Raw genomic sequence first — 72,089 nt, 5'->3', positions numbered from 1 at the left:
TGTTAATTAGTTAGTTCAGAAAGCTGACCAAGTAACTCAACAGAGTTCATCTGTATCTTTGGGTTCCTTATCAGTTCTAAGTTCAGGTACAAAACGTAGACTGTGAGTCCTCTGGGGACACAGAAATACAAAACTACCTGAATGTAATCCACTTTGATGTGCCGAAAAGCAGAATATAAATTTAAAAAGATAAACAAAATAACCTCCATCTCTCATGGAATAATTTTTAAAGTATTGGATTAACTGAAATTGAAAATTATATGGGTTGTTTAAAGAAGTCCTTTTGTTCTCTAAGCCCTTGTTCTTTCTTCCTGGATTATTTGCACAAAGAAATTTTAAGTTCAGTTCTTAACCTGTCTTTACAAGAAGGAAAGGTTCCCAGTTGTTCGAGCAGTTCTTAAAAGAAGAAAACTTCCTAAGGATGCACCTATCATGGTCCGCACTGCCCTGATGAGGTCTGGATGGGCTTGATGTCTTCGCCTTGCGAGAGCCGCCATTCCCAACGGGTTGAGCCCGTGGGTTCAGACGGACGCCAGGATTTCTGGAAACTGCAGGAACTAGGGCTGGATTGGAGTGTGGAGCTGGAGCTAGAACAGGCGGGTGAGAGCAGGATCCGGAGCCAGAGACTTACACGGTCGAAATCTTAGACACAGACAAAGCAAGGGACGCAAAAGAGTCCAGAGTCCTACAGCCGAACCAATAGTGCTTCCCCTGCGTGGACACCAGCTGAACTGTTGGACCAGCAAAGGTGTGGCAGACAGCACTTCCTTATATACTGCAGTCTATTGGGCCACACCTACTGGTGGTTTAATAGGAAGCCTCCAAGGGCAAATCTCTAAATATTTTCTTCTCTTGAACTTTACCAGGAGATCTTTACTATTTTAGAGGCTCTCTGGCTCTGTTGTCAAATTAAGAACATAAGAAATTGCCATACTGGGTCAGACCAAGGGTCCATCAAGCCCAGCATCCTGTTTCCAACAGTGGCCAATCCAGGCCATAAGAACCTGGCAAGTACCCAAAAACTAAGGGGTAGATTTTTTTAAAAAGTACGCTGGATCGGCGCGCGCAAGGCTGCCGATTTTGGGCAGCCGGCGCGCGCCGAGCCGCGCAGCCTGTCACCGTTCCCTCCGAGGCCGCTCCAAAATCGGAGCAGCCTCGGAGGGAACTTTCTTTCGCCCTCCCCTCACCTTCCCCTCCCTAACCCACCCCCCTGGCCCTATCTAAAACCCCCCCTACCTTTATCCATGGATTTACGCCTCCCGGAGGGAGACGTAAATCCACGCGCGCCAGCGGGCTGCTGGCGCGCCGAGACTCGACCCGGGGGCGGTTCCGGAGGGCGCAGCCATGCCCCCGAAACGCCCTGGGCCGAAACCACGCCCCCGGGCCTGCCCCAGAAACACCTAGTCCCGCCCCCCAAAAGCCGCATCGTTTGGCCCCACCCCCGACACGCCCCCTTCAGAAAACCCCGGGACCTACGCTCGTCCCGGGGCTCTGTGCACGCCGGCGGCCTATGGAAAATAGGAGCGCCGGCGAGCAAGGCCCTGTTCGCGTAAATCCGGGCGGATTTACGCGAGCACGGCTTTTAAAATCCGCCCGTAACTCTATTCCATGTTACCATTGCTAATGGCAGTGGCTATTCTCTAAGTGAATTTAATAACAGGTAATGGACTTCTCCTCCAAGAACTTATCCAATCCTTTTTTAAACACAGCTATACTAACTGCACTAACCACATCCTCTGGCAACAAATTCCAGAGTTTAATTGTGCGTTGAGTAAAAAAGAACTTTCTCCGATTAGTTTTAAATGTGCCCCATGCTAACTTCATGGAATGCCCCCTAGTCTTTCTACTATCCGAAAGAGTAAATAACCGATTCACATCTACCCGTTCTAGATCTCTCATAATTTTAAACACCTCTATCATATCCCCCCTCCGCCGTCTCTTCTCCAAGCTGAAAAGTCCTAACCTCTTTAGTCTTTCCTCATAGGGGAGCTGTTCCATTTCCCTTATCATTTTGGTAGCCCTTCTCTGTACCTTCTCCATCGCAATTATATCTTTTTTGAGATGCGATGACCAGAATTGTACTCAGTATTCAAGGTGCAGTCTCACCATGGAGCGATACAGAGGCATTATGACATTTTCCGTTTTATTCACCATTCCCTTTCTAATAATTCCCAACATTCTGTTTGCTTTTTTGACTGCCGCAGCACACTGAACCGATGATTTCAATGTGTTATCCACTATGACGCCTAGATCTCTTTCTTGGGTTGTAGCACCTAATATGGAACCCAACATTGTGTAATTATAGCATGGGTTATTTTTCCCTATATGCATCACCTTGCACTTATCCACATTAAATTTCATCTGCCATTTGGATGCCCAATTTTCCAATCTCACAAGGTCTTCCTGCAATTTATCACAATCTGCTTGTGATTTAACTACTCTGAACAATTTTGTGTCATCTGCAAATTTGATTATCTCACTCGTCGTATTTCTTTCCAGATCATTTATAAATATATTGAAAAGTAAGGGTCCCAATACAGATCCCTGAGGCACTCCACTGTCCACTCTCTTCCACTTAGAAAGTTGTCCATTTAATCCTACTCTCTGTTTCATGTCTTTTAGCCAGTTTGCAATCCACGAAAGAACATTGCCACCTATCCCATGACTTTATACTTTTCCTAGAAGCCTCTCATGAGGAACTTTGTCAAACGCCTTCTGAAAATCCAAGTATACTACATCTACCGGTTCACCTTTATCCATGTGTTTATTAACTCCTTCAAAAAAGTGAAGCAGATTTGTGAGGCAAGACTTGCCTTGGGTAAAGCCATGCTGACTTTGTTCCATTAAACCATGTCTTTCTATATGTTCTGTGATTTTGATATTTAGAACACTTTCCATTATTTTTCCTGGCACTGAAGTCAGGCTAACTGGTCTGTAGTTTCTTGGATCGCCCCTGGAGCCCTTTTTAAATATTGGGGTTATATTTGCTATCCTCCAGCCTTCAGGTGCAATGGAAGATTTTAATGATAGGTTACAAATTTTACACATGGGGCCACAGGCTTGAATCTCACAGTTCCTTCAAGATACCAGACCATTTCAAATGTATCCACAGTGGGGAAATTGTTCAAAAAAGTAGTATATCCCCAGATTTCATTAAGGCAAATAATATACTACACACCTATCAATGCGGGTTTTGTGAAAATCATAGTATTGAGACTCTTATTTACAGTGTCTAATTATTGTCTATTAGTGGAATTCAGTCAGAGGAGGGTGGTTATTGCCATGTTTCTAGACGTGTCCTCTGCATTTGACACAGTAATTCATTCAACAATGTTGGATCGGATGAAATCCCTAGGAATCAGGACAAGTCCCCTCCACTGATATTTTATCAGATTGGTTCACCATTTGTTCAGGTGTGCCTCAGGGTTCAGCATTATCCTCAGCTCTTTTCAATGTTTTTTTAAAGACCCCTTTGTTCCTTATTGGACAGCCTTTCAATTGAATTCAAAATCTATGCTGATGATGTACAATTACTCTTGCTGTGAAGGGTAATTTAAACTCCTCTCTGGCTGCCATATCTGAGAGTTGGTTGTTGATCAATTCATGAATGAATCAAAATCATTTACTGTTAAATATTTATAGCGGACACTGCCTGTCACACTACTAGTAGGTCCTGAGTATTAAGTGTCAGCTAGTTAGTATAGGGTGGTTCATGGGAAAGGTTCCATTCAAATACAGCCCCTCCTTCTGCGGGGTCTGGAATGGCCGTCCCCCTGGGTAGGATATATAGCAGTGCTCTGGCTAGAGCTTGAGAGGTAGACCTTTTAGATTGACAAACAGTTCAGAGGTAGACAGGAGCTTATCTTTTGTTATTTTTACAGGCCCAGTCAGAGGAGCCAATTTTGGGGTCCTGACCAGGGTCGAGAGGGGATTTTCTTTTCCAGTCTACTCATAAGAACATAAGATATATCATACTGGGTCAGACCAAGAGTCCATCAAGCCCAGTATCCTGTTTCCAACAGAGGCCAATCCAAGTCACAAGTACCTGGCAAGTAACCAAACATTAAATAAATCCCAAGCTACTATTGCTTATTAATTAATAACAGTTTATGGATTTTTCCTCTAGGAACTTATCCAATCCTTTTTTAAACCCAGTTACACTGACTGCTGTAATCACATCCTCTGGAAATGAATTCCAGAGCTTAACTATGCGCTGAGTGAAAAAGAATTCTCTTTGATTTGTTTTAAATAAACTATTTCATGGAGTGCCCCCTAGTCATCCTATTATCTGAGAGAGTAAATAACCGATTTACATTAACTTTTTCAAGTCCTCTCATGATTTTGTAGACCTCTTTCATATCCCCCCTCAGTTGTTTCTTCTCCAAACTGAACAGCCCTAACTTCCTTAGCCTTACCTCACAGGACAGCCGTTCTATACCCCTTATCATTTTGGTCTTCCTTCTCTGCAGTTCCTCCGGTACAACTATATCTTTTTTGAGATACGGCACCCGGAATTGCACACAGTATTCAGGATGCGGTCTCACCAAGGAGCGATATAGAGGCATTATGACAATCATTGTTTTATTTGCCATTCCCTTCCTAATAATTCCTAACATTCTGTTTGCTTTTTTGATCGCCACAACACACTGAGCCCCCAATTTCAATGTATTATCCACTATGACGCCTAGATCTCTTTCCTGGGTGTAACTGCTAAGATAGAACCTAATATTGTATAACTACAGCAAGGGTTATTTTTCCCTTTATACATCACTTTGCACTTGTCCACCTTAAATTTCATCTGCCATTTGGAAGCCCAATCTTCCACTCACTGACTGGTCTGGACTTTCTCCCTCTGGATACATTTCTTTAACATAATCTTTTAAGCAGTAGGAGCCTTACTGGAGCCTATACACCGCATGGGTCAGGGGACGAGGAATCTTGGATATAGGGCTGTGCAGGTTAGGGAAGATCTGCCCCTGAAGTGGTGGGGACCTGCTGTAAGGATACACTCTGGTGTTATCTTCACTTTTTGGAAGAGTTGGTTATCAAGATCCAGGAGGAAGCTCTGATTACCCTTCCTGCCTGACTGAAGCACAGAGAGTCCTGCTCCACCAGGGGATCTTTCCCATCGGGGATCATATCAGAAAGAGAAAAGGACTGTATCAGAAACAAAGAAAGAAATCAACAGGCTGTGAGTAAAGGTAAAACCTAACACCTTTGAAGACACCTAATATGGTGCTTTCAACCCCTGGGGAGGTAGTTTATCTCTCTGTGCAGAGACAGTAACTGTGAATCCTTGCCAGCTGGAGGGGTGATCTGCCCATCTAAAGGACATCCTGCCCACCTGGGGACTCTATTTTTCCAAAGCCCTGGAGGGCAGGCGTTCCCCTGGCTCTGGCAGCCGATATTCCTGCACGGATTGAGGGAGGATACTGTAAAAGGAAATATGCTGTGGTGCAGCGGATCAGTGTTGTGCCATTTTCACTCATTTGCAACAGTAACGGTTTATTTTGGACACTAACACTGTGACTCCAATGACTTTATTTGGTACCTCCTGCACCCACCGGGACATACAAGTACCCCTTTTCCACTTCTAGTGATGATGCAGGGCTGAGAAGCCACATGCAGGATGGGCTTCGAAACAGGCACACATAATTGTAGCATTTAAAACCTTGATTTGGCGCCCTACTATGCAAAAGATTTTGCTCAGCTAGAATTCCATCTTTTATGCTGGAGATTTTGGCTTTTAGGTCGATATGAGCACGAAGACACTGAGGGTAACCAGAGAAAAAAAACCAAGACTTCTGATTTGCAAATGGCTTCGGAGATTGAGACAGCAATGCAGGAAATGAAAGCTGAGTTGATTAAAGACATTTTTGAAGAATGGCTCAGCAGCTCTCAAGGATAAGCTGAACGAGCTACAGCCTTCAATTGACGAGCTCATGTTCAAAAATGTTTTATTGCATTTCAAACCTTAGAACCAAACAATACATACAAATTGTAGCCTGATGGAAAGGTTTTTCTTCAAACCACCAGGTTAACAGCAAACAGGATAAGAAATACATTTTTTCCATTTAATCCCAAGCCCCTCCTTCCCCTCCCATTGCCATATCCTGGACGTACACAACAATAACTTTATTAGTGCTATTCTCACACCTAATCAAAAATGTTTACTATATCTCATGGTCATGTCGGCTTATCATTAGCAATCAAACACTTCACCTGGAGGACAGGGAGTTTAGATAAACTTCCCACCTTCTCTTTCAAGACCACTCCATTTTTTCAATATACTTTTCCAATATACAGGTTTGGTAAACTTAAGTTTCTCAGATGTGTCAAGGTAGGTGGGTCAGGAGATAGCCATTTCTGTAAGATACGTTTCTTTGTTAATAATATTGTCAATCTACACCACCATTTAGTATATCTATCAGGAAAGTTAACACCCTTCATGTCATCCTATAAATACACATTTACCGCCAGTGGGAACATTATACCACTTAGCCTATGCAGATATCTTTGAACATTGCTCCAAAATCTTTGGAGAGCGGGACACATCCAAAATTGACGACCCAAAGTGCTTTCCTCCTCTCCACAGTTTTTGCAGTGCCCCAAATCTATAATACCAAATCTCCTAGCTGCTTTAAACTGAGTTTCCTTAAGATTAACTCTGAGAGATAATGTTTGAGCTCGTGAAAAGCACCCAGCATAGCATGCCTAAGTCAATTTGATCTTCAGTTCTTTATTCCAACCCTCTACAATTCCCCAAAACTGGACATGGTTTGCTGCTTATGTAGGGTCTTGTACCAAAAGGAGTCTATATGTCTACTCGGGTCTTCTAAGTCTAAGAAATCCGATAAAAGCTCCCAAGAGGAATTATGAGGATCAGGTAACGATATATTGACAGCTTAAATACAGTTTGGAGACACAAAAAAACAAGGTTGATGACCTAAACAATCACATTGTTTCCCAGGAAATGGTAATTGATCACCTGGAAATTGAGATTACTAATATAAAAAAGGAATATGGAACCCTATTAGACTGCCTGGAGGATCAAGAAAATAGAAGTAGAAGGAATAATCTCAGAGTGATTGGGGTCCCAGAAACAGTTAGGAATTCTGATTTAATGCATTTAATTCTGGTATGGCTGCCAGAAATGCTTGCCCTTTTGCTAGCCACGGAGCCCATCAGAGTAGAAATGGTGCATAGTATGGGGCAACTCTCTCAAAATATTTCAAGACCAAGATCAATTTTAGCAAAAATGTTGAAATTTGCAGTTAAGATGAAGCTTCTTACAGCTTTTAAAAAAAAAAAGATATAGTACTGGCCCATTGAAATACCATGACTCATGTGTTTCGGTTATTTACTCTTTTGGATAGTAGAAAGACTAGGGGGCACTCCATGAAGTTAGCATGGGGCACATTTAAAACTAATCGGAGAAAATTCTTTTTCACTCAACCCACAATTAAACTCTGGATTCTCTGTTTCTCCAAGCATGTTGAGTTCCTGGAGAAACAGAATGTGGACAGTATACCAGAGATGGGAAAATCACTTCCACTTAAAGACTCGGTCTGGAATTTGGGATTTTGGTTTGAATCCAGGTTGACTTTTAAAGTTCACCTTCAACACATTCTCAGATCAGGATTCTATAAATTACGCCTGTTACACCAGTTGAGATTTATTTTCAACCAGAATGACTTTCGAACCGTTGCCCAAGCTTTTATTATTTTAACAGTGAGTGATTACCATATTTCTCTTTACATTGGACTACCTCTCATCGCCTTAAGGGCCTGACAAGTTCTCCAAAACTCAGCTGCCCGTCTTGTAATGGGGGGAACATCGTTGGGGTCATGCCTCACCTTTACTGCAAGCTCTGCATTGGATTCCAGTAAAGAAACGCATCACATCCCAAACTTTAGTTTTGATATTCAAAATTTTGAAAGGGAATGGCCCCAATAACTTGGCTGGTTTGTTTGATTTCTATGCTCCTCCCCATATTCTTAAGATCGCAGGCTAAAGTTTTATTAAAGGTTCGTTCTTTGAAAGCTGCCCATTTTCAAGAAACTTCACTTCCATGCTTTTTTTTTCACATAAGGACCCTCCTTGTGGAATAAATTTCCAGAATATTACGTTTAATGGATGATTTAAAGCTATTCTGGAAGCAGGTTAAAAGCTCACCTGTTCCAGTCTGCATTTAACCATTCCTGACTTCTTGTAAAGTGTATTAGCTTTTGCTTTTTATGCTTTAACTCTTTTATTAGTCCTATATTTGTATCAAATTTCTCTTATTATATGTATCATTCTTCATCTCAAGCTTGTGATCCACACAGCACAGTGCCCTGTTATATGCGGAATATAAATCCTTTTAATAAATACATACTGTGCTGTGCTTGATGAGCATGGGATGAGCATTCATGGAGGAGATTATGATAACCGTTTACTTCTCTGTGAACAAATATGGATTTTTCTTCTTAATACTATTATCTCTTTTGGTTTGAATAAAAACACTGTGAGGAGTGTCCTAGGGGTTAGAGCAGCAGGCTCCAAACTAGGGAATTCTGGGTTCAAATCCCACTCCTTAAGTAAATGAGACCCCTATAAACTTAGGTCCTCATTTACAGCACTTAAGCAATTTTCCCATAGACATAAAATGGGAGAAAAGCCTTAGTAAATCAGGTCCTTAGATTGTGAGCCCTCTAGGGCAGTGGTTATCAACCCAGTTCTCAGGCTTTCACGATATCCACCATGAATATGCATGAGATAGATCTTGGGACAATGGAGGCAGTGAAGGTAAATCTATCTCGTGGATATCCTGAAAACCTGACTGGCCAGGTGAGCCCCCCAGGACTAGGTTGGGACCCACTGCTCTGGGGTACGGCTTCCCAAACCTCTTCTGGGGACCCCCCCCAGCCAGTCAGGTTTTCAGGACATCCACCATGAATATGCAAGAAGTAAATTTGCATATACTGAGTCTGCATGCTATGCAAATTTATCTCATGTATATTCATTATGGATATCCTGAAAACCCGACTAGTTGTGGGTTGTCCAGGACAGGTTTGGGAAGTCCTGCCCTAGGGATAGGGAAATAGCTACAGTACCTGAATGTAATCCACTTTGAAGTGTCTGAAAGGCAGATATAGATAAATCTAAATCATTCTTTTAGCATATTTGTAGTTATAACAACTTATTTATTTACATTCTTATATTCTGCTTCTGCCAGCATAGGCCTGGATTTTCTAAAATCGCACGGCTTTCTGAATCCCGCGGTAACAGGGGGCGGGGTGGGGGGGGGAAAGCCAGCAGCGAATGCACCACCGTGGTGTTATCGCTGCTGGCTTTTGCACCCAATAGCCCACTGTGAATGGTGGTGCTATTGGGCGCGCTACTGGCGGCGATAACGGGTCTTACCTTTTTGCTGCCAGCGAAGTTTCTGCCGCGTCCGCCCCGACTCCTCCCCTTCCGGTCCCGTTGCCGCCCCGACTCCGCCCCTATCTAGCTATCTCGCGCGAAAAGGGATAGAAAATGACCCCCATAGTTTGCAGAGCAGATTACATTTTGTGCATTCATAAAATACAACATAAAACAAGAGAAAATACAAACATACTTCATACAGAATTAAAACATGTTCCAAAGTAAATCAATAAAATGCTTCAATAAAATATAAAGCCTTTACCTTTTTTCTAAAAATATTGAGCTCTTGCTCTCCTCATAAATCTGCTGGGAAGGCATTCCATAGGCTAGGACCCACTAATGAGAAACCCTGAGCCTGCATTATCTGATATTTATAATCACGCACCTTAGGGATTGAAAGCAAATCTGATCCCGAAGATCTTAGCATACATTCAAGAATGTATGTACCTAAAGAACTTGGGTTTCCCCCCATAAAGAAGCTTATGAACAACAACCAGAATTTTAAACCAGGTCCCCCATTAGAAGTTGACACAAAACCAGAGTGATGTGTTCTTTTATTCTTGTACCTGTTAATAGCCTTAGCAGCTGCATTCTGAATTAGTTGTACCACATGAGTTTGCTTTCTTTGGCAACTCTACATAAAGGCCTTTGTAGCAATCAAGCTGCCCAAGCAGCAGTGCCTAGAGAGAACAGCCCTGAAAAGATCTTCAGATAAAAGAGCCTTTAAAGATCTCAGCATTTTAAGTTTATGAAATGCCAGCCTAACAACTTGCTTTATTAGGGTCTTAAACGTAAGCTTTGAATCTAGGATAACTCCTAGGTTCCTTGCTTCAAAGACAACCATCACTTGAGTGCCTTCATTGATTAAATTAATCAAGTTGCTTCGAGGTAGTTCTCTGAGATGTTTAAAATGAATCGATTATTTTTTAACCAATTATTAACTTCTTTCCTGCATTCCTGAAAAAATAATTCAGAGAAATTACTATTTTTGGCACTTGGAATGAAGACTGAATTTCATCAGCATACATGAAATATGTTAGGCCCAACGTCTTATGAATATTACCTATTGGGTATGATATATATTAAATAGGATAGAGGACAGCACCCTGTGGTATGTCAGATGTAATATTATTCCAGTCAAAACAAGAATCCCCTATTTGAATGCGCTGTTTTCTTAAAGATTTTAAAAGATTTAAAAACTATGAAAGAGCACCACTACTCAATCCAACTTCTTGAAGGTAAGCTACAGTATCAATTCATGACTGACTGTGTCAAATGCCGACAAAATGTCCAATTGAATTAGCAGTCATGAATCACCCTGATCCAATTTACCCTACAGGGTGCCTAGTAAACAGTGATTCCGTACTATGCACAGCGCGATCCCAGCACTTCCAGCCTTGCTTTGACCAAAGCATCGCTGGAAGCCATCAGGATTTTGGTACAAGTGTACTGTGACCCAGTGCCGCAAAGGATTTTTCACTCAAAGTTCGGCTGAAGGTGTAGATTTCAAACATCACGGCTGATGTCACCAGAGATGGCAACAGTATGCTTTGATTTTTCAAAAGCTCCCTCTGTTTATAATCGGAGCCCGGAAGGGCTTACAGCTACTCAGCCTTGATTGGTCCTTGGAGTTTGTCAGCCTTGACATGCGGGGTGTGATTGGTTTAGCACCAGGGAGTGAATGTAATATATTTTCAGGCAGTTTAGCTGGTGAGATGCCAGTTATTGATGGCGAGCGAAATGAAAGGAGTTATTCAGCTAACTCACCTCCGACCCAGAATGCTCCCGAAAAGCCTCCCAATAATTTGTCTAAAAGGTGCCCGGATAATGACTTATCCAGATAAAATTTAGCTGGCGATATTCAAACACTGGCATTTATCTGCATAACTCAAAAGTTATGCGGATAAATGCCATTGACCAGTGGCCCCTTAGGGCCTAATGTACTAAGGTTTTTTCCTTTTCCCATAGGCATAACAGGAAAAAAACTAGCAGACACCCATTGAAAATTCATTGGAGGATATGACGGATTGGAGGTGCTCAGCACTTCTCTTCCCAGCCTGACCCCCAACATTCTCTTCCACACCCCCTCCCCCCCCCATCTGGATCTCAGCATTCTTTCCCCACCCCCCCCCCAGCATTCTTTTCCTTTTCTCCCCAGTCAGACCCTAGCATGCTCCAATGGCCCCCCCCCTTCCCAGTACTCTCCTTCCCCCTTCCCAGTTCACCTCCAGCACGCTTCGTCCTCTCCGCAGCCCAACCCCTGCACACTCCCTTTCTCATCTAAGGCTTCTTCCCTGGGGGTTAAAAAAGAAATCGGTACTCATTCATTGGCGGCTGTGGTCAGCTCTGTCCCCCCATGGCTGCAAGGCCTGAAATTAAAAAAGAAAAAGAAAAAGACTTGCCTCTGCTGGCTTAAGCACCATAAGAAAATGCCATACTGGGTCAGACCAAGGGTCCATCAAGCCCAGCATCCCGTTTCCAACAGTGGCCAATCCAGGCCATAAGAACCTGGCAAGTACCCAAAAACTAAGTCCATTCCATGTAACCATTGCCAGTGGCGATGAAGGAAGCCAGACCGGACCGGGGTGATTTGGGCCGTAGTCCCGGGAGATAGAGGGCACTATGGGACTGTTGATGGCCACGGACCCAGAAGTGCCTATCTGGCTGCAGCACTAATGTAAGCTTTTAGCTGAGCAAGGGAGGCCTGGCTGAGGGGGGAACATCAATGGGAGCGGTTTGGCTAGCTGCCACCAATGCGGCAGAGGCTGCAGGGCCAGAAAGAGTCGGTGGCGGGCGCAGAGAAGCCGGGCTGCCACGAAGAAGGCTGGTGGCCTCGCTAAATGAGGTCCAGCCGCTACCAGCTGTGCATGTGTGCCCGCCCTTAGGCCGGCCTCCCTGCCGTGTGACCGGTGACTGCTCCGTCCACTCCATTCCGAGTCTTCCCTTCTCCCTGCATGCTGCGTGCATCTTCCGTGCTCGTGTGTGTGTGTATGTGTGCCACAATCGCACACAGTCACACATAAGTGGCAGCTACTGCATGCACCGCCCCCCCCCCCCCCAGTCATGAGGGGAGGGGAGGGGAGGGACAAGGATCAAGGAGGGAGGAGTCCTGTTTGCTTGTTACAGAGGTGGTGGGCTGGCTGGGGCACCTGAAAAAATACCCAGGTATTTGAAAAACAGCCCAGTTTGGTGGGAAATCCATGGACTTACGACCACTGCTCACCACACACCTACATGTCAGGGGTCTCCAGGCTTAAGAGCCAGGGCTTAAGGGCATAGACCTTCTGGCAATAGCAAGGGTGCAGTGTGATTAGGAGCACCTGGCAATGGGGCACCAGTACCACATCCGGGAGCCAGGGACACTGCAGAGGGGCCAGTCCCTGTGAACGAGGAGGAAATGATGTTGCAAAGAACAAAGAAAGAGCCCATGACCAACTGCCAGAGCTGGGCCTGGAAAGCCCCTTAGCCACAGCGCTGCCCGGAGGAAGGGCGGATGTCCTGCCTTTCCTCAGGCCAGTACCGAAGTGCTCTGCTTCCGAAGGAGCTCGGCTGAAGCTGTGACATTTGCCATCGCTGGAGAGAGCGAGGCTCAAGAGGCGAGCTCGTCAAGCAAGCCCAGCTCCGTCGACAGTGCGCGAGCCGTCTCGGCTCCTCGTGTGCGCAAGCCGTGATGAGTTCGGCAGTGACGTCTGCGGCGCGCGCGCCTCAGTGGCCCAGTCACCCTGGAAACAGAAAACCCCGGCTTGCGGCAGTGACAGCGAGTGCGACTGCTTGCCCGTTGGTGTTTATCTACCCGGGTAGATTGCTACCTGTTTCCCTTGCATTAAAGATTAGTATTGGGCTAAATACTAGGGAGAAAGAAGATTACATTATAGGGCAGCCGAGAGGGAGCGTTTCTGTGCCAATGCTTCGTGCTGGGAGGGAGACGGGCGGAAAGGGTTAACGGCTGTGCATCAGTCCATAGGTGCTGTTTATTGTAATAAAGTTCCCAGGGTGAGCAGGACAATGTCTCTTTCAGGGGACTGCAGGTGTTCAGCCAAGTTTCCTGCTACAGTTTCCGTGGGCTTATACTGAGGTGAGCCTTAACCATAAGCCATCGGTGACGCTACAAGGAAACAAAAGGATTGGCCCCCATGCTAGCTGTATTTCATATTAAAGGGTGGCATGAACAGCTGAAAACAGGGAGTATTTGTCCTTTGCACAGATATTTTGCAGTTCACCCTTTTAGTGTGAGCAGGTTTGAGTGGGTGTATATATATTTTTTTGTTGTAGAGCGTAATTCTTCTAAATATCTGCTCGATGCAATTGCTTCTATTTTCATCTTGATATATTTTACTTCCTATATTTTTTTTTTTGTTTGCTTTTACAATCTTTCAGACAAAAGATGTTGCACTTTTTCTTATAGTTACATCCTGTATTTTTTTTTAACAACCTTCCCCAAGCTCACTCATTAGCTGTTTGTGCTGAGATCATACTCCTCATGAGTCATTATGGTATCTCCATAAACTAAGGGTGTGCATCAACACAGTTGGGCCTCCAGTTTACTTAGGTTTATAATGGTGAACATTGCTGAGTTGGAAGAGATGTAAACACTAATCTTTTCTCAAGCGTGAAATAAAAGGCAGCATGAAATGCTTTTGTGTGTTTTAACTGCCAGATTAATTCTCTGAACGCATTTTATGATAGTTCAGGAGTTGCGCTGGAAGGTCATGATACATGGAAGAGCTCTGCTAAGTAATTCCCGTAGTCTAGACCAACACCATGGGACAAGTGATTTAGATCACTTGCTGTGAATGAATAGATGCTGCTGGAAGACAAGAAGAAAAATAAGCACTAACCTGATTCAGTGGGGAATGTTATCAAGGGATGGACGAGCAACTCAGCATGCTGCAGGGACAAGGTAACAATGGATGTACTGCTGTAAGACCACTAAGAGCCAGGTTGGTGGGTGACCCAACTAATATTGCGAGGGAAGTTGAGGGGTTATCCCATCACGTTGAGGATCAGGATTCACCCCTGTGGAAGATCTTGCTTTGTACATTGAGTTCATGGAAACTATCTGCACTTTGCTAGGATCCTTCAACAGAGCTCAGTTATTTTGGTGTTAGAAATCAGTTAGTTTACAGTATTTTAGGCAGGCAGCCTTACAATAAGATTCCTAGAAAAGCCCCTCAGTATTGGTTTCATATTGCAAACAGGATACAATGAAGTTGCATGAAGACCCAAGTTTTGAATTTCACAAATACGGACTTTGTCCTGGAAGAGGAACTGGAAAACAGAGAAAATGGCGAGGTGAAACAACAGGCGCTATTGCAAAGGCAACAAATCTATATGTTAGAAAAGTAAACAAAAGTAAGAGGAATAAGAAACCGATCTGGGTTCTCAAAGGAGGTAGCTGAAAAAATAAAGACAAAAAAGGACAGCGTTCAAGAAGTATAAAGGATCCCAAAAAGAGCAACATAGGGAAGAATACCTGGTGAAGCTGAGGGAGACGAAAAAAGAAATTAGTAAAGCAAAAGATCAAGCAGAAGAAAGGGTTGCCAAAGAGGTAAAGCGAGGTGACAAAACATTTTTCTGATATACCAGAGAGAGAAGGAAGGCTGAAGTGGCAAGGTAAAACGGAAAGGCAACTAGGAGCAATGTGTGGAGAGACGAGGAAGAAATGGTGGAAATATTAAAAAAAAACCAACTTCACGTTGGTGTTCACTAAAGAAGACCCTGGAGAAGGACCGTTGCTGGTTGACAAGACTGTAGATGGGGGTGGGGTAGACAAAACCATGTTTACGGAAGCGAATGTTTGGGATCAGCTAAGTAAAATGAAAGTGGGCAAGGTCATGGGGCCAGATGAGATACATCCCAAGATACCATGGGAACTCAGAAATGTGCTGGTGGGTCTGCTGAAAGACCTGTTCAATAGATCTCTGGAAACAGGAGCGGTGCCATGAAATTGGAGAAGTGGGGTTGTGATCCCTCTGCACCAGGATGATAGCAGAGAGAAGGCCGGAAACTTCAGGCTGGTTAGCCTCACCTCAGTGGTGCGAAAATTAATGGAGACTCTGCTGAAGGAAAGGATAATGAACTATCTACAATCAGGTGGCTTGCTGGATCCAATGCAGCATGTATTTACCAGGGAAAGTTTCTGTCAGACCAATCTTATTGATTTTTTTGATTGAGTGACTAGAGAACTGGATCAAGGAAGAGCGCACAATGTGATTTACTTGGATTTCAACAAAGCTTTTGATATGGTCTCACATGGAGGCTTGTGAATAAAATGAGAAGCTTGAGAATGAGTGCTAAGGTGGTGGCATGGATTACAAACTGGTTGACTGATAGGAGACAGCGTGTACTGATAAATGGAAGCTACTCTGAAGAGAGAACCGTGTTAAGTGGAGTGCCACAGGGTTCAGTTTTGGAATCTGTTCTGTTCAGTATCTTTTGAGTGACATTGCAAAAGGGATAAAAGGTAAAGTTTGTTTATTTGTGGATGATACTAAGATCTACAACAGAATGGTCACACCTGAAGGAGAGAATGAAAAGTGATTTAAAAAATGAAGAGTGGTCATAGATTTGGCAGCTGGGATTCAATGCCAAGAAAGTACAGAGTCATGCATCTGGGATATGATAATCCAAAACAGCTGTATATGATGTCACTTGATATTTCTCATTTCTGATTCTATCCAGTTAATGGTGGAGTTCTGGAGATTCCTTCCGGAATATGGTGAATAGAATGATTACTCCCAATGTGACAAGCCAATGACGAAGGCCAGAGAAATACTGGATTTCATAGAGAGAGGCATAGCCAGTAGAGATGTGAATTGGAACTGGAATCGGTTCTGATTCCGGTTCCGATTCACATCGTGGATTTCCTTTCGTTCGGTCCCATTGGTTTTTTTTTTATCGGCTGCGCCCGGGCTGATAAACAAAAAACCAACCCCGACCCTTTAAAACCGCCCCCTTAGGGGGGATCGGGAGGGTGGGGGAAGCTAAGGGGGCGGTTTTAAAGGGTCGGGGTGGGTTTAGGGGTTGTTTTAGTGTGCCGTTTTTCCCGCCCTCCTTCCAAAACGATAAGAGAACCCCACAAACAATTTTGTGGGGTTTTCCTATCGGTTTCGGGGAGCCCTCGATTTCTGACGATTTTGAAAATATCGTACGATATTTACAATCGTCAGAAATCCGATTCACATCCCTAATAGCCAGCAGGGATAAGGAGGTGATAATGCCCTTGTTCAGGTCTTTGGTGAGGCCTCATCTGGAATACTATGTTCAGTTCTGGAGCCTATATCTCAAAAGGGACAGAGGCAGCATGGAGACAGTCCAGAGAAGGGTGATCAAAATCGTGTGGGGTCTGCAATGAAAGCCATGAGATGAGACTGAAGGATCTGAATATGTATACCCAGGAGGAGAGGAGAGACAGGGGAGATATGATGCAGACTTTTAAATACCTGAAAGGAGTTAATGATGCACAGGAATCACAACTTTTCCAATGGAAAGAAAGCTGTAGAACCAGGGGTCATGATATGAAACTCCAAGGGGGTAGACTCAGGAACATCATCAGGAAATATTTCTTCAGAGATCGTTGGAAGATGCATGGAGCGCCTTCCCGGAAGAGGTGGTGAAGACGAGAACAGTAATGGAATTCAGAAGGGCATGGGACAAACAGAGGATCCCTAATGGCTAAAGGATGGAAATGAAGAAAAGGGGTAACTAGGATAACCTGCGTGGGGTGGCAGTTAAACTGCCCTTAACCAGCTTCGACCAGTAATCGAAGGCATGGGGGTGACCTGCACAGTGTGAATGTTACTATCCGTAACAGAAGGCATGGGGGTAATCTGCATGGAGTGGAAGTTACTGCTCATAACCATCTACTACCAGTAATCGAAGGCATGGGGGTCCTGCATGCAGTGGCTGTTACTATCCATAATAGAAGGCATGGGGGTAACCTGCTTAGAGCAGCAATTATTATCACCTCTCTATAGTAGAGCCTAAGCTGCCCTATATTTGATAATTGCTTGCATTAAGTTTAGTTACAGCTTCTCTGAGATCTGTGCTAAAAGCCTTGCTATGAGTTGAGTTAGTTAACATTTTTTTGTTCTACTCAGTTTCTTCTGGGTCAAAGCCAGCAGGGTGTTTGCTTCAGGTCCTTTGACTCCTGAGCACTGGCTCTACTCAGTAGCTATTATCAGCCTTATATCAGCTTTCAGCGTCTTCCTAGATCAGAGCAACTTGCATTCACAACCTCTTCTCTGGGCCCATAACCTGTTAGCACAGTGGCACCAGTGTGGCCTAGTCCTGTTGTTCAGAGTCAGAACCAGATGTATGCAGTGGGGCTCCCATGCCTCCAGGAAAAACACCTGTTTTGAAGTAGGAAAGAATTCATTTTTCAGTGGTTGCACACAAAGATACTTTTCTTGAATAACTATAGAAAATAATGAAAATTATATACCTGATTGCATAGTTCTATTCATAGGGATAAAGCTGATGTGACCAGACATAATAGGCAGGGAGGAAGTGCAGCAGTCTCAAACTGACTAACCTACCTTACTTGCTATCTAGGTAACACTTAGAGTCCCACTCCGTCCCATGCATACAGGATCAGGTGACGCAGCCAGAAAATGTTAGCCCTTGCTGTCTGGCTTAGAGGATGGCCATTTGCTATCAGTTCTCCAGAGGAGAAAAGCTGAATTATTGTGGGTTGACCGTTTTCTTTTCAAGGCCATGATATTCCAATCTCATTACAACTATGGAACTTGGGGGTGATTTTGGATAAATTACGGATGCTGCGTAGGTTAAATGCCCTCTGATTTTCACACAGCTCGGCAAGCTCTCATTTTAACCACATTTTATTATAACTCCATGTTTATTGGACTTCCATCCGGTACCATCAGAGCCTTACAGATTGTACAATATATTCTGCAGCTCATATTTTAACTGAAGTTAGTAGTAGAGAAGATCACATTATTCCTGTGCTTCAGGCTCTTAATTGCTTATCTACACAGTGGAGAATCGGGGTTTAAAATGGCCTTGCTAATGCAGAAGGTTTTGAATAGCGTTATCTTCCGTACCGCTTAAGGCTGTCTTAGGTGCGTAGCATCCTTGCCGTCCATTCTGATCAGCCCAATGCGGTCTCCTTCAAGTGCCCTCACTATGCTCCGCTCACCTTGGAGAAACCAGAGCGTGTGCTTTTTCCGTGGTTGCCTCTATTTACTGGAACCCTCTCCCTGTGCAAATTTGTTTAATAACATGTACAAAGCTTTAAAAAAAAAATTCTTTGAAAACTGTTATTCAGACAAGCTTTTGGCTGTAACATCTAGAAATGTTAATGTACTGAGGTTGTGGATGCAAGTCTGCAGCTATTAGAAATATACTTTAGGACCTTTACGTAATAGTTGTTTTTGGTTATGGAAAAGAACCGTAGGAAGAGACTCTTGCTTAACTCATTTAGGTGTTTGTTGATTTATTTGTCTGATTTCTGTTTTATTCATGCACATAATATGACATTTTGTGATTTTTTTTTTTATCATGCCCCACCTTGAACTTTGGAAGTGTGCAGGTAATACATTAAAAAAAAAAAAATAGAAAAACCTAAGATGGTCATGCATACAGGACTACTATACAGATCTCCAGCACCGGGAACCGAGATGGATTCAAACATGATGGGAGATGAATAAGAAAGGGGAAGTCCTGCTTTAGACTGGAGCTTACTTGCTGTGACATCAGCTAAGAGTGAAGAAATCCTGGATGCCATGCAAGGGATATTCCTCAGGTGAGTAGCTGAAGGGTCCACGTGAGGAGAGGCTGAGCTGGATCTGGTGCTGACAAATAGAAACAGAGCATAGTCCACTATGAGACTTAGATTCGAACTGAACAGACTAGAATCCTGGATTTCAGGATGGATGACATCAAGATGATAAGAACTGTGGGCTGCAATAAAGGAGCGTTCAGAGAGAAAAGCAAACCTCCAAGTAAGGCAAATCCCCAAGAGGAAGAATTGAGAGACCAACATGATTCTCTAAGGAAGTAACAGAAATGGTGAGATCAAAAAGCCTGGCATTCAGAGAAAATAATATCCAAACAAGGAGAGGAAACAATTTACTTATCAACAACCACCAATGAAAAAATTATTTAACAAAAGGGAAAACGTCATCAGACTTTAGTGCTATACTTTTAATCCACTGTCTCTCGCCACGCAATGGGCCGCAAACAGCATCAGCCGTTTATAGGCACTATAATGTAATCACTTGACGTTGTACCCCAAATTTTCAACCACCCGTTTACCCGTCTCATCAAACCCAGTTTTCACATACCAAAAACAATTTTTCTTATTTTTATTAGACTGACATATTTTATTAAAAAATATTTAGCTCCCACTGTAGCATTCCAAACACTGCCCCAACACGGACCATGTTTCGGCTGTCACCAGCCTTTGTCAGGGGACACCTCGTGTCAGCGTATAATCCAGACGCCTCCTTTACCCATGCGTTAATCCTAAGATAAACACACCATTAAAAACATTCTCACCGAGTAACCCATTCACCCACCATATATCAAATACCATGTGTGCCCCTTACTGAATAAGGGGTAAAGCTAGCGCATCGAAAATGCGCGTCCAAACGCGGGTTAACAGTGTCTGAGCGCACTGTACGGTATCGGCCCGATAGAATCTAAAATTGTGTAACTACAGCAAGGGTTATTTTTCCCTATATGCATCAGTTTGCACTTGTCTGCGTTATATTTAATCTGCCGTTTGGAAGTCCAGTCTTCCAGTCTTGCAAGGTCCTCCTGCAGTTTATCACAATCCATTGAGAATTAACTACTTTGCATAATTTTGTGTCACTCATTGTACCCCCTTCCCAGATCATTTATAGATATATTAAAAAGCACCGGTCCAAGTTCAGATCCCTGAGGCACTCTACTGTTTACCTTTTTCCACTGTGAAAACTGACCATTTAATCTTACCCTCTGTTTCCTGTCTTTTAACCAACTTGCGATCCACAAAAGGACATCGCCTCCTATCCCATGACATTTTAGTGATGAGTCAGACAAATGAACGAAATCACTGTGAACCTGGAAGATATAATAGGCCAGATTAACAATCTAAAGAGTAGCAAATCACCTGGACCGGATGGTATGCATCATAGGGTACTGAAGGAACTAAAAAATGAAATTTCTGATCTATTAGTTAAAATTTGTAACCTATCATTAAAATCATCCATTGTACCTGAAGACTGGAGAGTGGCCAATGTAACCCCAATATTTAAAAAAGGCTCCAGGGGTGATCTGGGTAACTATAGACCAGTGAGCCTGATTTCAGTGCTGGGAAAAATGGTGGAAACTATTCTCAAGATCAAAATCATGGAGCATATAGAAAGACATGGTTTATTGGAACACAGTCAAATTGGATTTACCCAAGGGAAGTCTTGCCTAACAAATCTGCTTCGTTTTTTTGAGGGGGTTAATAAACATGTGGATAAAGGTGAATCGGTAGATGTAGTGTATTTGGATTTTCAGAAAGCGTTTGACAAAGTCCCTCATGAGAGGCTTCTAAAAAACTAAAAAGTCATGGGATAGGAGGCGATGTCCTTTCGTGGATTACAAACTGGTTAAAAGACATGAAACAGAGAGTAGGATTAAATGGTCAATTTTCTCAGTGGAAAAGGGTAAACAGTGGAGTGCCTCAGGGATCTGTACTTGGACTGGTGCTTTTCAATATATATATAAATGATCTGGAAAGGAATACGACAAGTGAAGTTATCAATTTTGTGGATGATACAAAATTATTCAGAGTAGTTAAATCACAAGCGGATTGTGATACATTACAGGAGGACCTTGCAAGACTGGAAGATTGGGCATCCAAATGGCAGATGAAATTTAATGTGGACAAGTGCAAGGTGTTGCATAAAGGGAAAAATAACCCTTTCTGTAATTACACAATGTTAGGTTCCATATTAGGAGCTACCACCCAGGAAAAAGATCTAGGCATCATAGTGGATAATACTTTAAAATTGTCGGCTCAGTGTGCTGCAGCAGTCAATGAAGCAAACAGAAAGCTGGGAATTATTAGGAAGGGAATGGTTAATAAAATGGAAAATGTCATAATGCCTCTATATCGCTCCATGGTGAGACCGCACCTTGAATACTGTACAATTCTGGTCGCCGCATCTCAAAAAAGATATAGTTGCGATGGAGAAGGTACAGAGAAGGGCAACCAAAATGATAAAGGGGATGGAACCGCTCCCTTATGAGGAAAGGCTGAAGAGGTTAGGGCTGTTCAGCTTGGAGAAGAGACGGCTGAGGGGTGATATGATAGAGGTCTTTAAGATCATGAGAGGTCTTGAACGAATAGATGTGAATTGGTTATTTACACTTTCGAATAATAGAAGGACTAGGAGGCATTCCATGAAGTTAGCAAGTAGCACATTTAAGACAAATCGGAGAAAATTCTTTTTCACCCTACGCACAATAAAGCTCTGAAATTTGTTGCTAGAGGATGTAGTTAGTGCAGTTAGTGTAGCTGGGTTCAAAAAAGGTTTGGATAAGTTCTTGGAGGAGAAGTCCATTAACAGCTATTAATCAAGTTTAGTTAGGGAATAGCCACTGCTATTAATTGCATCAGCAGCATGGGATCTTCTTAGTGTTTGGGTAATTGTAAAGGTACTTGTAGCCTGGATTGGCCACTGTTGGAAACAGGATGTTGGCTTGATGGACCCTTGGTCTGACCCAGCATGGCAATTTCTTATGTTCTTATACGGGACTTTGTCGAATGGCTTCTGAAAATCCAAATACTCCACATCTACCGGTTCTGAGCCAGTCCTGCTTTTGTAAGCCTCTCTTCTCTAAGCATTTGTATTGATGGAGCAGGAGAAATCCCAGAATGCGCCAGAGAAGAGAAATTTACAAAACCAGGAAACCGGCTCAGTGCATTGCTCAGGAGAGGGGGATTTCTCAAAGGGCCATTTGCCACACAGTGCATTGCTGGTTTAGGGGCCACCGATCCATCACCTTTGATTGAAAATATAGTAAAACACATCAACTCCGACACACCAGCGATACTATTGGGGGACTTCAACCTCCATGTGGATGTATCTCCCCATTCTCACAGCTGTGAAACTCTCCTAAGCACACTAAACTGCATGGGTTTCAAACAAATAATTAAGGAACCCACCCACAAAGCTGGTCATACGTTGGACCTCATTTTCATTAACCAGGAACTTACTCTTTCCTCTCACCCTACATGCCTTCCAGTTCCCTGGTCAGACCATAAGCTGATCAACACAACACTAAAGATAAACCTACCTACACTCCCAGAAAAGCAGAATAACACAATCCAATTCAAAAAAATGTGCAGCCAGGAAATTCTCAGCAACAGACTATCGGATGAACTTAACCAACTGGACCTTACTAACGCGGACTCAGCCATTTTGTCCTGGAACAACATTACCAAAAAAGTGGCCGATACTAAATGCCCAACTATTACCAAAGCTCCTCAAGCAAACAAGGACAACAGAAAACCTTGGTACACACCAAAACTAAAATCCTTAAAACAGGATCTCAGAAAAAAAGAACAACACTGGCGGAAAAACCCAACATACACCAACATCACAGCATTCAAAACCATGATGCACCATTACAGAATATCCATCCTCCAAGCAAAAAGAGACTTTTACTCACAAAAAATCCACCACTTCATTTTCGACCCTAGAGCGCTTTTTTCTTTGGTCTCATCCCTCACTAAACCCCTACCAACATCCATACCAGATGATAAAGCAGCAAGCAAAGCAGAAGAACTGGCAACCTACTTCAAAAACAAGATACCAAATCTACTAACTCAGTCCATTAATAATAACAATAATAATTACACTACGCCAGTAATACCTCGAGCTGCAGTCTCATCACAAAAGGCTAGCCTTAAGGAGTTCGAACCGACCTCATCCTTAGAGATCGAAAATATCCTAAAAAAGCTCAAACCTTCTTCTCACCCTCAGGATACCATACCCACCAATCTCCTCATCTCTTGTGCTAAAATCATATCCAAACCCATCGCACAAATCATAAATTGCTCCTTCTCTCACGGGATTGTACCTGACCCACTAAAAATGGCAATCATAAAACCACTCATAAAAAAACCTAATCTTTCTCCTGAAAACCCAGCCAATTTTCGCCCAATAGCTAATCTACCATTCATCGCAAAAATCTTGGAACGAGTTGCAAACAAACAACTAACAGAATACCTAAACGACCACAAAATTCTTTCCCCATCGCAGTTCGGTTTCCGCCAATCTCGAAGCACCGAAACCCTCCTAATCTCATTAACGGACTCTATATTACTTAAACTTGAAAACAGACAACCGTGTCTTCTCATCCTCCTAGATCTAACAGCAGCTTTTGACACGGTCAATCACAACACATTAATAGATCGCCTGGCAGAAATTGGCATCAGAGATGAGGCCCTCAACTGGTTCAAATCGTTCCTACAGAACAGACAGTATAAGGTCAAGATCAACAAGGAAGAATCTCCACCAGTCACCTGCAACTTAGGAGTCCCACAAGGATCATCACTCTCTCCAACCTTATTCAATATTTACCTTCTGCCACTCTGCCAGCTCCTCATCAACCTGAATCTCGTCCACTACTTATATGCAGACGATGTTCAGATACTGATTCCAATTACTGAATCTCTCCAAAAAACTCTGGACTTCTGGAACTCTTGCCAACAAGCCATCAACAACTTACTCACTAACCTCAACTTGATCCTTAATCAAAACAAAACAGAATATCTCCTCATTTCCCAAAACGGAACCTACACACTTCCAAGTACCATCTTGTCAACTCAATTAACAATAACTCCACAAGTCAGAAATCTAGGAGTTATACTTGATAACCAAATGAATTATAGATCACTCATAAATAACATCGTAAAGGATGGATTCTTCAAATTACAAGTCTTAAAAAGACTGAGACCACTCCTACATTTCAAAGACTTCCGATTAGTTCTACAAGCAATCATTCTCACGAAAATAGATTACTGCAACTCACTTCTACTGGGTCTCCCTGCCAACGCCATAAAACCGCTACAGATGCTGCAGAACGCTGCAGCGAGGATCTTAACCAAGTCCAACAAAAGAGACCACATCTCACCCATCTTAAAAAGCCTACACTGGCTTCCCGTCAAATTCAGAATACTATTCAAAGTGCTCTCAGTAACCCACAAGGCAATACACAACCTGGCACCACTCGAGCTCACATTCCCTCTCCAACTCCACACATCTTCCAGACCAGTGAGACAAGCCTACAAAAACAACCTTCAAATTCCACCGATGAAATCAGCATTAAGTAAAAGAGCTTTCTCCACAGCTGGGCCTAAACTCTGGAACTCTCTCCCATCAGAGCTCAGATCACTGCAATGCTCCACTACATTTAAAAAAAGACTCAAGACTTGGTTATTCAACCAAGCTTTCCCATAACATCAACCTGCGAAATATCCCTGCCAATATCCCCTCAGTGGTAACACGCTAGAGAACTATATAGATCTTCTCTAGAAATCACATGATCTTTGGCAGTCTATTATCTTTGGCAGTCTATCATTAAAACCCAGCCTCTAGCCTATATTAGGCACCGCTCATGTTAATTATGTTATTACCCCCTTATATCTTAATCCAAGTTAATTCGACCTGTTCATTGTAAGACATTTACTTGTCATTGTTGTTATTGTTTAAAATGTAAACCGAATTGATCAATAATTTTGTTATTGGAAAGTCGGTATAGAAAAATGCTAAATAAATAAATAAATAAATTTAAACCACAAGCAGTAATGCCACCACTCTCCCACAGAGCTCCACAAAACCCTCGTTTAGCAGCAAATTCTGCTCAGACCTGATGGATCTTAACAGAAGATCCTGACAAGAGCAGCTTTGTTTTGCTGTCTCTTTAAAAAGCTGGGGTTTGGGCTGGCCTGATGGCTCGGTGGGTGAGGGAGGGGAGTCATGGTCACCATTATGGGTTACATCTGGTGGCTAGACTTAGTCCCTATGATTAGGGTTGCCAACTGGCTCCAGATTTTCAGGACAGGTTGATCCAGTCCTGCTTTTATCTTATTGCATGCAGGGATTTATAGTTCTGATTTCCCAATTGTAGTTACTGAGAAAGACAAGACTGCAATAGGGTAAAACCAGGACTGGATCAACCTGTCCTGAAAATCTGGATCCAGGAGGCAAACCCTACCCATGATATAGGGTTCCAGAAGTATTCCTGGGCGCGGCCCCTAGCTGCAAGGACCAGAACAGGAAAAGTGGGAGGGTGGACCTATTAACATAGGGGGAAAATCTCTGCGTCATTCTGAATGATGGCTCATGCTGCCAGAGTCCGAGCACTGGTTCTGACTGAGCTGAATGAGAAAGGAAGACCTACAGGGCAAAAATAAAAACCGTAGGGGTTTGGCAGTCTTTGCTTAACTGCACATTCTCTCGTGGCAAAAACCTTCACCCCACTTAAAAATGCTTTGGCAGAAGGAAAAATGGTAAATACTTTTGGCAAGTCAGAGGGCTCCAGGGGTGATCCGGGAAACTATAGACCGGTGAGCCTGACTTCAGTGCCAGGAAAATTCGTGGAAACTGTTATAAAGAATAAAATCACAAAACATTTAGATAGACATGATTCAATGGTACACAGGCAGCATGGATTTAACCAAGGGAAGTCTTGCATCACAAATGTTCTACATTTTTTTGAAGTGGTGAATAAACATGTGGACAGTGGTGAACCGGTAGATGTGGTGTATTTGGATTTTCAGAAAGCGTTCGACAAAGTCCCACATAAGAACATAAGAAATTACCATGCTGGGTCAGACCAAGGGTCCATCAGGCCCAGCATCCTGTTTCCAACAGAGGCCAAACCAGACCACAAGAACCTGTGTGGCAAATGGCCCTTTGAGAAATCCCCCTCTCCTGAGCAATGCGCTGAGCCGGTTTCCTGGTTTTGTAAATTTCTCTTCTCTGGCGCCTTCTGGGATTTCTCCTGCTCCATCAATACAAATGCTTAGAGAAGAGAGGCTTACAAACGCAGGACTGGCTCAGAAGTGTCCCTCACGACCCAGAGTTGGTTGGCAGCTCTGCCTGCAGCACAGAAAACAAAAGTATGAACGCGATGCTAGTAAGAAATAAAATCTCTTTACCGAAACAAAGACAAATAGTGTACTTATATCAAAAAGGACACTACCAGAAGGACAACTTATGCTGCAGCCAGGGAAGTGTGCAGGAGAGGGGTGAGGGGCCATACTGCGCACTGACCCTGAACTTGCTCATTCAGTCCTGGTGGTTTATTTTGGACGCAGCCGAAAGCGTGTTCTGTCAGTTTACCCTGATTAATGTTGACAGCGCTGACACCAGACTATCATTAGCATCTGTCTTTGCTCCTTGGCTAGTGCTGGCGTACCAGTTATGATCCAGGCATGCAAGGAAACCCCCAAACCTGTGCCCAGCCTTTATTTGTGTAAATGTTTAACAGCGTACATTCGTCTCACATTCGCTCATTCGGTTTCGAAACAGCAGGTAAACAAACACTGAGATTATGGAGGGATTTAACGTTTGAAATGCACTTATTTATGGTATTAATACGTCTAATAATAATCAATGTAGTAACAAAGTACATGTTGGCAGCTAAGGACCACTTTGGCAACCAAGATCCCCCCTGCCTACACCACGCTAAGGATATCACCCAGCTGACAGCCATACATGCTTCACCACCTGCAGGACGTCACGCCTTACCCTTTTGCCCTTAGCTGGGAAGTGTAGCCAAGTTAGTCTGTAGCCCATGCAGGGAAACTTACCACCTCCCCCCTCATCGATTATATCAGGGAATGTGTCAAAGCCTTGCTGCTCTTTCATGTTTATCTTGCCTTTTGTTCTTGGGACCTTGACATTTTACTGTGCTTTTTTTGCAAGTCAACTTGGCCTTCTCCCCTTTTTGACCCTCTACTGTTCCAGGTGATCAAACATGTAAGTTTCCCTAACTCCTCCAACAACTAGGGCCAACCCTCCCACATACACACACACACACACACACACACACACACTCTAATTCATTTTAGCTACCATTCCCTGACTGTCCTTCCAATGCCCACTTCCCTCTGTACCTGTTCCAAGCTTACTGCTATATCTGCTGATAAGTTATTCCAGGCATCTGCCACCCCTCCTGTCAGTAAAAAAGTATTTTCTTATATCCGTGAGCCCTTTCCCCTCCAAGCTCTTGTCATTTTGGTAGCCCTTTTCTGGACTGCTTCCATCTTATTTCTGTCTTTAGAAAGGGATATCCACCAGAAATGAACACAGTATCTATCATCATTTTGGGTCTTTCAACCAAACTGGATTCCAGTGAGCGCCACCAGCGCCAGCCTTGGGATGGAACGACTAGCAGCACATTTACCTGGAGGCTGGCTAACAGCACAACTGGCAGAGTATTAGTAACAGGGCAACCCCCCTGACGGGGGCACATACAACTTGAGATGGTCTGGTGCCTGCTTGGCACGGCGCCAGTCTCTTGCTAGGATTCAGTGATCAGTGGGTCAAGCAGATGGTGTAGTGGATCCAGGCCCAGAGAGGCAAGGGCAAAATTTCTGGGCTGGACAGGGAGCCCAAACTATATAGGTATCCCCCGCTGACTGCTTCCCAAACCCTCCCCATAGAAACTCTCGCCTGCAGATAAAAATAGGGAGTCACACCAATAAAGAAAGTGTTTGTTTTCTGGGGTTACCAGCATTCAGCATTTACAAAAGGAATGTTAAAAGTCACGGAATAAATCGGGGCTTCACAGGCTCCCATAGCCAGACAGTGGCAGCATTAACATCCATAAACAATTGTCATCAAGGGGTTGTTCTCACAGCTATTATTTCCAAAATGGTACTGAATTCGTTTCAAAACTCTCTTCTGTTCCTGTTTCTCTATGCAGAGCCCTTCTCAGAATACCAACTTCACCAGTTCTCTTCAATAAGATTCTTTGGGGGCCCGGTTCTCTACTTAGACGAACGCCCTGCAGTTTTATCACCTCTTCCCGGGACAGCACCAGTTTCTCCTGGAGACCTTGGTAAGGGGTTTCCCTGGATTCACGAGTGCAAGCCTCCGGAACGATTCACTCCCAGCCCTTGCACGAAAGGTAGAACCCCTGCCATTCCAACCTCTTCCATGCCAGTGCCCTATTTCTTTGGCGCAGGGGACGGAGTCTGCATTGTTTCGCTGCTGAGAAGGAAACACTTCTTCAGCGTCGGGCCTTTCCCTCTGCACAGCCCTCTCTTCGGGGAGAGGCACCCCGGGTGCCCCAGCCTCCTGAAGGCTCTCCCCAACTCCTCCCGCCAAACTTCAAACTCGGGATGATATAGTCCCAAAATACACTCCCCCCCCCCCCACGGAAGATTTCTCTACCAAGCCTCTTAAAGGAAACACGAAGAGTTCAACTACCCCCTTTCCATGACCTCCTAACTGCCCATGCATAATGTAATTATATCAGAAACAATGCTGTCTAGCGGCAGTTTCAGAGAACTGTCCCATCAATAGTTTATTAAGCATAACACTCAAACCTTTACCAGAACATTTCAAAAGCCAAGGAGAGGCCCAAGTGAACTGCCCCGCCCGTTCCAGGGCACTCCTCGGCGTTCCAGGACTCCTTTTTGCGAGGCCCATGACAACAGCAGCAAGCAAGGCTTCTGATCCTTAGGATACCCCGAGGAGTAGATTCTATACCAGAGATATTACAAGCGCACTATGTAAGATAATTACTTACAGGTAAAGAAAGCGAATCGGGTTTGAGCTGCTTCTGGAGTTAGTATCTCACCGCTCAGCATGTTATTGTCTCTCTGTTCTTAATGCTGCTCTTCTTCCGTGTCCTTTCAAGATGTCCTGCTCTTCAAGCCTTCTCTCATCTATATGCATTCAGGGGCTAAATGGTCAATGCCTTTGCAGAATTTTGAAGAATACATTTCAAATACCATTTTAGTTTTTCAACTATCCTTGCAGGATTTAAGTACACAAATAGTTTTAGTTACTGGTTCTTTTACAAAGGGAAAGATTGTGTTTGCACCTCCTTGAGGTAATCATAGAAGGTCTTCCCACAGAGTCTAGTAATATCTATATTAACCCTGTTTTAGTTGGCTTGCACAAATTCGGAGCACTCAGGGTACATACTCTAACAAAACCCGTTTCTCTGTTATTTTTGTTCTTTATTTCCTTCATTCAATATAGATAGGAAATGAAAAAAAATAGCATTCCCAGGAAACATTAATTCTGTGCCACTGAGCAAGTTCTGAGGAGGTAAGCAAATGCTGCAGGTCTTTCTCCATCACAGCTCGATTCAGGGTTTGGATTCTTTTCATTTTCCCTTTGGTAACCGCTTACCAGCTTCTCAGGAAGTTATGGGGTAGATTTTAAAACATACGCGCGCATGGCCTACGTGTGTGCGTGCTACCCGGCACACGCACATGTACACCCGATTTTATAACATGCGCGCACAGGCTATAAAATCCGGGGTTGGCGCGCAAGGGGGTGCACAATTCTCACCTTTCACGCGCCGAGCCACGCTGCCTTCCTCCGTTCCCTTTCCCCTAGCCTGACAATCCAGTGGGAGCACTGAGTGGAGAGGATCACCTTGCTGGTGGCTGAAAGGAATCAGTAAGTTTTTGCTTGGGACATTGTCTTTTTTAAAAGTATTGGGGCAAAGTTAACTATTTGGTAATATTATTTATTGTGTCTGTGTGCTTGTGCTTTTAATAGTCAGTAAGGCAGCAAATAAACAGAAGTTAGACTGTTTGTATTTTTAAATAGACAGTCAGTAAGGCAGCTAGTAAGGAGTAGTTAGTGTGTATATTTTTAAAAGTCTGTAAGGCAGCTAGCAAGCAGAAATTAGAGTGTTTGTATATTTAAAAAAAAAAAAAAAAGTAGCCAGAAGCTTGAAATAAGCTAGGAGCAGGGTATACCTAAGGAGTTAATAAACATGTGGATAAAGGTGAACTGGTAGATGTAGTGTACTTGGATTTTCAGAAGGCTTTTGATAAAGTTCTTCATGAGAGGCTTCTAGGAAAAGAAAAAGTCATGGTATAGGTGGTGCTGTCCTTTCGTGGATTACAAACTGGTTAAAAGACAGGAAACAGAGAGTAGGATTAAATGGACAATTTTTTCAGTGGAAGGGAGTGGGCAGTGGAGTGCCTCAGGGATCTGTATTGGGACCCTTACTTTTCAATATATTTATAAATGATCTGGAAAGAAATACGACGAGTGAGATAATCAAATTTGCAGATGATACAAAATTGTTCAGAGTAGTTAAATCACAAGCAGATTATGATAAATTGTAGGAAGAACTTGTGAGACTGGAAAATTGGGCATCAAAATGGCAGATGAAATTTAATGTGGATAGGTGCAAGGTGATGCATATAGGGAAAAATAACCCATGCTTTAGTTACACAATGTTAGGTTCCATATTAGGTGCTACCACCCAAGAAACAGATCTAGGCGTCATAGTGGATAACACATTGAAATCGTCGGTACAGTGTGCTGCGGCAGTCAAAAAAGCAAACAAAATGTTGGGAATTATTAGGAAGGGAATGGTGAACAAAACGGAAAATGTCATAATGATTCTGTATCGCTCCATAGTGAGACCCCACCTTGAATACTGTGTACAATTCTGGTCGCCACATCTCAAAAAAGATATAATTGCGATGGAGAATGTACAGAGAAGGGCGACCAAAATGATAAGGGGAATAGAACAGCTCCCCTATGAGGAAAGACTAAAGAGGTTAGGACTTTTCAGCTTGGAGAAGAGACGGCTGAGGGGGGATATGATAGAGGTGTTTAAAATCATGAGAGGTCTAGAACAGGTAAATGTGAATCGGTTATTTACTCTTCGGATAATAGAAAGACTAGGGGGCCCTCCATGAAGTTAGCATGTGGCACATTTAAAACTAATCGGAGAAAGTTCTTTTTCACTCAACACACAATTAAACTCTGGAATTTGTTGCTAGAGGATGTGGTTAGTGCAGTTAGTGTAGGTGGGTTTAAAAAAGGATTGGATAAGTTCTTGGGGGAGAAGTCCATTACCTGCTGTTAATTAAGTTGACTTACAAAATAGCCACTGCTATTACTAGCAACAGTAACATGGAATAGACTTAGTTTTTGGGTACTTGCCAGGTACTTGTGACTTGGATTGGCCACTGTTGGAAACAGGATACTGGGCTTGATGGACCCTTGGCCTGACCGAGTATGGCATGTTCTTATGTTCTTCCCACCCCTTCCCCTAACCTTTCCCCCCCCAGCCCTACTCTAACCTCACCAAAAGTTTTATCTTATCTTTTGCGCCTGCCTCCGAGCAGGTGCAAGTTGCGTGCGCCGGCGGGCTGTCAGCACGCGATCCCTCGACACAGCGGCAATGGCTGCTGTGTTGCAGACCTCTGACCCCCTTTTGAAAATCTGGCCCTATTTGTTTTAACAAAAGATATAACTTTATTTATATAAAGTACAGTTGAAAATTTATTTCTTCATCAGTCATCAAAATAACATTAAATCAGGTATTCATTAAATAAAACCAAATGATAATTTTTCCTACATTCTCTTTCTGATTACTTTGTAACAGGAAAAACAAACAGAATTTCACAATTGCTCAGTCCATTTCCTCAGAGTTCAGACGTTTATTACTTGAAATGTTCTTCCATGCTTGGAGTCCAGTTCCTGAAGTTATCCTCCTCTTTAGGAGTACTCGTGTGGCTTCACTGCTTTTAGAAGCTGTTTGCTCCATCTGAAAGGAACATTTCCAGAACTTTAGTCCTGCAATCCACTCAGATTTTAACTGGCCTCTGGCCTACAGTTATCTTGTTGGTAGATACAGGTCCCTTGTCTCCTCAGGGGTCTGTGCAGGACTGATAAGACTTTACCACCCCTACCGCCCCATTGACTATCTACACCTATTCCATGCGCTTTTTCTTCAGTTATTGAGCATGTGCATTGCCCTTAAGCATGGCTGCTGTAAAGCAACAGCATCCACCTGAGCATGCTCTATGCCCTTCTCTCTCTCAAGGCTTCTTAAAGAGAAATTCACTGGGGCTGATGCAATACAGTTGTGTGCACTGTTTAAACCGCAGTTGGATGTGAGTTGTGTAGGTGCTACCTAATCCAGTTATGCAATAAGGGGATTAGCAACTCCTAATTTAAATATTGCATGGCGCCCCCAGGAGGGGTGCCTGGGGGCACGTTAGGAAAGTAGGCGCTGAACACTCAGCACCCGCTTTCAGCGCGTTTGAATTGCATCGGCCCCACTGTGTAAATACAGTCCATGGGGGTTATGCTAGTAATAGTCAATTACAGTTAGGTAAACTAAAGCATATGACAATAAAAGTCCCTATATAATAAACTAATCTTATAACATTATAATCCCAACTTCACAGTCCAAAAGGACCACTCAAAGTGGCTTACAACATATAAAAATGCAATCATAAATACATGTTATATAAATACAAAAGAAAATACAGCATATTAAAATAGAATTCATAAATACATATTAAGTACAAATTATACAAAACAATTCAAAACAATATTAAGTACTGAGCTACGCTGGTGGCCTTCTAAACCGGAATGGTTGGTTTGTGACATGCACTTGTGTAAAGCACTCAGCGAGGAACAATATTTGTGGCTGGAGAGGGCCCAAATTAATTGCTCGAAATCACACAGTCAGTGACTAAGCAAGGACCGGAGCTCACACCCCGGGAGTCCTCCTCTCCTAGGTCTGTAATTCCGCTTCTAGCCTACGCCTTTTCCAAGAATTAAACCTGCCTGTGAGGCAGGGCATCAGTTCAGCATCACCAGCAATAGACTGTCCTGCGCTCCCCCAAGCCCACGTGTAGAACGTGAGCATCACAACATGATTCGGACACCTGGGCAGGGGGGATGGCTTAGAACCAACGTCAGGAAATATTTCCTCATGGAGAGGGTTGGTAGACACCTAGAATGCCCTCCTAGAAGAGGTGGCGAAGATGAGAGCAGTTAATGAATTCAAAAGGGCATGGGAAAACACTACGGATCTCTAAAGGCTTGAAGAAGGGGATGGTATAACATTTCTGCATGGGGGTAACCTGCACGGAGCAGCAGTTACAACCCGTAACAGAATGGGGGTAACCTCCACAGAGTGGCAGCTACTACCCTTAACAGAACACTGGGCAGACTGGATGGGCCATTTGGTCTTTATCTGCCATCATTGCTATTTAGATTTTATTTATTTAGGTTTTTATATTCCACTTTTTGGCAATTCATAGTGTACGTCAAGCAGATTACATCCAGGTACTGTAGGTATTTCCCTATCCCCCCCCAGGACAGCTACGATCTAATTTTGTACCTGAGGCAACGGAGAGTAAAGTGACTTGCCCAAGATCACGAGGAGCAACAGCGGGGTCTGAACCCTGGTCTCCTGGGTCATAGCCCACTAGGCTACTCCTTCACTCCTACTAGATTACCTGGAGGTGCTCCCTCTTTCCCCTGATGGCTCAGGTTAGCCTTACCAGCCCTGAGGGGGGTGCCTTATCTGAAGCGCACCGTCAGCACTGCTGGTTGGCCAGCGGGGGAGGGGGGGGGGCTTGCCACAGCAGCGTTGGCCCAGATCCCCTCCCTTCCCGGCTCTGAGCGTGTCACTGCCGCTGCGCAATTACGGTGGATTTCATTTCATTTTTTATTTTTTCATTTTATTAAAATTTATTGATCGCCTATCACAAACAGGTCTAGGCGATTCACAATAAAAACATACACAATGTAATTTAAATAATATACATTACTAACAATAAACATAACAAACAATGAATATATCTTTAGTTTCATAGAAACAATATTAACAAACACTTTGTTCAAAAACACTGCTTAATTAAGACAAATCACATTTATCTTATAGGATAAGGAAATCTTCTTATTCAGGACTTATCAAACGATGCCGAGTCTAAAACTGGAACTGATAGGCCCAGTTCTTGTAGTGTGGACCGGAACCCGTGACTTGATAAAGGAGCCACATAACGTAAATCTTTATTTTGGGCTTTTATTACAGTGGTCACTCTTTATAAGAAGTCATTTGGCAGTAAGGCACTGAACGCATTGCTCTGAAAGTATACATAAAATTCTCGTGCCCCGTTCTACTATAATAAATAATGTCTACATCGCGATTTCCACTGGATTTTGAGGACGTTTCCTGCTTCTTTTTTTTTTCTTGAAACTGATATGCAGCTGCACTTCTCAGTAGTGTGTGCGGGAGTGGTCCGATCTGATCGGTCAGCTTTCGGACGATTCTGCTTTCCTCTTCCGCTCGAGCCTCGATGCTGCGACTGACCGTTCCGTCCCCCGCCCGCTGGACTCTGCGAGGCTTTCCCCCCCACCCCCCCCGTACCTGCGGCTTCAAGCAGCAGGACAGCTTGGCCAGCGCCCGCACGGTCTTGCGGTTCGACGTCGCACTCATAAGAGTGGAATATAAAACAAATAAATGCGCCCAAATAAAGCGGTCGGCGCCAAGGATATCGCCCCGGTTCTTCACTGATTTCTGGAGGGTCCCAAGGAATCAGTGAAGTGGTTCTGGCTAAAATTGCAAATAGACATGGGCACCTCTTTTTTTAATTTAAAAAAATGCCATTTTTTAAGTCCCACTACTTCCAATAATAGTGACAGGTCCCAATCATTGTTTTCCTATTAATACAGAATTATTTTAACTTAAGGACAGAACTCAGGTTCCAAAAGAGTCAGTTTAAAGGGAAGATCTGACTTTCATTCATTTTCCTTGGACAGACTTTCTCTCTCTCTCTCTCTCTCCCTGTTTCTAGGACACAACCAAGCAGTGTTGATGCTCGTTGTTTCCAAAATCACTGGGAAAGGCTCTTGAGAGAGATGAAGAAATAATACTGTAATTGCAGCTGTAATAGTTACTTTGCTTTTGGAGTCGCTATAATAGCCAAGTAATTGGAATACTAATAAATTACCCGAACAAACGAGTCAGAAAAATGTGAAATGCGCAAATCTATATCTATAACAAGGCATATTTACCACTTGTTTTATGTTCCCCCAAAATACCAAGGTATCCCTTGTTTGTAGTCTTAAGCCAGAGTAGACAATAACTGCATCGAATGCAAGTCTCTTCATAATGTCCGTGTATCGTTTTGAATGGATTCAATTTTTGATACGATGGGTCACATTTAATCAGGAGGCTTGCTTAAGTTACCACATCCTTTTTTATACTTGCTTAAGTTACTTTTCTTAGGTATCTGGTAACTTAAGCAAGTATAAAAAAGGATGTGGTAACTTAAGCAATGCCTCACTACTTTTCCAGTGTTTAAATGGGGAAGCGTTGCGCTCTCTTTGCTGACAGAGTGAAACGCCTCTCCATTTAAACACTGGAAAAGTATTGGGTTTGTCACATCTGTGGTTTTTATTTTGTTTTGTTTTTTTTACTCTTGGTATGTTTTATGTACCCCTGCCACAAACATTGGATGTGAGCAGGTTATATATGTTTTAAATAAAATAAATAAATTAATCTACAATCCAGAGGTTGCAGGACCCAGGGCAAAATGGCTTTACCAGAGGCAGATCATGGCGCACAAATCTGATTACTTTTTTTCAATTTGCTGACTAGAGCAGGGGTGGCCAACTCAAGAGCCACAAATAGGCCTGGTTTTCAGGAGATCCAAGATAAATATGCATGAGATAGATTTGCATGCATTGCTTCCAGTTTATGCAAATATATCTAATGCATATTCATCGTGGATATCCTGAAAAACCAGGCCGGTTTGTAATTCTTGAGGACTGGAGTTGGCCACACTGGCTAGAGAATTAGATTGAGGGCAAATGCTGGATTTGTGTAGTTTGGATTTCAGAAAAGCTTTTGGTACTGTCCCACACAGGAAGCTCATTAATAAGTGGAACTAAAGGTGTCAGAATGGCGTGGGCCACAGGGGCCATGGCCTGTCCAAAATCTGGGCCTACTCACAGAATTGGTTCAGGAAATCTGGCACCAGGTCAGGCAAGCAGCAGCTTTTCGGCAGTAGGAGGAGGAGGACGACAGCAGCAGTGGTGCATTGGACCACACCTTCCATCGCTGCAGATCTGGGCCCGACTGCTACTTTGAACCTCATGGGACTCTGGACAAGTGCACGGTTCAAAGCAGCAGTTGGACCCAGGCAACAGGAGAAGAGGAAGACATGACCCGAGGTACCATCGCTCTCCTTCTGCTGCTGCTGATCAGTGAGAGAGTGGGAGAGAAAGGAAGATAAGAGCAAGGGGGTTCATGCAAAGGAACAGAGAAGGATTGAGTGTGGGAAAGAGAAAAGGGGTGGGACAGGGGAAGATAGAGTAAGGGGATAGGAGAGAGAGAGAGGGGGGAAAATGAGAAGAGAGGGATGTGGGAGAGAAAGAGAGGGTTAGGGCAGGGAGAATATGTGGGGGCAGGAAGGAAAGAGAGATAGAAACCAGTGGGGGGCAGGAGAATAAGATGTAGGGCATGGCCAGCGGTGGAGCTTGGTTGACTTTGCCTCCCCAACCAAAATGGCTTTCCTCTGTCTCTGCGCTGAGCAGTCTAAGAGTGGATCCCAGATTGGACTGGATTAGAATCTGGTTAAGTGATAGATGACAGAGGGTAGTAGTAAATGGAATTCACTGTGAGGAGAGAAGGGTGATAAGTGGAGTGCCTCAGGGATTAGTTCTGGGGCCGTTTCTGTTCAATATCTTGCTGTGGAATAGACTCAGTTTTTGGGTACTTGCCAGGTTCTTGTGGCCTGGTTTGGCCTCTGCTGGAAACAGGATGCTGGGCTTGATGGACCCTTGGTCTGACCCAGTATGACATGCTCGTATGTTCTTAAGGGATTAGAAGGAAAAGTTTGCCATTTTACAGATGACACAAAAATCAGCAACAAAGTGCAGAGTTGTACATTTGGGTACAGAAATCTGAGGGAGTGGTACACAATGGGGGGTAAGGAGCTGATGTGCACTTACCAGGCGAGAGATCTTGAGGTGATACTGTCTGATGACTTCAAGGAAGCAAAATAGTGTAATAAGGTGGTGGTCAGAGCCAGAATGATAGTAGGGTGCTGTTAGCGCTCACCCCGTCAGGAGGGCGGAGTGAGCGATCTGATAGCGATCAGCTCCTCCCGAGGGGAGGAGTTGGCAATCTGATAGGCTTCGCTCCTGTAGGAGGGAGAGGTTAGCAATCTGTTAGTGCTCTGCTCCCCCAGAAGGGAGGAATTGGCAAAGTATTATGCTTTGTTCCTGTAGAAAGAGGAGCCAGCAACCTGTATGATCCTCACGGGGAGTAGGCTATCTGATATGGTCTGATGTGGGTTGGCTCCCACAGAGTGGCAGATAATGATACCACTCTATTAGTGTAAGGAGTAACACTTAGTAGAAATAGTGAATCCCTGGGTCGATGGCAGATGACAGCGCCCTCAAGTGGAGATCCTGAGAGGGACCCCCGGCTAGGCTGGAGTATTGAGACAAACACAGATAGGGGGTCATTTATCAAAATGCGGTAAGGCGTTTTCGCATGTGTTAAGGGCTTATCGCATGCGATAGGCCTTTAACGCATGTGAAAACGCCTATCGCATGCGATAAGCCCTTAACGCATGGAAAAATGTGTGTACCGCATGCGATCGCACCATATCGTATGGTGCGATGCAAATTCCAAAAATAGGTGGAGCGTGGGCTGGGTTAGCCTGCCTGCGAAGAGCTAATGCACATTTTAACAACACCTCTTTAGATTGCGTTAGGCTGTGTGATAGCTGCTCTGACCAGCCCCTGGGGGGGGAGGGAGGGAGGGAGGGGGAGGGAGAGAGAGAGACCATAATAGCATGGCCTATAGGCAGGTATTTGTATCCCTAGGGTAGGCCCACCTAGTAACTCGAGGTGGGGATTAGGTAAGTGTGTAGGAGGTTAGGGGCCACTTTGACATGCTACGTGACACCTACGAATAGAACAGTGGTCTCTTGTGAAGATTTGATGGCCTTCGGAGTGAGGAAACCCACTCCAAGATGGGATTTGGGCAAGGTTCTCTCAACCTAGCTTGATGGACTACATCAAGCTAGGTTGAGAGAACCTTGCCCAAATCTCATCTTGGAGTGAGTTTCCTCACTCCGAAGGCCATCAAATCTTCACAAGAGACCACTGTTCTGTTCGTAGGTGTCACGTAGCATGTCAAAGTGGCCCCTAACCCCCTACACACTTACCTAATCCCCACCTCGAGTTACTAGGTGGGCCTATTCTCTCTCTCTCTCTCTCTCCCTCCCCCCCCCCCCAGTGGTTGAATGCAGGAAATATATCAGGTTTGGCACTTATCACAATGTGCACTAACTTAGCTCTTCGCACAGGTAATTATCATAAATACTATATTAGCATAAAACACACTTCTTTTGCTATCGCAAGCGGTACTTACCGCATTTTGATAAATGACCCCCATAGTTCTTTATTAGACTGGAAGTAGAACCACCAGAGGTGGCAGTAGTGAGTTGATATGCCCAGCAGGGCTGAAGTCCCTCAGATACTGGAATCACGATCTTTGAGTTGCTGAGCTGTAAGGAGAGACTATAGGTAGTGAGTAGACAGGGTATGCTGGACATATAACCAGTGGTAGATGATACACTCACACTTGTAGATATCTGTAATGTCTTCTTAAGCAACAGAGAGTCTTCAGTATTCAGGAGAGGAGCCGCAGGCGAGTACTGGTTCCTATAGGCAGCCTGAAATAGAACTCACAATAACTGTGTGTGGGATGGCTTCTGGAATAGAAGAGAGGCTAGGAGAGATTTAGGAACATAGGCCCTCGTGGAGCAAGTGCCGGTTCCAATCTGTAAATCTGTAATAGTAATCCATAAGATATAGGTATGCGATAGCTTCTGAGGAAGAAGAGAGTCTGAGAAAAATATTAGGAACATAGGCCCTCGTGGAGCGAGTACTGGTTCCTATCTGCAATGGTAACTCACGATCTCCGTACCTGCGATAATGTCTTAGACTGAAGGGAGTCTTAGAGATTAGGAACATGGGCCCCCGTGTCCTGTCTGTAATAGGACTCACTGTGTTCACGTCTGCGATCACCTCCAGGCAATAGGAGTCTTCGGGAACATAGGCCCTCGAGGAGTGAGTACCGGATCCTGTCCAACAATCTGAAATCAAGAAGAGAGAGAGAGCGGGGCCCCTGAGGAGCGGGTATCCCTAGGTGAGTCTGTGGAGGCCGAGCAGCGGAGAAAAGATTCCCTGAGAGTTGCGAGAAAGGGGTTCCTACCCTTGTCCTTGCTAACTCAAATGAATTAGCAATCATAGACCTTTTATGTTGGAAGCGGATGACATCACTATGGGGGGACGCCCCTGAGGTTCACGCCCTTGCTGGTACAAAGTCATCAGGAACATGGCGGATCCGTAGCGTCATGCCAGCCTGGGGATTCCAGGAAGAAAATGGCAAAGAGAAGCCGCGGCCGTATCTGTCCGTCTGACCCGAAGGGAGTCGCCACAAGGTAGAGAGGGTGGAGCGAGGGCGAGAATAGGCACGAACGCAACAGGTGCATAGTCAAAGGCAAGAGGTGATAATGCTTCTATACAGGTTGTTGACGAGTCCTCATTAGAATAATGTGTTCACTTTTGGAAGCCATATCTCAGAAAGGATAGAGAAGGGCTAGAGTTGGTTCAGAGACAGGCAACCAAATGGTGTTACATGAAATGAGAATGAAGGACCTAAATATGTATACCCTAGAGGAGAAGAGAGGCAGGGGGGATATGATACAGACCTTGAAATACTTGAAGGTTATTAATAATGCACAAAATACAAAACTGTGCTTGCTAGTTCTCCCAGGAAGTGTGCATTATGATTGCCCCATCTCTGTCTTTTTTTTTTCTATACTTGGTTTATGAATGGGTTCCAGAATCTCATTTCTAGTTTTTTGATAAAAGGTATCAAAGCCTGCTAAGAGTCTGACTTCCATCCTAATGCCTTCTGGTTCTTGTAGTCCATCTTTTCCCATTGAGCAAAAAAGGAAAACAGAAGTACAGGTCTCAGAATGCAGAAGGATGTATATAATTAGGCATTAAAAAGCCAAAACTCCATTCCTAAAAAAATGAAACACGTTTTTTTATTTTGCATAAGATGATTGAGGTAATGATGGTGTGGGTGCTTGAAATTCATTGTATATCTTACACCCCTGCTAAGTTTGCATGTTATATCCTTTCAGCATGTCTTCAAATGATTATTCAGATGCAGCATCCAAATAACATAATAATTTGTGCAATTCGGCTAAGTCTATTTATCCAGGAGCAATTAAAGGTTTGAAAATCAAATGGATTACTGTACTGAATCACACAAACTCTTGTCAGAATTCTAAAACCTTGTTAAAAAATATAGGAAGCCTGGATTTTCACAAGCATTTTATTGCAAAGTAAGTTTGTCAAGGGTGCCACTACTTATGAACATTTTCATCTGGGCCTAAGGAGTGGCAAATGCAAACACTGGCAGATGGCAAAGACGACATAGCCACATCATCACAGCTTGAATAAATGTGGTTCGAGCTCCAGGAGTAGGGTGAACATTCATCCCTAGGGGATTTGATGCCCTCCCCAAATCATTTAATCCCCTGGAAGCCAAGTGCCCTCCAAATACTGTGATTCCCAACTACTGTTAAATCCTTCTATTTTCCAGAGGTAAGGACCCCATGATACTTGCACTTTGAGAGGAAAATTAGCAGTGATCCTCTCAGATGAAGAATCCTTTTGGTATCTTCAATTCCTTCCCCACGAGGTAGCTCAGTAGCAAAGGGAGCTAGGACTCTCTCACCCACCCTTTGCTGGATTCTGTGCTTACTCTCTCTGCAGTTTGGAGTTCCACTAGCAGGCTGCTGCACTCTTCTCTTCAGCACATACTCCATAGCAGAACGGTTAGATAGCTGTTAGCCCACTGCTGCACACTTCTAGCAACTACTCTGACTCACTGGAGCATGCCCAAATAACTCCCTGCTAGAGTACTAGCTGTCCCTGCACAGGAGTTCCTGGAACATACCGAGGTAAGCAGTAAACAGGAGTTGTGTTACACCTCTCCCTGACTAAACCCGTTATGTCCCCACAAGGTACAACACAATAGAAAACAGAATTTTCACAGACGATCATTAATTGGGGAGCAGCATTACTTCCATTTCTGTTACGGAATGGAATACCTGACCAGTACCAGCAGCAGCGGTGATGAAGGCCTAGGATCAGCAGCATTACTCCCCTGGCCAAGATCAAGCATGATTTTATTAAGAGGGGGAAACTAAATTGAGATGCAGGGAGGGGGGGGGGAAGCTGGAACAGCAGCTACCTGCTCTCATGTTCACTGTTGGTTTGGTACAGGAGCAGAAAGAGGCAGACTCAATGGAGAGTGGCAACAGCAGGTGTGGTGCGGGGAGTTGGGGAACCACTAGGAGCGTAGGGCAGAGCTTTCCAAACTTTTCGTGTTAGTGACACACTTTTTAGACAAACATAATTTCACGACACGGTAATTCAGTCTACTAGTAAACCAGAGGTTAAAGGTTAAACGAACAAAACATATTTTGACAATTTATGTATGTTTCCTTAAATATACACATAAATAAAATGTTTCACGACACAACCTATCTCATGAAAACCTTAAATTTATATTAAAAATATATATTCCAAGATTCATGTTATTGTTATAATTTATGAGAAACAATAATAAAACAAATTGTCTGTCCCCCACACACTCATCTCTCTCCTCCCCCCAGCACATGTCTGGCCCCCACACACTCATATCTCTCCCCGTCAAGCACATGTCTGTCCCCCCAGCACGTTTGCCCCCCACTCACTCATCTCTCTCCCCCCAGCACATGTCTGGCCCCCACACTCATGTACCTCGTCTTTTTGATTGTTGCCAGTTAAGTGCTTCACTCCCTTCCATGATCACCAGACACTGCTGCTTGCAGTCAGTACTCCTCATGGCCAGGCCTCATCGGCAGCAGCAGCCAATGCAAGGATGGCTGGGCTCGTTCCACCCACCAAGCCCCCCAAAAAAACGCGATTGACAGCAAAAATCACCCAATAATAAGCAACCCATAAACTGAAAAAAAAAGTGAATCTCTAGAAAAAAAAAAGCCCAAACTCGCATCAGAGTTGACCGGGCTTGCGCGACACACCTGCACACTGCAGGCGACACACTAACGTGTCCCGACACACAGTTTGGAAAGCTCTGGCGTAGGGCATCAGTTAAAGTCAGCACAGTACTCCCTATTTATTTAAGTTCTGTTTTGTTTAGTGTCTGCAGAAGATCTTTGAAGAAGATACTGATTCAGATGACTCATGTTTTGGGACTTGAAGAATTAGTGCAGTGGTTCTCAACCCTGTCCTGGGGACCCCCCCAGCCAGTCGGGTTTTCAGGATATCCACAATGAATATGCATGAGAGAAAATTTGCATACACTGCCTCCATAACATGCAAATTTTCTCTCATGCATATTCATTGTGGATATCCTGAAAACCCGACTGGCTGGGGGGGTCCCCAGGACAGGGTTGAGAACCACTGAATTAGTGGAAGGGGATATTGAAAGTCTGGTAATTGCAGAGAGTTTGAAGAACTTAGTTACTGGCATGATATCTGGTGCAGCGCCGGCGAGAGGTATTAAGCGAACTAGGTGACTGCCTAGGGCACTGGAAGCGGGCAGGGTGCCACAGGTGCTGTGGTCGATGTGAAGGCGTTGCGCGGTGCGATGCATACATTGGCGAGATCGCTGGAGAGAGAAAGATCACATGGTAGGGTGACGTCACTGCCTAGGGCGGTTGAACATCTTGTTCCTGCACTGATCTGGTGAGCATCCAATGGCAGATAGCATAACCGTAGAGGTAATGACTGATACCAGTGCAGCCAAGAGCACCCCATAATGCCTCTTCCCTTCCTCCAGTATGATCCCCTCTTGTCTTGCAACCGTCTTCTTGGTTTACCTTTCTGTCCAACACCTACCCTTTCCCAGTCCTTTTCATTACTTCTTCCTTCTTAAGTTCTCTTTGAACTGTAAGTCCTCACCCCAGCTCCTTTTATCAGAGTTCATGTCCTCTCTCCCAACTTGAATTTCCTCCCCTCTCATAGGGGAGCCCATGTCTCCTCCTCTCAGCCCCCTTTTCAACCCCTTCAGCTCCTCTTCCAGCCGCACTTGCCTTCACAAGCCTGTGTCTGCTCCTCACCCTCTCCCACAGATCCAATATCTACTTGTCTCTCTGCAGCCCCTCTTAGTTCATCTCCTCCTTATCCCAGCTATGATTCTTTCTTTCAGCTCCTCTCCCAGCCAGTTTCCCCTTTTACAACCGGTCTTCCTGTTTCCCAGTCAGCATTCCTTCTCTTCCTCTCCCCATCTCCCAGCCATCTTTCTGCTCTCCCTCGCTTCTCCCCCCCCCCCCCCCCCAACACACACAGTTTATCTGTCCCTCTCTCAGTTCCTTCATTCCTTTTCCCAGGCCCTCTATCAGCAGCCCTCCCCCATCTCCGCAGTATCCCCGGGTAAACTAAAGGCAGGAAGCCACTCTGTCCTACATGGCTGCTGCTCTCCTACCCTTGCAGCCCATCGGCCAGACATCCCTCAGACATCCAGGTGAAGGCAGGAGCAGTAGCAGAGGATACCCAGATGCTTCCTGCCTGCCCGCTTCTATGGCCCCTGCAGCATGAAGTTCTCAGCTCTGCAGGAGTACAGAGGACAATATTGGGGGGGGTGGGGGGGTGGGTGATCAAGCACCTGCAGCACTGGAACCTATGCCTCAGCCCATAGCTTGGCGATGAACAGGGGGGGGGGGGGGGGGTGGCAGAGCACTGGCTAGGCCAGAGAGACAGGAATATTCCTGTTTTTTTGTTTTTATAGGGTCAGCAAGATGATCAAGGCAACGAGCAATGGAAACTACCAGGGGATCCAGTACTTTACACATATTCTGCACCTGACAATAAAGGATACTTTTAGGCTGGATGGCAAGGAAGGTGGTAGAAATGTTTTGTGGGATGTGACAAAGGAAAATAATGGGGCATTTTAGCTGAGTGTGAAGAATGGGTATCAACTGCGGCAGAAGCCGGAAGCAGTGGGGGTGCCTCAGAAGCACCTTATTCAGGATGTGGGCACCAGGTGGAATTCCACCGACCTCATTGTAATGGCCCCCAGGACTCATTACCTATTAACGCCGTAGGTTACCTCTTTTGACTAGGGACAATGTAGAACAGAATGGTGAGGGGAGGTGCCATTCAGTTTGCAGCCCCTCCCTTTGAGGGTGCCTGGGATGGCTGTCCCCCTTCTGGGGGTTTTATAAGCGGCTCTCTCCTGAGAGTTCTGGGGCAGTGTAGTTTATTTTTGGCGTTATAGGAGGCACTGAAGTTTTCCTGAATCGGATTTTTGAGGCTTCCTCATTTAGGACTCAAGAAGAACCTGCTTGGAGTCGGTGAGACAGGTTGGGGATCTGCCCTGCCTATCCACTCCCTAGTGGGTATGGACTGTATCCCGGGGAGGTTTTTTAGGGGGGGGGGGGAGGCGCGCTTTTGACAGCAACTCTTATCTTCAAACATTTTTATTGAAGTTTCAGCAAATAACAGTAACATCACAAGGTGTAAGTCAGAAAGGGAACATATTCGAACAGTAAGAACACAGAGTACAAACAGATCTGTCAGATAGATAAGCAACCACTGCTCCACAGACTCGAAGCTTAGCAATATAAACATAGACCATCAAGCAGTATCCAACAAATATTGACATAAACTTGATGATTCCCCAACCAAAACAAATTTGGTATAGCCATTCCCCTCCCCCCCCCCAGCAACGAACAGAAACAACATTCAACTCTCAGGTGCTGTGGAATTTTGCACCCAAGAGAATGCAGGAATAATATCTTCCCCTCTGTCTTCCCATCCTTTAAAAACATAAGAACATAAGAAATTGCCATGCTGGGTCAGACCAAGGGTCCATCAAGCCCAGCATCCTGTTTCCAACAGTGGCCAAGCCAGGTCACAAGAACCTGGCAATTACCCAAACACTAAGAAGATCCCATGCCACTGATGCCAGTAATAGCAGAGGCCATTCCCTAAGCCAACTTGATTAATAGCAATTAATGGACAAACAAGGTATTCGCTGCCGAATTCCAACAATCCAAAAGAGAGAGAGAAAAAAAAATATAATAAGCATTAGTAGCCAAGCTTACTGCAGAATTTAAACAGAAAAAATATGGAGTACAGAAAGAAAAAGGAACCATCACAATTATTTTGTTTATTGTCCAAGAAAAGGCACTACACTGCTTCAATGTGTAGGCATACGGCGAGGAAATCCAGCTTCAAAAAGAAAACAAAAAAATTCAGACCGTAAGATAAGATTATTGTTACTTGTTCGGTAACTCAAAACCGCAGGCGTAATCCCTGGTGCTGCCACAGGAAAGAGAGAAAAAAGATGATCAAAAGAATAGATGTGAACCTCTGGAAAATCAGCAGTTTGTGGCAGAATGGGCTGATAAAGATCTAACCTTCTCCAGACTGTTGACAAGCTTCCTGGCATCAGTTGTCGACTGACACCACTTCACTCTGTCTGGAAGAGAAACTTTTAATTTCGCCGGGTAAAGTAGAGCGAATCGTATGCCCAGCCCAGAGCAGACCAGTGGAGCAGACCGAAGAAAATTCTCGATGCTGAGTGGCTACTTTTATTGAATAATCTTGGAAGACCGGGATCTTACTGTTGCCTTGTTTCAGCAATTTCCATGACCGCAGTGCTTGTAAAATCTCTGATTTATACCTAAAATCCAAGTTCCATGCTATCACCACACGTGGCCTTTCAGCCTTCTCTTTCTACACACCAAGTCGGTGAAGCTCGCTCAATATATGCAGCAGGCCTTGGGATTCGGACAGGCCCATTTCATTAGTTAACCAGGTGTCCAAGAATGTCGGCAGCTCCAAGTCCAGGATCGATTCTGGAAGTCCAATAAATCTGAGGTTATTACGATGCAATCTATTCTCTAGAACTTCAAGCCGTTCGTCTTGCTTTTGGACTAACAATTTCAGAGCAGCAAGTTCCTCCGATGCACCTTGTATAGTGTCCTGGTTATCAGAGATTTGCTGCTCCACGTTGGTGAACCTGGTTTCATAAGCCATCACTGTGTTAGTGACTTTGTCCAGTTTATTGACTTTTTAAAAAAAATTCCGGTTCCAGGACAGCTACAACTGCTGCCTTGAGGTCAGTAACCGCAGACACAGGCAAGGCCTCTTTCTCCAGGGTTGATCGGCCATCTGCCATTTTGCCTTCTCCAGGCTTGGTCTTCTCTCTCTCTCTTTATCTTTCTTAAGAACTTTCGTAGATATACCAAAAAACAAAAGATCCCATTTGCAGGCAGTCAGGGATTCAGCCATCAACCTTCAAGCCAAATTCGCGCGGGTTTAATCATAGATGGGGGATGATTCGGTAGGCATAGGATCAGAGCAAAGTAAACTACATCCCACTTCGCTCACTTCACCAGGCGACCTCTCGACAGCGACATTTATTTGCAAAAAAGCCTGGTGAGACCCCTGGGTGCTGCCTGGAGGGAGGGCACGGGAACCTGGGAGACTCAGGATAGGGAAGATCTGCCCCTCTGCCACTTCAGTGAGAACGTGGGATTGGTGGTGACTCAGAGTCGGGCCCTTCTGGTGTTTTGCCTCAGTTTTTGGACATCAGAGTTTTCTGTTAAAGATCTGGGAGGAAGATTTTTGCCACCCCTCTTCCTGCCCATTGAAAGGTGCATCAAGAGCTGCATCTTAGAGGGGATCACTCTCACCAGGGATCAGGAGAAAGATCAAAGGACAATGCGGAAACTGCGAGGAATCTTTTAAGGACACCTATTAAGCGTCTTTACCCCCTGGGGGGGTGAGAAGATTTGGGACTCTCTGTGCAAAGTCTTTTTTTTTTTTCTAAGTTTTACCAGATATGGAGGGGGTTTTCCTGTCCCACTCAAGGATACCCTGCCCATCTGGGAACTTCACTTTTCCAAACCATGGAGGTGGATGTTTTCCTTGCCTTGGTAATTGAGAGCCATGCACAGACACAGGGAAAAGACTGTAACTAAGGAGCTCATCTGTGGTGCAGAGGATTTTGTTAATTGTGCCATTCACTGACTTTGAGTCACCTTCAGTAAAGACTATATTTTGGACACTTAAAACAAGTCTCCAGTTTGATTAGTGCTACTTACCCTTCGCACAGGGAAAACAGAAAGAGAAAAAAAAACAAAAAACAATACCTGTCCCAGAGAACAAGACTCAAAGAAGTCATCCCTAGTACTCTGGGCCCCGGATGGTAGTTCCTCTCCCCCCTACCCAATAAAGGACTCAGCCATGGGGGAAAGAAACAGTGTGCAAGCTAGCCAGAGTGATCCAGCCCCAAAGAGACTAATACATTTTTTATGGTCCCATCGGTGATTAGCAGCCACCCAAAGATGGGGTTATGTTATGATGATAGGTTAGTGGAGCAATAGATACCTCTTCATGAGCTGCCTGTGGATGTCAGCATAGGTTTGAATCACCCCCTGAGACATCAGGATTGATTGCACATGATGCGGGTTGAGCATATCCTGAAGACCTTCAAGGATACCACAACAGCCCTGAGTTCAACAGCAGCCATCCTTGGTAAGGTAATCCCTTCGTCAAACTCCTGGAGAAGTTATAGGAGTTTCTGGCAGGAGCAGGGAATGGCGCTGAAGGTACTGGTGTCCATGGACTGCTAGCAGCTGCAACTGCAAAATCAGCTCAAACCCCTCACCCAGCTGAATCCTTGCATACTAGCCAACCTGTGTCATCCAAGGTGAAAGGAAGTATCGCTCTGCAGTCCAAACACTTTGACTTACTGGAGCAGAAGCAGGTGGCTAGGATGCAGGTATATGAGTGCAAGAGGCGGAGGAAGAGTGAGCTTTCCTTCCGGTATTGTCAGCATCAGCACCAAGGCCATGAGCTCTTCTGACACAGGCCATAGCTTCAGCAGTTGATCAAAGAAAGCAGTAGCTCTCACCACCACCACCATTAATGGGGACCATATGCACAAACCAGTCAGAGCCTTCAAAATCACAGCCACAGACTCCTTGGCATACTGGGCACACAATGCCACACTCTGGCCAAAGCTCACTAAGGTCACCTAGCATTTCCTTTTCTGCCCACCAACCAGTACTATCCCAAACACATCCATCACCAGCCCCCACCAGTGCGCAACCTCCGGTTGTCATTCACCCACCAGAACTGATTTATACCTGCATTTCCTCAGGCCATGAAAATAAGGTGGCAGAACATAGTTCTAGATCATTCCTTCACAAAAAGGCATTGAATTAGCACAAGTTTGAAACTTGTAAGCAGTAATGTAATAGCCAGGTGAAAAGCCTTGACGATTAACACTGCCGCTTAGAGGTTTCAAACTTGTGTCTGCTCTTTAGACTGCAGTGTCTGCGTCAGGAACATATCCTCCTGAACCCTGCAGAACAGAAGGGGAAGGGCTGGATTAGGGAGCAGAGTACTTTGTCTGCTCCAAGCTCACCTCCTTCTTCCCTGCAGGCTGCTGGATGGGGAGAGGCTGGAGCAGAACACCTCTGCTGCTCTGCCTCTTAAATCTGAAAACAAGTGGTGGAACTCAGTTCCGGGCAGTTCCGCTGTCAGTGGGTATTCTCAATGTGTGTGAATGTGTGTGTGTGTGTGTGGGGGACATTGTGAGTTCATATCATTCATGCTTTGTACCAGAGTTGTGAAAAAATTGGCCTTCATAAGAACATAAGAAATTGCCATACTGGGTCAGACCAAGGGTCCATCAAGCCCAGCCTCCTGTTTCCAACAGTGGCCAATCCAGGCTACAAGTACCTGGCAAGTACCCAAATACTAAGTAGATCCCATGCTACTGATGCCAGTAATAGCAGCGGCTATTCCTTAAGCCAGCTTGATCAATAGCAGTTTATGGACTTGTCCTCCAAGAACTTATCCAAACCTGTTTTAAATCCAGCTACACTAACTGTACTAATCACATTCTCTGGCAACAAATTTCAGAGCTTAATTGTGCGTTGAGTGAAAAAGAATTTTCTCTGATTAGTTTTAAATGTGCTACATGCTAACTTCATGGAGTGCCCCCTAGTCTTTCTATTATCTGAAAGAGTAAATAACCAATTCACATCTACCCGTTCTAGACCTCTCATGATCTTAAAGATCTCTATCATATCCCCCCTCAGCTGTCTGTTCTCCAGGCTGAGCAGCCCTAACCTCTTTAGCCTTTCCTCATAGGGGAGCTGTTCCATTCCCTTTATCATTTTTGTTGCCCTTCTCTGTACCTTCTCCATCGCAACTATATCTCTTTTGAGATGCAGCAACCAGAATTGTAGACAGTACTCAAGGTGCGGTCTCACCATGGAACGATACAGAGGCATTATGACATTTTCCGTTTTATTCACCATTCCCTTCCTAATAATTCCTAACATTCTGTTTGCTTTTTTGACTGCTGCAGCACACTGAACTGATGATTTCAATGTGTTATCCACTATGATGCCTAGATCTCTTTCCTGGGTGGTAGCTCCTAATATGGAACCTAACATTGTGTAACTACAGCAAGGGTTATTTTTCCCTATAAGCTGGACTTTCTCTAGGAAAGCCTCTTGCTAAGCCAGCTAACTTTTTAGCCATATCAAAACTTAGCCAGCGACGTGGCAGCTGCTGGCCTTGTCCAAATAGTCAAACGGCACCACTTAGTCACCTAAGTTCGAACTTAACCAGCTTAAGGGGTGCTGACTGTCGGGGCCCTTTGTTTTCTGGATGTTGCAAAAAAGAAAGAAAAATGTCCCGTGTTTCACTTTTCAAGAAACTTTTCAGTAAGGTTGTTTTGGAACACCCATCTGGTACCAGCGTGATTATTACCATTGATTGTAGAGCAGTTGAAGAAAACACCCAGGGGCCAGGGGTTTATCCTCCCTCCTGTGGAAGACTCCTGTATGTTCCGGGGGGGTGGAGAGAGGTTGTGAAGTGTTTGCGAATATTCAGTGCCAAGAGTTTACGTGCATGCCCCTTGGGACTCCTAGAGAGCATCCCAGTCCGGGGGTTACAGCGATAATGTTGATGATGAAGCAGTTAATCCATTTGGCAGGAATAGTAGGTCCAACAATGAACAAGAGAAGGCAGAGCCAAACCAGCTATGATTAATACAACGCAGGGAGTGGGAGAAAGCTTTTACAAATAAAATCAAGTGTACACTGTAAGGGGAGGGGGGCCTTCCCTGCCCACTGTATCATGTTGACTGGAATGTCCTAACACAGAAAGCACAGCGGGGTCTGCATCACATCATGTTACTGTTTATAGTAAATCCCACATTTCACTCAGATCAGTTTGATTACCTCTCCGGTTAATCTATCTGGCAAATGCGAGGCAACACAACAGCAGCAGCAGCAGCAGCAGCAGCAAAGTATCCGACTGCAGATAGAGGACCCTATGGCCTATCCAGTCGGTTCAGTTTAGTTCCTGCTCCATTCCAGAGATTCCAGATGATCTCTGGTTTTCCCTTCACTGCTTTATTTATTTATTTAAGGGTTTGTTTTTTTTATACCAATAACCGTTTGCACATCGTTTCGGTTTACATGGAACTGAAAGATAAAAACATTTACAAGGAACGTTGGGAAACATAAGCAAAAAGACACAAATGGTTAACACAGGCCTATAAAATTGGGAGGTATTCATAACAAATAATGAGATTACAAATGGGCAGACTGGGGGGAGCAAGGGGTTATTTTCTTCTGATAATTAATCCTATTTTATCTCATCTTACACTTGCAACCCAAACTCTGGGTGTGGGTTGCTACCCGAAAATATTTGTAGTTCTCATGGGGACAGGAACCTTCCCAGCTGAGCTTGATCACTGGCTCTTCCTTCCAGGGCCTGGGTTCTTAGTTGAATGGGGGGGAGAGATGACTCCCAGTGCCCCGAGTGCTAAGGATGCCTCCCAGTGCCCCGAGTGCTAAGGATGACTCCCAGTGCCCCGAGTGCTAAGGATGCCTCCTTTTATTATCCCCCTGGGGTAACCCATGTCTGTCTGTCCCACGGTGTGCCAGGTGTCCCAAAGAAAGATTGGAATCACTGTATCAGTGTCCAAATAATCCTTTACTGATGAAATTCATGGAGAACGGCACAATCTTAATCCAAGGCAGCACAATGATTCCTCTTGTCACAATTTCCTCCTCAGTCTGTGCAGGAGGGTCAGACGCCAGCCGGCGGAATTCTTACCCTGCAGGGCTTGGAAAAATAGGGTCCCCCGGGTGGGCAGGGTGTCCTTTTAATGGGCAGAGCCACCCCTTCCAACTAGCAAGGATCATTCTGTTGCAGCCTCTGCACAGAGAGACAAACTTCTCTCTCTCTCCCTAGGGTTTGGAAGCACCGGATGGGCGACTTCTCGGATGTCAGGCTTTGCCTTTACTCACGATTAAGTCTCGGTCACTGGTACAGTCCTTGTTATTTCCCTTCAGGATCCCTGGTGGGAGGGATCCCTTGGAGCAGGATTTTTGACGCTCCCCGACGGGAAAGGCAGGGAAGTCATTACTTCCTCCTAGATCTTGAAATTAGGTTTCCAAAAAAAAAAAAAAAATGACCCAGACGGGAATAACCCAAACCAGCCAATGAGTGAATTGTAAAGGAATACCCCTCCCGACCCTGGCTGGAACCACCAAGCAGGCTTGCTAGGCTAATCCGGCTGGGTCTGTAAAATAACAAAAATCTAACTCTGATACACTTGCCGCCCTACATTGGCTACCCATAGAACAAAGAATTCAATTCAAAGCACTATGCCTAATACACAAACTCATCCACGATGAAAAAGCAGAGTGGCTAAACACAGCACTTAAAGTACACGTCCCACACAGAAATCTAAGGTCAGCAAACAGAGCACTCCTACCCATTCCATCTGTAAAAACAGCAAGACTCACCCAGGTGAGGGAACGTGCATTATCTCTAGCCGGTCCCACTTTATGGAACTCCATGCCCCTTGACCTCAGACTTCAGAGCAATCATAAATTTTTCAAAACACAACTCAAAACCTGGCTCTTCAAACAAGCCTTCAAGAAGGAGAGTGACACAGGCAATTAAAGAGAACAAATTAATTAAGGTTAAGCGGCTTAAAGCACCCAGCGCCCTATTTCCAGCGCTCAATGGAATTATTTCAACTTAGTTTTAACTGTGGTCAACCAGCGAGACAAATTTCTATTAAACACCCAACCACAATTAATGCCTCTTGAAATAAACTCTTATATGTTACCGAATTCTAATGGCACCACCCATGTTATTTATTTTATTTATTTATTTATTTTAATTTCTTTTCCTATACCGATGCTCAAGACTAGGTCTTATCGTACCGGTTTACAATGTAACTGAGGGGAAACCAATTAACATCAAGGTAGAAAGTAAAGTTACATTAAACAGGGAGCATAAAACCTGGGCAATGGAAGACAGTACAGAGTTTAAACTAAGAAACAATTAGAGAGAGAAAAATATATAAATCAACAAAAACTGTAAGATACAAAAACATAGGTTTATCCTAGGCAGTTATTAGCCTGGTATGTCCAGAGGGAGAAGGAAAGGGTGAGGTTGGGTGGGGGGAAGGGATTGGGGAGGGGGGGGGGGGAGTGAGAGTCAGTGATGGTTGAGGAGATCCTTCAGCGGTAGGCTTCTGCGAAAAGCCAGGTTTTCAATTTCTTTCTGAAAGTTGAATGGCATTGTTCTTGGCGTAAGTCTTGTGGAAGTGAATTCCAATGTAGTGGACCTGCTGTTGAAAGAGCTCGCTTGTGAATAGTGTTGTGGACCGATGATTTGTTGGGGGGGGCCTTGAGCGAACCTTTGTAGGCGGTTCTGATCGGTCTTGCGGAAGTATGTAATTCAAGTGGGAAGGTGAGTTGGAGAGTGGATTGCTGGTAGACTGATTTGTGGATGATGTTATTTATGAACTCTATTTTACTTTGTTATAGATGCCCATCTGTAAACCGTTATGATGGTGAATAACTTAATGACGGTATATAAAAACTCTTAAATAAATAAATAAACTCCTCATTACCTTCCTTACTCAGTACTTAACCTAAAGGACTGCCTCCTCATCTGTAGCTGGGGAGCTATTATATAGCGCTACAAGTTGGATGGTCATAGCAAACCCCACATGAGTGGCTGCATCTGCATGGACCTCCCTATAGCCGTCCTACTCTGACTAGCTTACTCTTAACCCGAGAAGTGCCCGGGTTACACATTTATATCCCACCTTTTCGATCCCATAGGACTGCCCAAAGTGGCTTAACAGCATATATAAAAGTACAAATCATAAAAACAGTTCAAAACAATTCCCAACAAATCATAATTCAATACATAATTACAAAAAAACAATATTAATAAACCTTAGCACCAAACTAAATCTCATTCCCTACTCTTACTAGTGAATGGGTCAGCAGAGTCACAATTTATAAACTTAACAAAAAAAATTAATTAAAAAAGACCAGAAACCAGACATTGAGGGCCACTGAGGACCAGCTCCAAGAAACCTTTATCCTTCACTAATGTTGCAGCAAACAACACCTTTGTCAGACTGTAGCAACCTGACAGCAACTTTCAGCCAGACGCAGTAATCACATGGCAGTAGGTAACAGCAACAATCCAATGTTTAGTTAAGCAGAGGCACCTCAAAACCTAGTAAGTTGCACTTGCAGCTAAGTCTCTAAGCTGGCTGCTTATCTCTTTCACTGCCCACAGGGAACAGAAGACCTGGAGGGCAGAGTCACAAACAGCCTGTCTCTCTCTAACTGGGCCAGGACAAATAAATACAGTCTACAGGATACCCCACCTGACTGTAGCACCTCCCTAAAATGGGATATCGTAAATGGCCCAATCATCACCTAACTGCTCCCTAAGGAACTCCATGAGGGGTGAACGCTATTGGGACACTTCTTCAGAGACATCCTACCTGGAGGCAGCCCACCCCGCTCGCAGTGAAATCAGCTACCTTTCTGACAGGGTTTCCAGCAACCTGACTTACTCAGGTAACTTTAGCTGGATAGTGCTCAAAATCGGACCACCTAGCTAAAGTTAGCTCTTACCTCTGGAATGCCCCTAGCACTAGCTCCTTTTGTCTGGGTAAGTTTCTGCCAGATAGTTACCTAACTGACTAATTTTTATCTGTTTGGTGGCCCAGGGAAATTGAAAACTGCACAGCTTAGCCCCAAGCTTACCTGGACGAACCCTTTTAATACTGACCTCTAGGTATCTCACTGTAGTGCATCGTTTTGAAAATGTAGCCTCGTTATAGCACCCTCTATCTCTATAGCTATTAGGAATAGCCCTGGTGAGGATATATTGTGTCTGTAGAGTCTAGGGTCCCAAATCTGTTTGGACAGGAACTAAAAGCAGGTGATGTAGGTTTGAGGGAAGATTTATTTATTTATTTATTTGTAGGTTTTTATATACCGACAACCGTTTGCACATCGTGTCGGTTTACAGATAACTTAAAACTTTTTGGCAGTGTCATTACATAGAACTTTTTGGCAGTGCCATTACATAGAACAGTTAAACGAAGCATACAAGAAAAACACATGAACAAATGGAAACTGGGTAACTATTTACAGGGGATGACGATTCCTCAACCGGGACGGAAGAAGGAGAAGTCGACAGGAGGACATTGTAAAAATAGTACGAGAAGCACAATGTGAGGATAATAAATCGAAAAAGTGTAAGTAGCTCATAAGGTCATCTGGGAGAGAGTTATTGTGAGAAAAAGTCGACAGGGATGCATTGTAAAGGGTGATACAGGGAATGCATTATACACAGCTTAGAACATAGGAACAGGAACAGGAATCACTGAATGACTGGACAGGATCAGAAGTTACTGAAATGGGACTGGACTGGATCTATTTGCACTACTTAGAACAGATAAAGTACCTATTAGTGTAAGAGTATAAGAGTTTTTTGAGAGAAAACACCTGTTGGATGAAGATTTATGTACATATGAATACTGTTTGTTTGTTTATTTATTTATTTATTTATTTATTTAAATTCTTTTAATATACCGATGCTCAAGACCAAGTCTTATCGTACCGGTTTACAATAGAACAAGGGGAAACCAATTAACAACTATAGAGAAGAAGACAAAGTTACAATGAACAGGGAGCATAAACATGGGCGTAAGAAGTTCAAATGAATAAACTAGAGAGTAATGTGAAAATAGGCAGCGGACAAATGATTAAGTAGCTGGACATATGTGGAAAATATGGAGTTGCTGAATTCAACGTAGTTTATCATAAGCAGTTATTAGCATAACATTTCCTGTGGGTAATGGAGCATAGGAGGTAACAGAGGGGCAAGGGAAGGGTTTACAGGAAAAAATGAATAGAGCACTAATAAGAGACCCCAAGTGCATGGGAAATGTGGAAGTAAGATTAAAAGAAAGATATGTGGTTGGAATAAGGGATGTCAGTTTACAAAGAGAAACGAAGAAAAGATTGAAAGGACCACCCTAGAATGACATTTCCTAAGTTAATACAAGAGGCAATTGAGTGGGCAGAGGAAGATAAAGCAGTACAGATAGAGAAAGAAAGAAATCCTCAATTATTAACTCACAAGGGAGAAATACCTGTGCGAGTATTAAAGGCAGAGCCATAGGAAACTGAATTTCCAGGGACATGGCAACTTTAACCAAACTGGTCACTGGTATGTGTGAAAGCAAGCAAAATAAGCAGTGTAAAGAGCACACACACATATATTGAATATACAACAGAGGAATAATGTGTGTCAATCAATCTACTGGTCAATATTGCTATGCACAATAGATTTTTAATAGGTGCATACAATCACAGGTGTGGTTACAAAAGGTTTCTTAAATATACAATCACACAGATATAGTACACACAAGGACTACTGTTGCACCAGTATGTGTGTACAGCAAGACAAGTTGCAACAGCAACAAGAAAAATTATCACAGCAATTAAAAGTTATGTACAGGGAAATGCTGTTACGGGACCGGGCCGTGCTCCGGTCCCTCTTTTTACCTCCGGGCCGGCCCGGCCCGCACAGACGCTCCCTAGGCCACGTAGGTCTGATTTGCGGCCTGCTGTGGCTCTCCTTGTGCGAGGGAGACGCCACCGGCCCGACGCGCTTGGCCCCGCCCCTTAGGCACGCGCGCGCCCAGGGGCTGGAGTCTTAAAGGGGCCAGCGCGGGAAAACTACAGGGGACGCCCTCGATGACGTCAGATGCTGCAGGGTATTTTAACCCTGCAGCTCCATCAGGACGGGGCCTTGCAACGAGGTTCACACAGTTCCCCTGTGTCTCTAGTTGCTGCGTTGGACTCCGGTTCGTCTTCGCTGACTCTTGACTCCTGGCTTCTGACCTGGCTTGCCTCCTGACTTCGTCTTCAGCTTTCGTCCCTGGTTTTGGTTCGTCCTCTGACTTCTGGCTTTGACCTGGCTCCGTCCCACTACTCCGTCTTCTGCTTTCGTCCCTGGCTTTGGTTTGGATCTCTGACTTCTGGCTTCTGACCCGGCTTCGCTCTTGGACTCCGACTTCGGCTTCTTCCATCACCTCAGGTATCCGGTACTTGCTGGCCCAGAGGATTCTCCTAAGTCCCAGTGGCCGCGGGCTTCTGAGGGTGAAGACTCTTCAGCTACCTGGGCCCAACCATCCTTCGTCCATCTCTTCGGCCGCAGCCCGGATCCTTGGTCGCATAGGATCCCACCTAAAGTCCAAGAGGTCCGGGTCCCTACGGGCTCCTCCTGGGAGGACCTCATACTTCCAGTGGTGAAGCCTCTTCCGAGTCTCTTCCATGCCGCCTCCCGGCTGTGACACTCACTGTGGGCCTCCACAGCACTCCATCTACTGTCTCAGCCGGCCCAAGGGTCCACGACTGTAACAAATTCAATAGAAAAGAGCACAAACATATAACAAAGGTTATACATATATTTTGATACATATATTTGTTATATGTTGCTGTAAATGGAGTTGTATTCTACATTATATGGTTAATAAACTATAATTGAAAAAAAAAAAAGAAAAAAGCACAAACATGCACAGACTTAGTTCCAGTTCAGCCAGGAACTATGAGGTCCTATAATAATGGGAAAAGCCCTGTAGAAACTGATAGATGGAGAGCTCCTTTAAGGGATGAACAGGGAGTATATATTTATTATAGATGCCAGGAGCTGGAACATATAGCTCGCTATTGTTGATCAGAGAAACCCATAGAAAATACTTGGGGAACACGATCTTCACAATCATCACAAGTGGTGACACAGGGACGGCCAAACAGTAGCACAGCCAGTTTGTCATCACCAGCAACAACCGGGGTCACCAATAGTGTAAAAGCACAACAAGGCATCATTGAAAAAAATCTTGTGGTTTCAAATGAACAAAAAGAAAAAGCTTTTGGAAAAAGTCCTATAGTGGAAGTTGTGATGAATGGTGTCATAGTGAAATGTTATATTGATAAGGGGTCAGATATTTCAACTATTGCTGAGTCTTTCTTCAAGAAAAACAAACTACAGAACTAGGAGATGTGAGTTGGGTATGATTAGTTGCAGTAAATGGATTGGATCTACCAGCAAAAGGGTATTTGGAGGCTAATATTACTTGTTTAGGACAAACCTTACAACCAAAATATATATTTATTGTTCCTGAAGAAAAGATACCTGGTATTATTGGAATGAATATATTACAAGATCTGGGAGGAATCTTCAAAGAGTTATCAATGTTAGCCGGAAGTCATATTAAGAAAATGGTTAGCTACAAGATTTGGGCTGAATTACCACAATCTGAGCCAGGAAGAATTGGTTTTGTAAAATTGATTGGAAATAAAGACATAATTATACCCCCATTATCAGAAAAAGTAATAGAAGGATGATGTACTAAGTTACAGAATACACAAGCTGGTTCTGTAGTAGTAACAGCTACAGAGATAGTAACTCTGCCCTGTAATCTGATCTCTTAATAGCAAATACTTTAGCTACACCTTAAGAGGGGAAAGTACCAATTTGTTTGCTGAATGCTGGACAGCACAAAATTCATCTTGCTCCATGAGCTAGAATTGCAGAAGTGGAAATACCAGAAACTTTACATGTTCCAGCTCCAATAGATTTCAAGCAAGAAGGACATGTAATTCAAATTTGGAAAATAGATGTCTCAGAATTAATAATCAGAGAAACCAGTCAAATACCAGTTAAGGTTCAGTGGGATAGCCTTTCTCCATCACAAACTTCTGCATTAGAACAGTTGTTAAACATGCATAAAATGTATTTTCTGTTAGTGACACTGATATTGGGTTCATGGAACTAATCAGACATTCCATAAAAACCAGTGATCAAGTACCAATGAAACAGAGATATAGAAGGGTTTCACCTCACATATACAAGGAATTTAAATGGCACGTACAGGATCTGGTAGCACAAAGAATTCTACAAAAGAGTAACAGTCCTTGGGCCTCACCTGCTGTCATTATAAAGAAAAAAGATGGCTCTATATGTTTTTGCTGTGATTATCAAAACTAAATCAGGTTACAGTCAGAGATGCCTATCCTTTGCCCCAGATTGATGAAGCTCTAGATGCTGTAAGTCAAGCCACATGGTTCTCTTCCCTGAATTTGACATCCGGATATTTTCAAGAGGCAATGGATCCACGAGATCAAGCAAAGACAGCAGTGACAACTCCTTTTGGACTGTTTGAATGGACTCAAATGCCGTTTGGCTTGACCAATACTCCTGCTACATTTCAAAGGCTGATAGAACTTGCTCGGAACAATTATGGGGCAGATTTTCAAAGACTACGCGTGTAAATCCAGGTGGATATACATGCATAGGGGGGTTTACGTGCACTGAGCCTATTTTGCGCGCAAGCCCTGGGGTGCATGTAAGTCCCAGGGCTTGAAAAAATGTGTGGGGCGTGGGCGCGAAGGGGCGGTCCATGGGCATGGACAGAGGCCTCTCCACTGCCGCTGGGCTCGGGGATCACGCGCTGACACTTGGCCGGTGCATGCAACCTACGCCTTCCCAAAGGCAGGCGTAAATAACAAAACAAAGGTGGGGGGGATTTAGGTAGGGCTGGGGGGGTGGATTAGATAGGGGAAGGGAGGGGAAGGTGGGGGGGGGTGGTGGAAGGAAAGTTCCCTCCGAGGCCACTTTGATTTCGGAGTGGCCTCGGAGGGAACGGGGAAAGCCATCAGGGTTCTCCTAGGGCTCAGCACGCGCAAGTTGCACAAGTGTGCATCCCCTTGCACGCGCCGACCCTGGAGTTTATAACATGCGCGTGCTGCAAAAACTATTAAGTTGCACTTGCAGCTAGTCTCTAAGCCAGCTGCTTATCTTTCTCACTGCCCACAGGGGACAGAAGACCTAGAGGCCAGAGTCACAGGCAGCCTGTCTGTCTCTATCTGCTCTTCTCACATAGCCCGAGCCCAGGTAGAATTAGAAATTCTCCTCCCTGTGCTCATTTAAGAGGACATAACATGTTGTTATATATTCTAACCAGTGGTAGCAGTGATTAATGAATGAAGCCCTTGAGCTGTCCCTAAATCCCATCAAATGTTTTTGAGACGTGCAAGACAGGTTCCTTGGATTTCATCAGAGCGATTGCAGGGGAGCACTGGTTTGTGGCTTTGTCTTGCCTTGCCTCTGAACTTCTCACTGGATTTCCCTTAACTGGGCTAGGATTGAGGAATCCATAATGGCAGCTTAAAAAGAGTCTCTCCAGCCTGTGTTTGCTTCCTTGTGGCCTAGCCTCTGGCTTAGGCCGGTCCAAGCTAGTGGAGCAGACATAATCATAAATATTTCTCCTATTGACTATATTCTACTGGAAGTTTTCCTTATTTCTAACTAAAGTGCCTTTCCTTTGGCTACACTTGTGAGCTGTGCTGGATTCTTCCAATGTGCAACTTGCAGGGGAGTTAACCTGTTGTGACTGCTTATTTCCACAAACCTGGGTAACATCAAGCTAGGTTGAGAGAACATTGTACAAATCTCATCTTTGGGTGAGTTTCCTCACTCCGAGGGTCATCAAATCTTCACAAGAGAGTACTGTTCTGTTCGTACATCTCACTTTGAATGTCAAAGTGGCCCCTAACCCCCTACACTAATACTTAAACCTCACCTCAAGTTACTAGGTGGGCCTCCCATAGAGATATAAATACCTACCTAGGATGCAGGCATTATGGCTAGTCTCTCTCTCTCTCTCTCTTGAGGATAACTGCACGGAGCGGCAGTTACTACCCTTAAGAGAAACATGGGGGTAACCTGCACAGAGTGGCAGTTACTACCTTAAGAAGCTTGCTGGGCAGACTGGCTGGACCATTTGGTCCTTTTCTGCTGTTATCACTATGTTGGAAACCACCAAATACCTTCTAATGTGTGTCATTAAGTAGTGAGTTCATTATTTTCTATGCTGTGATTATCAGTGCTATATGCAAGAACTTAAAGTGGAAATCTAAGAGCCATGTGAAGGCCATGATATAGTGACAGAAAAATGAGATGTGGTCTCTGGAACTGTTATCCGGGTTCAACCATCACAGGGCTTACAGTTGTAGTAATGCAAGCAACCTGTTATTTCAATGCTTTAAACCAATTTCAACACGAATAATTTGAACAGACGGTCCAGCTAAGATGCATTAACACTGTTGTTTAAAAACGAATGTATTAAGCACATTTTCTGTCAAGGGGCGGATTCTTGCCACACAGTCCCCGGGAAGTGTCTTGAGATCGATGCTCTGGAATTAGACGGGAAGCAGCTGTCTCCCTTAATGGGACTGAATGGGATTGTTTGATTTATCTCACGGTCCCTAACATAACCACAGCATAAAAAGCAAATTCCATTTCGATCCCAACAGGTTTTGTTTTCCTTTACGAGAGCCACACAAATCTGTCATTTCTTTGCAAAAGCTTTTTAAAACAAACAAAAAACCAACGTAAGAGACAATTACCATCCAGGTGCTAAAACAGTGGTCGGAAAACCTCGGCTGTAAGAGTGTTCTCAACAAACACATACAGCAGTTTCTAAAAATTAAATTCGGTGCATCTTTCTCAAATGACTATACAGGGGGTAAAGGCTGGCACTGAAGTGCATCCAGGCAATTTTATGTATTTATGTCACAGATTTCTAGCCCACAATTCACAGAGCATCAATGAGGATTACGAGCAAAATGCACAATAAACCATACAGCAATTATAACCTTCAGCTTTTCTAAAGAGATGATGAGGGTTGTCTTCTCAATCTTATGGACAACATAAGGACCTCCCCCTGAGAATTGTAGAAAAGGTTCCCATTCCCATTTCAACCTCTTGGTACGCATCTCTTACACAGAGAGTTAATAATTTCATAGTTTAAAAAAATGTCCGTATCAGCTATTGCCATTGATCAACTGAGCGTTTCTCCTGTAAGTTTCAATGGCAAGCAAAATTCTGTCTGCCGCCACCAAGTGGTGTGCTCTTAGGGGAGCTCCCCCCTTACGCTGGGGTAATATATCTATGGAATTGGCAAGCCAAGTAACACTGTCAGGAAGTTGCAGGGGCCGATGAGTCCCAGTGATAACTGCAAATCCATGACATCATTTTATTTTTTGACTCGGCAGTTTCCTTCTGCTCCTTTGGATCACCAGCTAACTGAACCAGCGATGGGATTCTGGCATCACGAGTCTTCATTTGCAATGAGTCTGGTCTTCGCAGTATTAACCATGGGTTGGCAGCCATGCACTAGGGCTCCTTTTGGAATCCTGCAGCCCTAAACCAGCCACTAGGTGTCATCCTTGAGCAATGAGCATGACCCACCCTTCTGGGGGGGCTATAAACACTGCCTTCGCAGCATTCCCACTCCAACTGACCCATGGACCAGAAAACCCATCAGGCCAGCTCATGTTCACAACCTGTCTTATAAAGATCATTATTAAGCAGGCTTTTTATTTGTAAGAATTTGAAAACTGGTACATTTTCAACTCCATATTTTCCCTGGAATTGTTGGGGGAGTAAGGTACAAGTTACCATCTGGCAACATCTGTCCAGCCGTGTGTTAGTGCTGTGCATGTGAGCGTGTGCTCCGAAGCCTGGCCTCGGCACACATTTCTTATTAAATAAAAAAAAAATTACAAAATCCTTCAAAAATCATCATAAAAAAGTCTTTATTTTCTTCCTTTGTTTGAACTTTTAATTAGGAAAAAGAACCCACACATACACTACAAAAAAAGCCAACAAAAAAAAAAAAAAATTTAAATAAAAACAGCAAAACAGAAAATCCACCCCAGCAGTAACCAGTGAAACGAAGCTTTCGATCGCAGGAAATCGGCGACGGGCGGAGGAAACATCGTGGACGAGGCCGCGCTTGAATCGTAAAGCCGTGTTTGCTTGCTGCTGCCCTCTTCTCCGCCCGGCCGGCCGAGGCGCGCGAGCCTGCAGCGGAGCCCTGTCCTGCCTCCTCCGTGAAGCTTGAGCCGTCCGACTTCCCGCGGAAGATGAATCCCAGCGCTCCCAGCTACCAGAGACTGAGATAACATCTTTATCATGCTACATTGGGAAATATGGCCTGGTAAAACGTTTAGGGAATTGTGAGTTATTCCACAAGGGAATAAGTCGGGAAGGAAATGAGGAAATGTTCCTTCCTTTGGGTACTTGCCAGGTTCTTGTGGCCTGGATTGGCCACTGTTGGAAACAGGATGCTGGGCTTGATGGACCCTTGGTCTGACCCAGTATGGCATTTTCTTATGTTCTTATGTTCTTATGTTCTTGATAGGGGACCTTGCCAGAGGTAAAGGATAAAAAATATGACGTCCTACCCATTTCTTCTGTGACTTATTAGGTGACCAGAGGAAATCCCAAACGTTTTCAGTAGGCGAGTTTTCTTTCCCAGGAGTCATTCCCAGTGTTTGTCTTGCAGTTCTTGGCCCTTTAGAAAACCTTGCGGCCGATGTGTCTGTAAAAGTCTGCACTTGCACCCTGTATGCAAGTACTTTTCTGCACATGGGGAGAGGTGTTTTAGGGGGTGGAGTCTGAATGGAGTTGGGATTTACGTGTGTGTGGAGGGAGTGAGGCTTCCTCATAGGAGATTCGGAGGAATATTCCAAGGGAGTGGTGGTTACTCTGGAGTGATAACATGGGTCCATCCCCTAAAGGGTGGGTCCAGGAAGATAAATGGTGACTCAGTGTGTCATTGGGAGGAGTTTCTGGAGATCTGAGGAGTGAAAAAGTCAACATCTTGAAGGGAGCCTGGGAAGAGGCAGCATTGAAGAAGCAGTTCACTGCCTCAGGGCACCAATTGAATCAGGAGGAAAGGGGATTCCCTTCCTGCAAGTGGTACGAGGTTGACAGGAAGATTCATCCTTTGGGCAAGTAACTTTTGTACAAGGGAAAGATTCTCTAACATTCTTGCAGAGGCCTGAAGATTCGGAGGCTTTTCTGAGAATATTAAGGTGGTCCAGTGTGGCTTGGAAAGTGACTTAAGAAACAATAGGAACTGTGTTCACATTTTGTGACTTTTTGGAACTGTTTACTGCCTTTATTGTGTATTCTGGACTGTCTTCATTTTTAATTTAATGTAATTTTATATCTTTATATTCCACTTTCTATAACCTCCAAGGAAACATCAAAGTGGATTACAAGCACATTTCAAAACATAAAAACAGAATACAGATCAGCCTCCCCCTCAATGTGCATCACAGATACATGCTGTTCTTCAGTTCCCACCTCCATCAAATCCACAAATAAACTATTAGTTGCGTTGCCCCCCCTAGACAAATCATCATTCCAGACACCTTCAAATTCCATTGATTGAAAAACCAAGTTTTCAGCATTTTATGAAAGATTAAATAATCTGAGAGATTCCTGAGCGTTGGAGGTGACGTATAGGGTAGCCGGAGGATGCTACGCCTGAAAGCATTGTGCCCTCGTTTTAGCCTTAGAAATTACTTTAATTAATGGCACTGCTAACTGAAGTTCATGAAAGGAGTGAACAGCCCTTCCTGGAGGACGCCATTTAATTTTATCAGAAGGATACGAGAGACCCATTTCATTTATTTGATTTATATTCCACCTTTCAGCCACTTTAAAGTGGATTATTTTCAGGTAGGGTAGGCCTGCCAGAGCATGAAAAACCAATGTTAAAATTTTAAAATTAATTGTATGCTCCCTTTTAAAAACTAAATTATTCTTAGTAAAATCTGTTTTTTGTTTGGAACATAACACTTTGATTGCGAACTAGTTATTTGATAAATGTCATCCTTCTAGGACCCTGCAGGTTCTCTGGTCCCCATCACAGAATGTTCATGTCTCCAACCCTGCAACAAGAGGACCAGTGCTCAACAGAGAGTGGAAGTGTTACCCTCCATTCCAAGGAAGTGTTGGGGATGAGGGGAGGTTACACGCATGGATGTTTTTGATTTTGAAACGTATGAGCGTAAATTCCCTCGGTAAAGCTTTATGCACTAAGAGGCTGATATTCAGCGCCACTTAGCCGGGTAAGTTTGGGCTTATCCCACTAAGTGACATCACTTCAATATTCGGCTGTGTTCAGGGCTGCCAACTTTTTATCTGGCTTAAAGTTTATCTAGATAAGCGAGGGGGCGGGATGGGAGAGTTCTGGGGGCGGAGCTATGTATCCAGCTAACTCAGTTGCATAAGTGCCGATATTCAGCCTTATCCGGCTGAGGGCCAGATTCATTAAGGCTTTCCTCTCATTTTGTGTCTATGAGAAAATCCCTTAGTGAGTCAGGTACTAAGATAGACCTGCTATTCGGCGGAACTAAAGTTAACCAGATTAATTTATTAGGCTAAATGTTAGATTGAAGAGTATATCCATCAGCACAGATACATAAGAACATGCCTTTCTGGGTCAGACCAAGGGTCCATCAATCCCAGTATCCTGTGTCCAACAGTGGCCAATCCAAGTCAAAAGTACACGGCAAGTACCCAAACAGTAAATAAATCTCGAGCTACTATTGCTTATTAATTAATAGCAGTTTATGGATTTTTCCTCTAGGAACTTATCCAAACCTTTTTTAAACCCAGTTACACTAACTGCCATAACCACATCCTCTGGCAATGAATTCCAGAGTTTAACTATGCGCCAAGTGAAAAAGAATTTTCTTCGGCACTGAAGTCAGGCTCACCGGTCTGTAGTTTCCCAGATCACCCCTGGAGCCCTTTTTAAATATCGGGGTTATAGTGGCCATCTTCCAATCTTCAGGTACAACAGATGATTTTAATGATAGGTTACAAATTATTTACTTATTTATTTATTTATTTATTTATTTATTTATTTATTTATTTATTTAAGGCTTTTATATACCGATGTTCCTGTACTAGTACATATCACGTCGGTTTACATAGAACCAAAGTTGGAAATTACATCAAACAAGAGAGTACAGATAACAGGGCTAATAGGTCTGAAATTTAATTTTTTAGTTCTTTCAGAACCCTGGGTGTATAGCATCCAGTCCAGGTCATTTACCACTCTTCAGTTTGTCAATCTGGCCTACCACATCTTCCAGGTTCACCGTGATTTGGTTCAGTTCATCTGAATCGTGACCCTTGAAAACCGTCTTCAGAATGGGTATCACCCCAACATCCTCTTCAGTAAACACAGAAGCAAAGAATTTATTTAATCTTTCGGTGATGGCCTTACCCTTGCAGGCTTTCTGCTTCGAAGATATTTTAAAAAGTTTTTATTATGAGTTTTTGCTTCTACAGCCATTTCTTTTCAAATTCTCTCTTAGCCTGTCTTATCAGTGTCTTACATTTAACTTGCCAATGCTTATGCTTTATCTGATTTTCTTCTGATGAATCCTTCTTCCAGTTTTTGAATGAAGATCTTTTGGCTAAAATAGCCTCTTTCACCTCACATTTTAGCCATGCAGGCAATCATTTGACCTTCCTTCCACGTTTCTTAATGCATGGAATACATCTGGACCGCATTTCTAGGATGATATTTTTTAACATTGTCCATGCCTGTTGCACACTCTTAACCTTTGTAGCTGCAAATTTCAGTTTTTTTAAAACTATTTTTCTCATTTTCTCAGTTTCCCTCTTGAATGTTTAGTGCTAGAACCATGGATTTACTTACTGTTCCCCTTCCAGTCATTAATTCAAATTTGATCATATTATGATCACTATTGCCAAGCGGCCCTAGCACCATTACCTGTCTCACCAAATCTTACCCTTCACTGAGAATTAGATCTAAAATTGTTCCTTCTCTCGTCAGTTCTTGAACCAATTGCTCCATAAATCTGTCAATTATTCCATCCAGGAATTTTATCTCTCTAGCATGTCCTCATGTTTCACTTACCCAAGCAATATTGGGGTAATTGAAATCTCCCATTATTACTGCACTAACAGTTTAGTTAGCTTCCCTAATTTCTCTTAGCATTTTACTGTCTGTCTCACCATCTTGATCAGGTGGACGGTAGTATACTCCTATCACTATACTCTTCCCCAACACAAGGGATTGTGATAAATTGCAGGAGGACCTTGTGAGACTGGAAAATTGGGCATCAAAATGGCAGATGAAACTTAATGTGGATAAGTGCAAGGTGATGCATATAGGGAAAAATAAACCATGCTATAGTTACACAATGTTAGGTTCCATATTAGGTGCAACAACCCAAGAAAGAGATCTAGGCATCATAGTGGATAACACATTGAAATTTTCGGTTCAGTGTGCTGCAGCAGTCAAAAAAGCAAACAGAATGTTGGGAATTATTAGAAAGGGAATGGTGAATAAAACGGAAAATGTCATAATGCCTCTGTATCGCTCCATGGTGAGACCGCACCTTGAATACTGTATACAATTCTGTTCGCTGCATCTCAAAAAAGATATAATTGTGATGGAGAAGGTACAGAGAAAGGCTACCAAAATGATAAGGGGAATGGAACAGCTCCCCTATGAGGAAAGACTAAAGAAGTTAGGACTTTTCAGCTTGGAGAAGAGACGACCGAGGGGGGATATGATAGAGGTGTTTAAAATCATGAAAGGTCTAGAACGGGTAGATGTGAATCGGTTATTTACTCTTTCAGATAATAGAAAGACTAGGGGGCATTCCATGAAGTTAGCATGGGGCACATTTAAAACTAATCGGAGAAAGTTCTTTTTTACTCAACGCACAATTAAACTCTGGAATTTGTTGCCAGAGGATGTGTTTAAAAAAGGATTGGATAAGTTGTTAGTTCAAAACATCAGGTGACCCTTGCCCACCTCTATCCTTTACACCTCTGATATTTTGGGAGACTCTGAGCCTCTTTCCTGTCCAGATTGCAACTAGAAATGGATTTGTTATACTCACGGAAAAAAAAAAGGTTATAGGCTGGTGGGGAGCATTTCCAACACAAAATACAATTCGTGGGAGAACATTCATCATTACTGGGGAGATCATCCCCAGTCAGGATGGGTGGCCTGAAGACCTCAGGCTTAGATCTTGTCTCATTTTCTTTAGAGGGTAGCATAGTTGACCATATAAAACGTTTCCAGATTACATGGTATGAAAACTCCCAAATCCTTCTAGTGTTCCATTGTTCATTTGAAGGAAAATTTCAACAGTATCTCTTTTTTTAGTTGCTGGAGAGATCTTTAGCTCCAGCAGTTCTGTTTTTTCCATGTACATCTTGAACCCCTACAACCAACTGCAATCATGGATGACCCCCATTAAGGTGCCTAGGTAATGTTCCACATTTTGAATGCCTCGGAGGACATCATCAGCTGACAGGGCAACTTGATGTTCCTTTCCAATTCCGCTCAAAGTTCCAGAGATCTCTGGCTATGACCCGATTCCCCTGGTCAGCAGTTCCAGATAGAAATGGGGAAAGAGACATCCTTGCTTCGTGCTTGTATTAAAGGGAAAAGCCCTCAAGAATGTGCCATTCATTCTGACCTGTGCTTTCAGATCAACATAAAGGCTGAAGAACCATTTGGCAGGATTATTACCTGAAGAAGAGGTCTTGGCCATTTAGCCCGAATAAATGTCTTTCCAGAAAAGTAAGATCAATTCAGCTCTTTCCCCTGAGTCGTTCTTATCAGATTGGTTGCTCTTTTAATATTATCTGAGCCCTGACAGTTTGGATGAAACCAGTTTGATCTCTTTGGATTAATTTTGCCAAAAGTCCCTCTAGTTGATTTGCAATAATTTTAATCAGTAGTTTAATATTATAACTGAATAGTGAGATTACCTTGTAGGAGCTGCACTTGCTCAAACCTTTCCCCTTTTTCTGAATAACTACAATGGATACAAGTTGGCTCCCTGTCTAAAAAGTCCATTATATAGAAGAGTCAGCCTTGAAGCCAGTATCTGAGAGCATGTTTATAAAAGGTCACATTTCCTGGGGCTTTTACCTAAACTTGAGGATTTTATGTCTTCTTCCACTGTCAAAAACTGAAAGATTCATTTTTTAAAGGAAGTCATTTGTTCTCTGGTTTTCATTCTCCAATTCAGAAGTTTACAAATTCTGAGAGAAGGAGGCTAAAATGTTACTTATTTCTTTAGTATCCTGGATCTGATCCATTTTTTCCATGTATCTATTAGATTAATTTTAATTTCTGGGCCAATAATTTAACTGCTCTGTTTCCCGGTTCATATTATGTTTGCTTTGTCCTTCTAAAAGTGGCTTCTACCTATCTCTCTACGTGTGTTCAATAAAGGTCTTTCGTGAAGAAGTCTCTCTTATATACGTTTGGAAAGGGTATTTTGCATTCTTTCCTTCCAGCACGGTCAATTCCCCCTTAAGTTTCTTCTCTTGCCCGTTCCTTTTCTTGCTGACTGTATTTCTAAGTGCAATAATGTGTCCCCTCACTACTGCCGCATCCCACAGAGTCCCATGTGGTAGGCCCGAACTCTCATTCATCTCAAGAGGCTGGCTTACTGATGCTATATTCTCTCGCTTCTTTAACAGGAAATCATCGAAGGACTTCCATTTCTGGAGATGTGGGCAGGCTCAAATAGGGACATATGTTCGGGCCATATTATTGGGTTATTCCAAGCCTTTTGAACAGCTGGAATGAGACTTCTGCTTCCCAGTATGAGATTAATCCAGATCCTTCAGACTGAAAGATTCCTGTGCCATCTGTGAGACCAGGGAAGAAAGGAGTGGATGTGAAGTAAAATCCAGAGCAGGCAGGAGAGAGGAGGAAACTAAGATCTCACACTGGAGTTTCAGCCAGGAAAACAGGAAAGGAGATATTTGGAGATTTTTGGATCAAGCCGTGGACCACACGTATTTGGAAGGGGAGAGGTGTGAGAGATAGGAGAACCAATTCCATTGCACCGAGGGCAGCCTTATAATCCACTCATCGGAAGAAAGGTGACCCCTGAGAAGAGACTAAGGGACCACAGTTACAGATCCATTTGGATTTTATTTACTGATGTGATTATGGATGTAGTAAGAAGAAAATGTATTTGGTGCCAATTAATCACCCTTGAAGAAGTTAAACAGAGGGATGGTAACTTTAAAACAAGCGTGTGGGTGCCCTTACACACGTGTATAGGTATGTGAGCTAGCATATGCTGGAATTTTAAATCACGCGGCAAGTAAGAGTGCATGATTCCAAATATGCCTTCTGTACGTATGTATGCTCCTAATTTTAAGCAATTACTCAAGCAAACATAAATCACATATCTTCCTTAAGAATTTGTTGGCTTTAAAGCACGCAGGGAAACAGATTTTAAAACATGCTTGGGTGAAGGACATTTCCAGCTTTACCCATTAATCCACCAGTATGCCCAGTCCGTCTCAAGGTCATCCAGACTCTTCTGGTTCTTCAGCCTGTACTCCCTCCAGTTGACTCAAACCCATCACCCAGTCGACTTAGGCCTAAACAGAGATTTTGGAAGACTTATATCTCATCAGGGGCAGAAGAAAACATACGCGGCTAAGAGCCTGCCGCACGCTGTAGTGGTTATTTTTAAAATATGGAGTAACTTGCATAACTGTTGACCCTGCCCCAGAACACCCATGCCCCACCCCCAACGCCGTACCTTTTCCATGCCTTTTTTTTTTGTGCCCATATATGCGCGTAATTTGCAGCTTTAAAAATAAACGTTGCTCACGTGCAGCCCAGATACTCGCGTATATGTGCCTTTTAGCATGAGCAACATTTTTTAAAGTTGCCCCTAAATCTTTATTTTTGGAAGATCCTACTTGTATGTCCACTCTGTTTATTGGCTGTCTCCAGTACAGAGACTAAGAGCCTGAGCATGCATCCACAGAAAAGAGATTATGTTATGCCTTGGATCATAAAGATCCACTCTCATGCCTTTATGGAGAATCTATACAGAGTGTGTCCCCCATCTTCATAGCTACACCTAGAAGAGGGGCTACATGTATTTGGAAGTATAGCCTCCAAAACTGGACACAATAATCTAGATGAGGTCTCACCAATGATTTGTACAGAGGCATTAACATCCTCCTTTTATAAATTACTGGTAAGATCGCTCCCTATGAATCCTAGTATTCCTCCAACTCCGGATCTTGCCTTGTTGCACTGTGTTTCAACATCAATGTAATGTCCCCATGCCCAATTACTTTGCAGAGTCAGTTCCTGGATCCAGGACCAATCAGCTGTTCAGTCTGCATCCTCTTGGGGGACCAAACACTGCCTCTCAATCAGCCACTGGGTTCACGCCTTTCTGAGTGACCAAATGCCGCCTCCCGATCAGCCATTTGGGTCCACACTCAGCCGCTGGGTCTGCGCCCTCCTGGAGGACGAAAATCCAACTTCCAATCAGCCACTGGGTCCATGCCTTGGATTAAAACTCCACCACTGTCTGGGCAACATCCCAAGGCTTCTTCCTCTATGGGATGGGCCTTTCATTGTTAGGGTTTATAACTCACCTAGGCTCATGGCTCGTCTGTTTCTCAGTGATTCTAGCTTTCGGTCATTCTTGCTCAGCTTTGTCCACGGCCTGCTAACCAGCTTTTACCTGGCTAGGAGGAATCCTTCCTTTCTCAACCACAAGGCTGAGACCCAGGCAGCCCGTGGAGAGAGAAAGAGTGCCCACTATTGGGTCCTGCTCTAAAAACCAGGTGACCAAGGTTTTTGATCTCCCCTTTGCCATTTGGCGTGAGGATCCATCTACTTGGTAAAATTGTCTTTTGATACATTCTCGATACGAATTCCTCTATTTGTCATAGTTCATAGAACAGCCTCCCCGTGAAGATGATGGAAACATGGACAGTATCGGAATTCAAGAAAGCATGGGATAAATATGGAGGATCTCTGAGGGAGTGGTAGGGCTTGTAAAGCTGAATAGTTGGTTTGGATGGGCAGACTAGATAGGCCATGTGACCTCTTTCTGCCATCACCTCTATGTTTCTGTGTTTCAGCAATTTAGGACTTTGCTATTATTTGTTTATGAAATGAAATTTGCTAGTAATTCAACAGCAAGGGTTCAAGGGTTGGGGAGGGGGGTGGGGGGTTAGTCCTATGCAAATCCCCAATTTGAAACTCTGATTTACACCTGTACCGTAGGGGTTCGATCACCTTTTCAGTCTGGATGTGACGTCCCCAGGCTGATGTCTTTTCCTATTGCTGTTCATTTCAATGGCAGCAGGCTCTCCGGCCCCCCCTCCCCCTCCCCACAGCTTTAGGGACTGCAGGATGTTCAGGATGTGGCTGCTTGTGTTTTAACTGGTGTGGGCATGAGAACTCATGAAACTCGACTGGTTCCCAGCTGAATGGAGGATCAGGTACAAAACAATCAGGTTAATCTGTAAATTACTGGG

This window comes from Rhinatrema bivittatum, chromosome 1 (genome assembly GCF_901001135.1).
Source record: "Rhinatrema bivittatum chromosome 1, aRhiBiv1.1, whole genome shotgun sequence".
NCBI lineage: Eukaryota > Metazoa > Chordata > Amphibia > Gymnophiona > Rhinatrematidae > Rhinatrema > Rhinatrema bivittatum.
The sequence above is the reverse complement of the archived record's forward strand: the minus strand, read 5'-3'. Positions refer to the sequence as shown.